At 36.8% G+C, this 72,089-nt stretch overlaps 1 protein-coding gene across 1 annotated transcript; it reads right to left on the bottom strand.

Moving 5' to 3' along the window:
* Positions 1-15,449: 15,449 nt before the first annotated feature.
* On the bottom strand, positions 15,450-70,633 carry LOC131152876 (chaperone protein dnaJ 15). The gene is made up of 12 exons (XM_058104810.1): positions 70,345-70,633; positions 69,864-70,121; positions 65,616-65,739; positions 60,672-60,754; positions 60,482-60,593; positions 60,298-60,402; positions 60,149-60,199; positions 17,835-17,924; positions 17,633-17,741; positions 17,370-17,518; positions 17,228-17,281; positions 15,450-16,059 (listed from the first exon to the last, which is right to left on the bottom strand). Exons 2-12 carry the CDS (start codon positions 69,986-69,988, stop codon positions 15,820-15,822), a joined length of 1,242 nt encoding a protein of 413 aa, XP_057960793.1. The 5' UTR covers positions 69,989-70,121; positions 70,345-70,633; the 3' UTR covers positions 15,450-15,819.
* Between the last annotated feature and the right edge of the window lie 1,456 nt (positions 70,634-72,089).

Here is a 72,089-nt window from a genome sequence, read left to right as displayed (position 1 = left end):
TCGAAGGCATCCATTCGTGCCATCATCCCCAGCTCAAGCCTGTCGAGGGGCTCCAATATAGGATCAACTAAATGTGACTATCGAGCATCCATATGAACATTAGGGAAGTGTGGTTCCCCGGCCACTGCTTCCTCCTCCATGGCTTCCTCTACTTCGTCTACCAGCCCACCTACCTGCTAATCAAGTTTCCTCCATATTAACGCTTGATCATCCCAAACAAAGTGCATATGGTGAAGGGAGGCCTCAATATATATATGTCGTCCTGAGTAGGTGCTATACCATGAATCCCAGCTCCTATAATGTCGAAGTGAGAAAAGAATTTGGTAAGCATATGAGCGAATGGAAGACACCCTTTTCGGTGTTTCAAATTCTCTTCCATGTGTTGGACGATAACTGTGGGTAGATAAATCCTACATCCATGCCATAAATAGAACATGGCAAATATGTCTCCAAGTGTCACTGTATCTCATCCGCCTTGTCTCGACAAGATATTATAGGTGATTATGTGGTGCATGACTCTAAATTCAATAGACTGGTCTTTGTATTTTAGTTTGGCAAGTTTGGGATATTGGGGTTCCCCGTTACCAATTTAAGTACCTTATGTGAGTCAAACCAATCATAATCAGTAGGCCACATGACCTTAGGAAGGATCTAAATAGGGTATTGCTAACAAGATAACACTTCAGAAAAAGTTTTATCAGTTAACAAAATTGTTTTGCCTCTAACAGTGGAATATGCTCTGTATCCAGGTGATGACGGCACAAAGTTGGCATAAAACTCCCTAACTAAATCAATATAAATGGGTCCATTCAATGTCAACAGAGTTTCCCAACCAACGGCTTTTATTTTGTCTAAAAAAAATTGGAAAATTTATCTTCAAGGAATTTTACACGAATGGTCTTACCAAAAACGATGCTTCTCTTGGATATATCATCATTGTAGTGAAGCTGAGCTTTTGGTGAGATGAACCGCGCCCTTCCGTTAGCTGAGGCTTTCCGGATTTGTTCGGAAGGAGGGTTACGTGAAGACCCTTCTGGAATTTTGGAATGCTGAGTTGAAGCTCCAACCTTTCTATTTGACCTAGAAGCCATTGAGGTCATTTAGGACTTATGAAATGATGGAATGGGGAGATTTAAGCTCAGAAAAAATGAGAAGGGGGAAAATTGTAAGAGGGCTAGGGTTTAGGGCTCGAAAAAATCAGTTCTGGTGCGATGGTTTTTGAAGTAGCATGATAGGACTTGCTGACGAGTGCATCACATTCGTCAATGAATGGCCCTCGCTTGTTGACGACTACCTCTCGTTTGTCGACAAGTGTAGCAGAACTGCTATAGTGAAATTTCAATTTAAAAACCAAAAAGACAATGGATGATTGGGGTGTTTTTAGCATAAATCCTTGGGAGTACACATACCCAAATCATGTCTAATCTTGCAGAATCTCTCTTCATTTAGGGGTTTTGTCAATATATCTACTAATTGATTTTCAGTATTAACATATACTAATTCAATATCCCCTTTTTGCATGTGATCTCAAATAAAATGGTGTCGAATTTCTATATGTTTGGTGTTAGAGTGTAGGCATGGGTTTTTTAGGATACTGATGGTGTTGGTGTTGTCACAATGGATTGGGGTACCCTTTACTAAAATCTTAAAGTCCTCTAGTAGTTGTTTCATATACAAAGCTTGAGCACAACAACTGTCGGAGGCAATGTATTCAGCTTCGGTGGTCGAGAGGGCAAGTGAGGTTTGTTTCTTACAAAACCATAAAACAAGTGAGCATCGTAGAAAGTGACATTTACCACTTGTGCTTTTCCTATTGGTTTTGCATCCCTCATAGTCAGCATCTTAATAGTAGGTAAGGTCAAATGAGCATTCATAGGGTAGAAGAGCCCTAAGTCATGTGTTCCTGCTAGATACTTAAAAATCTTCTTTACGATATTAAGGTGAGATTCCTTGGGGCATGATTGGAACCTAACACATAAGCATACGCAGAACATAATGTCCGACCTACTAGAGGTCGAGTAAAGTAGACTACCAATCATTCCTCTATACAGTTTCTGGTCAACCTCTTCGCCATCTTTATCACTATCAAACTTGGTTGTCATGCTCATAGGAATTGATTTCGTTTTTCCCATTTCTAGACCAAACTTTTTGAGCATGTCTTTTATGTACTTAGCTTGATTAATAAATATTCCATTTTTCATCTATTTTATTTGCAAGTCAAGGAAGAATGTCAATTCTCCCACCATACTCATTTCAAAGGTCTCTTGCATAGATCAAGCAAGCTCTTTACACTTGGTTTCATTAGAGGCACCAAAAATGATATCGTCTACATAGATTTGCACAATAAGCATATCATTTCCTTTATGTTTCAAGAACAAAGTAGTATCAAATTGTCCTCTTGTGAACCTTGTTGGCTTAACATGACTTTCGAATCTTGTTTCGATGATAACAAATAAAGGTTAATTTAACAAGTTATTGTTTAAGTGATGATATTTCAGGAAACCTTGTTCAAAAGGATCAAAGAAATGAAAGTTCAAGATCACAAGTACCATAAAGTATACTCCATCAACAAAGTGATCAAAAGAAAGCTCAAAAGGACCAAGACGTTCAAAACATGTGGAAGCTTAAAGATGACTCAAAGCAAAGAAATACATGAAGACTTCAAGCTTATGGAGTTTTTAAGTCTTTAGGAAGTCTTATGTAAGTACTTCATTATAAATACCATTTTGAAATGCTTTGAAGCTCATTAAGGATTAATATGGACTTAGAGACCTTATTTTGAAAATCTCGTAAAATGCTTTTTAAAAGTGAAAAAGCAAGATGGCTAAGAGTTTTGAAACTAACCTAAAAAAGCAATATTTACAACTGTTCGGGCGGCTGAGCTTCAAACCTCAGGCAACTAAAGATTTTTCTGAACAGATTTTGAACAGGTAGTGAAGGTCCAGGCGATTGACCCCTAAAACCTCATGTGCCTGACCCTGCCGACAGTTTGGTCTTCACCAAACCAAATTTCCTTTTTTTTCCTTATTTTTCTTATTATTTAAATTTCTCGGGTCTCTACAATTATTATAATTATAATTAACATTATTGCTATCATTATATCTATTATTATTTTTTAAAAATCTTCGTTGCATTTGGAAAATTGCATCCAAAAACATGAAAAACACTTTAAAAAAGCATTTCTTGGAAATCTATATTTTTAAGAGTATTTTCAAGTCATTTCCGAAAATGATTTTTTGAAAATACTTGACCAAACAAGACTTTTGCCCATTCTTTGTGTCTCATATTCCAGATACAAAAGATATATGTCCAAAAAAAAAAAAAAACTTAGGAAGCTATGTCTTTTGAGCTTTTTTTAAGCATTTGGGAACACAAATTACAAGACATGATTTGAATGTGTAAATTTGAAAGAAAGCAAATATAATTTTATATTATGTTTTTATCCAAATCCATACAATTTTATATCAAAAGTTTGAATTTCATGCTCTCAAACATAAGGCAAATTTCCACTGAATGCAGTGAGCCTTGTCCATATCAATTCTCAAATTGATCTATTTTCACCAAACATATTGTTGCAACGTCCCAAAAAAGGATCCAGAATGACGAGGAATAATAATATTCAAAGTTGGATGGGAGTCTCCACTAACCTGTTATTTATCCAGGTATGGTTAGTTCACCTAATTACTACTTGTTGATCGGTCTCTAGATTAATCCTAGGTCAATGAACTAGTAGTCTTAATCAGCATTTACCAGAGTTGGGATCAAAAGTTTAGTTATGCGAGGGAAAAGTACTAGCACCCCCTACACACTCGTTCTACGAGCAGTGTCTAATTAATCATGAATTATCTCTAAATTGAATCTAATGGTCTGTAATTAACTCCTAAAAAATAAATAAATAAAATTTAAAAGAAAAATGAAAATCATAGTGCGATTTAGGAAAGTCCAAAAAGACCTCTAAATGAGGGGATATTTTCAGATAAACCCCCTCATAACTAATATAGGTTAGGTCTAAAATACATCTTTACCCTTTGTTAAATCATTGGGACACAAAAAAATAGAATATATACAAATAATTATAAAAAAGTCATCAAATTTGAGCAAAAAAAGTCTTTAAATATTCCCAGCAAAATTTTATACAATTTTTCTAAAAAATTTCCAACATTTTTCCAAAACTTTCTAGGATTTTTAAAGACTTTTCTCTATTTTTTAGTATTTTCATTTTTCCTTTTTTTTTTAATTTGAGTCCATCCCTCAAACAATTTTTATTTATTTTTTTATAATTTTCATAATATTTTTACTAAAATTTTACTTTTTTCCAATTTTTAAAAATTAAAAATCAAATAAAATTTAAAAAATAAAATAAACAAAATTGGTGGTTGTAAAATTAGACAAGTTCAACCGGGTTGAACCTGGTTCGGCTAAGTGGGCCACGTGTTAGCCCACAGTGAAGGCACATGGCTCTTTTTTTTTTTCTTTTTTTCTTCTTGAATTTACTGTAGTAAGGTGACGTCAGCACAACATCACTTGCAATGTGGCAACCTCTTTATTTTCCCTTTTTTTAAAAATTTTCTACCACATGGTAGTTTTTGAACAACTCTGAATGTGTGGCACGGATTGCAAACGTGCCAGCAATATGGCTGTTCAGAGAAAAAATATTTTGGACGGCCATGATTGCGTCACATCACCTTCTAAATGCGCAGTGCTGGTTGTGTCGCGCGTCACCGTACGGACTATGACACGTGCCCCACTCATTCATATATAAAAACATTTTTTCCTCTTCCTCTCCTCTTTTTCCTTCTCTTTCTCTTCTTTTTCTTCTTCTCGCACTAATTCTTCTCTTTCCCTGATCTCTCTTGTTTTCTTCTCCCCCTTTCTCTTTCGTTTTTTTTTTTTTCAATTTCAGTCTTCTCTTTCAAATTCCTCACTTTCTATCTTTCTCTTTTCTTTTTTCTTTCCTCTTTCTTTCTTCCTTCTCTTTTCTCTTTTCTTTCTTCTTCTCTTTCTCTTCTTCTTCCTCTCTTGCAGATCTCTCTTTTTGTTTCTCTCTCTATTTTGCTTCATTCTAACTATTTTTGTTTTTGCATATATGAATCAAGGAAGGGAGACATGAGCAAAGGAACTTTGAATTCCTCATTTCCTAATCCAAAATTGGACTGGCCACCTCTGAAGATAAGTTTCCCTTTTCTTGTATTTATTTCATTTCATTTTTTTTGTTTGTTTGAATTTTCTAGAGAAAGTTTCCCTAAATTTTCTTACGAGACAAACAAATCTAAACCAATATGGTCTAGATTAACTTAATTGAAAACTTGGGCTTGAATTATTCACTAGGCTGAGCCTAATTTAATTTGGGGAAATTGGGCTTAAGTTAATTGGGCTTGAGTTTTGTTTTATCAATAAATTTGGGCCTAACTGTCTTGGCCCAGTTGAGCTTTGGGATATTGGATTGAATCATTTTGGGCCCAGTTGGGTTCTAGGCTAAAAGCAGGGTCAATGGTCAATGGACCCAGGCCCAAACTGGAACTAGGTCATGGGCCCTCAAGCTTAAGGTGTATGGATTTGGGCTTTTGGGTTTTCGAATCAAGGATGAATCAGATCTGGGTCCACAGATTGAACTCGGGTCAACGAGTTGGGTCCAAATCAATGGATCTAAATCAAAACCTTGAATTTACATTCAGACCATATGATTTTTAAAATTTTTACAATTTAAAGAAGTATTAAACCAAATTTGAAAACCAAAAAACCAACCTTAGACCTTAAAACTCCTTTTGACTTCAATCTTGATACCAACCTTCAATTCCTCTCTGATTCTAGTCCTCTACAATCTTCAAACCTCAAACATTAACTCTTGAACTTCAACCTCCTCTATTTGAACTCAGAAAAATTTTCCTCCAATTCTCAAGCTCTATTGCTGACTCTCGATTACAGTCTCTCAATTGATCCACACTCTCCGATATTCACTCACAATTGCATGTATGCTTTTCTGTCTCTATCCTTCGCACCTTCAAGAGTCTCTATTTATAGGTTTTGAGAACCAATCAACTTAATACTGATGAGTCGATTTATCAATCAGTATTTAACTCAATTTTTCCACATTTCTCACATGATTAATTTTTCTTTTACAGGTTTGAATTTGGAGCTTGAGATGCTAGCCCGCTTCATTTATTTTCTTTTTCTTTTTTTATTTTTTATTTCAATATAAAAAAAATTTCCTTGAATTTCAATTTTTTCCTTGTATTTTTTTCATTTTATAGAATAAAAAATTTGTAATAATTTTTTAATATTAGCCCTGGACAAAATGGGGTATGCACAACTGCCCCTCTTTATAGGTTTGTTACTTAGGATGACCAGAAGGCTTGTTTCTGGACTTCCTAAAGTAACAAATCTATAAAGACAAAATAGACGAATTTTGAGTTAGGCCTTATATAATAAAATCGTAACAAAAGAAAAATGTATGGATTTACCAAGATATATGAAATCCAGTTTATTGAAAGATTACTACCATGGGCTTGGAAACTATGCCATATACCACGAAGGTAGATTACAAATTTAAAGAATGATTGCTCAGATTTGGGAACTAATGTCACACGCCTCTGAAACAATCAAAACAACTTGGATGCAACTATTTGGATTTGGACCTCATATCACATGCCTCCGAAATAGCCAAAATATCTTGGATATGACTACTCAGATTTGGAACTATTGCCACATGCCTCTAAAAGAACCAAAATAACTTGGGATGCAACTACTCGCATTTGGGAACTAATGTCACATGCCTCCGAGATAGTCAAAACAACTTGAATGTGACTATTCGAATTTGGGAACTATTGTCACATGCCTCCAAAATAGCCAAAATAACTTGGATGCGACTACTTGGATTTGGGAACTAATGTCACATGCCTTCGAGATAGTCAAAATAACTTGAATACAACTATTCAGATTTGGAAACTAATGTCACATGCCTCTAAGATAGTTAGAACAACTTGAATGTGACTACTCGAATTAACAAATTAGTCAAAATAACTTGAATGCAACTATTAGAATTAACAAGATAGTCAGAACAACTTGAATGCAACTACTTAAATTAACAAGATAGTCAGAATAATTTGAATGTGACTACTCAAATTAACGAGATAGTCAAAACAACTTGAATGCGACTACTCAATTAATGAGATCGTCAGAACAACTTGAATGCGACTACTAGTATAGTTAGAATAACTTGAATGCAACTACTCGAATTCATGGCATAGTCAAAACAACTTAGAAATTACTACTTAGAATTAGGTACTAATGCTCTATCTGAAGTAGAAAGAACAACTTGAAAGTGACTACTTGAATTTGGGAACTAATGCCCCATCCAAAGTAGACAAAATAATTTGGAAGGAACTACCTGGATTTGGGATGCCCTATACCCTAAGTAGAATACAAACCATTCCAATTTATGAAAGACAATGAATTAAATTGGTGAGAATTAGAACGAACATTATTTACAAAATTCATGCAAGAAAACTTGTATGATATGAACATGATGATGCGTGATATAAGGACATATCCTAACTCTATTCATGTGACGACAACACTTTACAGAATGCATGTGGATTACTTCCTATCACTATTGATGTTATGCATGAAATGAATGAAAATGCGCAATCTTTTTCAGGAATGCTTGTCAACCAACGCCTATCCAACTGACTAAGTTATGCAACAAGTCTTTGTTATATCTCAACTCTGCTCATCATTTTTTCAAATTCCAATCTAGTGTGAATGCCCCTAGATTATTTCCCAAAACTTGGCATATCGTCTTCCCCTGTCTACTTGTGACCCATTTATTTCAAGCATATTGAGTTAAATAATGCTTCACTAGATTTTCTTGACAATTTCAAGGATTGTATTCTTAATGTTTAAATCATTTTGAAATTAAATGAATAAATATGCAATTGGATAACACAATATCATTAAGGATGCAAATGAAATTATCAAACCTATCTATTTACCTATTTCCATGCTTGCTTAACAGAAAGTGGCTTTACCAATACTTGAATGCCGTACAACTTTGGTATCAACTTAGAGAATCAAGTCAATGAGCAAATACCTCTGATTTTTCTTCTTCTTCTTTTTTTACCCCTGACTAACTTTTTACAGCAACAAGCATAACCTATCTACTGCACCCACTTCTGTATTATTCCATTGTAAATTTGAAACTAACCTCCAAAAGTACCATATTGATTTATGTTATGTAGCTCATTTCAATCGTTTCATCCTGAATTGTAATAAGTGTCTTATCGGGTATTTTGATTAGTATTCCAATATCAAGGTGAACTTTAAGATACAGGACGAAACGTACGTTAAGGATACGGGTTTCCAAAAGAGCAGGGAAACGAAGGCTAAAAAACCCTCCTCGAAATAACATTTATGCCCCTAGTGGTGGAAAAAGTTAACCGAACTTGTTCTTTGAACAAACTACCTATGTACCTCTTTAGGATCAGATCATAACATAGTTCAAACTCTAATCATTCTAACAACCCATTTGAGGTACTAGCACATACCAATCACATCAGGACTTTCATTCTAAACCATAATGTAGGCTGAGGGTATAGGCTAAAAAAGAAAAAGATTTAATAAGACCCAAAGTCATCAATTTATTAAGGTAACATTTTTCAAGGATCAACTATGAAATATGCCCCTCATCATTTTTTCCTTTTGTTTGGATGTATTTCCCTTCTTTTACTATATCTTTTGTTTTTCCTTTTGTGAAAGGATCTTGGTTCTCCTTTTTATTTGGGATTTTCTTGGGACTTTATATTAATTCTCCTGAAATTACCTCAGTATAGGGAGTGACCTTTGACGGTGTATTCAAGAAAAAGATTTTTTTTTCAGGCTCAATGGGGCTAGTAAAGGATTTTTTCCCCCCCCCCCCCCTTTTGGGTAGCATAAAGATGGGCTATCATCCTTTTGGCAATAACCATTACCTCAAATCAATTGTCAAACACTAGGGGACCCAAACCCAGGTTAAATTTTTGGTAAATTGACTTCAAGAAAAAGTTGGTTAAAATTCATGCTCAAATGGGTTATCAAGTAGTAAGTCAAAGCATTGTTTGGTTCTTTTGGGAATACTGGCCAGCCAAAGATAGTCACTCGTCATTTGATCAAAACACAATCATTGAACCAATAAAAAACTTACCACAATTAGGAATAGACAAAAAACTTTACTTATTGATTTCATCAAAAAGGCACACATGTTACCAAGCGAAATATAATAGAGTGTGATAAGCCATCTCCATCTACCTCCCCTGATTAAACCCCTCATAATTTTGAAATCCATTTCCAGCAAGAGCCCTTATGGATTGTCAAAATATTCCTCTGGGCTAGTTCATCCTTTTAAGACTATTGAGGAAGCACTATTAAAGTAGGGTTCCTACTATGCACCAGTCTTGAGGTTTTTTTCATTTTCTCATTTTTCCTTTCTTCTCCTCCCCCCCCCCCCCCCAAACAAAAAATGAATGGATTCTCAAAATCAACTATCTGCTTCAAGTCTTTTGTACTAGCAAAATCATTCCCTATATCCCTGCATGAAACACAAGAAAAACCTGACAAAATTTGGCGAATGGTGAAAGTCAAAGGAGTATGAGATGAGATGAGACTCAAATGCACTTTATTTCATTAAAATTCAAAATAATATAAACAAAAAGAATTTATGGGACGTTGTCCTTTTATTGACAAGAATGAAGGATTTTGCTGATTCCATTGCTACTGTCATATGTGATTTATCTAATCCATCTTTTCACCCTCATTTTGGTATCATGTTGTTCCACTGCCCAAAGTTAACAACCAGTCAATCTTCTAACCCAGCATATGCATCTTTCCTTCATATCCTTGTTGTTTTCCCTTCACTACTACTCCCCATGGTTAGGTAAAGGATTACCATGTAAATTGGTTTTCTCATCAAAAGATAACCACCCTACATTCCTTAAAGCTTGGACCTTGTACTTAAAGGGCCACTACTTTTTAATTGAGTGGCCTATTACCCCAGCATGATACTCACATTGAGCATTTGGTTCATACCCTTTGGGTTAGGGGTTTTACTAACACTCCTAGTATTAGGGTAATCAATTGTCTCTTCATCAACTGCGGGAACAATTCTGCATAGGTCATTGAGATAGATTGAATTTCTATTCTTTTTGTCTCCCTTGGAAGTCTTCCTTTTGAAACATGAACATTCTGCTACCATTGGGCAGTACGTTCTCTATAAGGGTAATCTTGTATTGTTTATATCTTCCCATCTTTCTTTTTAGCCCCTTACTTAGAGTTGTTCATCCTTCCTATATTAAATGCACCTTCGATTCTCTCCTCTAGTTACCAAACTTGCAAAATTTTTAGGAGTGCTTCCAATGAGATGACCAAAATATGGGTCTTTGAGAGTATTTAGAAACAATGATATTGCCTCCATATTCTCAACTAGAGGATGCACCTGTTTCGTTGCTTCTCTCCATCAATAGGCATACCCTTTGAATGTCTCACTCGACATTTTCTCCATATTCTGTAGGGTTAACATGTTCAGAGCCATTTCAATCACATGTATGTATTGTGCTATGAAAGCATGAGCTAGATCCTTCCAAGTACGAATCTTTGTTATGTTCAGTTGAATATACCATCTCATAGCTGCCCCAATCAAAAGTGTCTTGAAAGAAATGAATGAGTAGCTTATCATTATCATAATGCGCAGCCATTTTTTGACAATACATCCTCAAATGAGTTAATGGACACTTTGCCCCGTTATATTTCTCGAAATCTGGGACTTTCAATTTTAGGGGTAGAACTACATTAAGTACCAAACGTAGGTCAAATGCATCTACTGAACTAAACGTGTTTGTTCCCTCAATAGCTCACAAGCGTTCCTCTAGTACCTCATATTTACGATTAACCTCCGAGCTAAGGGTTATTTCTCTGATTGTCCCCTTTTCTTCAAAATCAAGAATTATAATTGGCGATATTTGTGCTTTCCCCATTAATGGGAACACTGAAACTAGTGTCGTAAGAATGGATCAATGTGTGCTTGGACCTCGACCCGTTGTTGCACTCATCGGATGTCCACCGATAGGTGCGAATCCTAGCGAAAAAAAAAGTGATCTTCGTTAACCACAGGCTCAGAAGTTTGCATAGTTTTCCCCTTGTTTATGGTGGTCAGCATCTCCATTAGCTTATTCATTTGCTCTTTAATTTCCTAAACATCCTGACTTACTTCCTCATGGCTTTGCTCCAAACCCATCATGCGGCTTTCTAACTGCTCGCCCATCATTTTCGCTTTCTGTCTAGTGTTGTAAGAATGCAGAGAGATTGTCTTGTTCTACTTAATGTTGGAAGCTTGAATTTTAGTTCTACCACCCTGACACACTTTGTAGGCAACTGGAATATGAGCAAGGACCCATTGGCTATGGTTGTGCATGCATGATTATGCATGAAATCCTTGAATCCAATGCAACCTAAAACGACCACTTTGCCAAAATTCTTAAAAAAACCTCATCACCTAATGAAAATTCCCAAATCAACCCAACTCTTGATATACAATCCTCTTAGTTTAAAAATTGAATTGTCCTCCTCGACTTATTGACACCTTTCTTTCCTCTACTGGCTCCTAAGAATTGTCCTATCGGCTAAGCATTCAGCTCTTGATAGATCTTTCCTTAGTTAAGAATTCCTTCATGTAGCCCTACCTTTCCTTATAGTCATACTGTTTCTTTGAACCTCCATTTCTGTTGAGGCAAGACCTGACAACTAAAAGTCCCATCTGAGGAGTGGGAATTACCTGAGGGCACAATGGTTGGAAATTTGGGATGATTAATTTACTTAATGCACCAACTTGATCATATTGCCCCTCAGTTCCTTCCTCAATCACTTCAATTCTTTCAATTCAACTGCTTTTCTCATGACTCTGTTGGACTCCAAAATACTGCTAAACCTTTATTTCTTCTTCATTGTATACCACTAGTAAGTTGCCCATGGGTGATTTGGGGCTTTTTATAATTTTTACTAAGTAGTGTGTATGTTTAAAATGGATGCAAAATATGGGAAACCATACCAAGGAATTCAAATAGACACAAAAAAAATACTAGACTAAGTCAAAGGAAAAAGGATGAAGCTATTGTCCCAACCCTAAATGGATTTATCACTTACAAGTTTTCTTTGAGGCCCTATCCTAAGGGAGGAAGCTAGAGTCAGATATGTGTGGTTTAAGTTCTATCCATTATCAACAATAGGTTCCTAGAATGTCCCCTATCCTTACCCAATGAGTTTGGACAAAGTACAAACTAAGCGAAATGGTTCGCGCGCCCCTAAAGACCCTATTTAATAGGAGTTAACGGTACTACACCCCTATCTATTCCTAAAGGGTAAAGCCCAGGTAGGAGGCTCATGAAAACGTGTGTGCTCATATAAATTTTTAAAGTCTATCTCACAATCCCAACATATCATCAGACCCTGCACATGCGTATCCATTCCTTCACACCTTGCATATAAGAGTTATATATACAGGTAAAATATTTACAAATACACATCAATTATCCATATTCACAAGTAAAAGTTCATGGAGTAATCAAAAAAATCGTTAAATTCATATTTCGGATAATTCATAATTAATTAATGGCTTGACTCTCTAAGTCCCCAGCTGAATCGCCAAGTTGTCGCAACATCCCAAAGAAGGGTTCAGAAGGCGAGTAATAATAATATTAAAAATTAGATGGAGTTGCCACTAACCTATTATTTATCTAGGTGTGGATAGTTCACCTAATTACTTCTTATTAATTGATCTTTAGACTAAACCTACTCCGAGGAATCAGTAGTCCTAACCTGCATATATCAGAGTTGGGATCAAGAGTTCAATTATGCAAGGGAAGGTACTAGCACCCCCTACACACCCACTGTACGAATAGTACCTAATTAATCATAAATTATCCTTAAACTGAATCTAATTGTCTTTAATTAACTCTTAAATAAATAAATAAATAAATAAAAATTTAAAAGAAAAATAAAAATCACTGTACAATTTATGAATATCTAATAAGACCTCCAAATGAAGGAATCTTGTCAGATAAACCCCCCTCGAAACTAATATAGGTTTGGTCTAAAATACATATTTACCCTTTGTTAAATTATTGGAATGCACACACACAAAAAAATAGAACATATACAAATAATTATCAAAAATCATCAAATTTGAGCAAAATAGAGTCTTTAAAATATTCCCAAAAAATTTTTATATAATTTTTCTAAAAATTTTCCAACATTTTTCCAAAACTTTACCTTTCTTCATTTTTTGGTATTTTTACTTTTCCATTTTTTAGAATTTGAGTCAAAATACCTCAAACATTTTTTATTTATTTTTTCTGATTTTTAAAATATTTTTCGTGTTTTTTTCTTGATTTTTTATTATTTTTCTCAATTTTCAAAAATTAAAAATCAATAATAATAAAAATAAAAATAAAATAAATAAAGTCGGTGGTTCAAAAATTGGACTGTTCAACCCAATTAGGCTAAGTGGGCCACATGTTAGCCCACAATGGAGGCAAGTGACTCTTTTTCTTTTTCCCCTTTTTTTAAAAAAAAAATTTACTGTATCAGGGTGACATCACCCATCACATGGTAACTTTTTTATTTTCCCTTTTTTTTTAAATTTTCTGCAGTAGGGTTACATCACGCCGTGTGGCAGCTTTTGAATGGTTCTAAATGTGTTGTACGGATTGCTGACGTTGCAGCGATCTAATCGTCTAGAGAAAACACATTTCGGAATGCTAGGATTGCGCCACGTCACCTTCCGAAGGCATAGTCCTAGTTATGCCACGTGTCACCATACAGGCGGTGATACGTGTCCTACTCATTCATATATAAAAACTTTTTTTCCTCTCTTCCATTTCATTTCTCTCTCCTCTTTCTCCTTCTCTTTCTCTTCTCTTTCTTCTTCTCGCATTGATTCTTCTCTCTCTAATCTCTCTTATTTTCTTCTCCCTGTTTATCTCTTTTTTCGTTTCAATTTCACTCTTCTCTTTCAGATTCCTCGCTCTCTATCTTTCTATATTCTTTTTTCTTTTCTCTCTCTTTTTTTCCTTCCTTTTTCTCTTTTCTTTCTTTGTCTCTTTCTCTTCTTCTTCCTCTTTTGCATATCTCTCTTTATGTTTCCCTCTCTATTTTGCTTCATTCCAACTCTTTTTCCTTTTGCAGATATGAATCAAGGAAGGGCAGACATGAGCAAAGGAACTTCAAATTCCTCATTTCCTAATCCAAAATTGGACCGAACACCTTTGAAGATAAGTTTTCCTTTTTTCTTGTTTTATTTCTTTTCATTCTTTTGTTTGTTTGAATTATCTGGAGAAAGTTTCCCCAAATTTTCTTATGAGACAAACAAATCTAAACCAATATGGGCTAGATTGATTTAATTGAAAACTTAGGCTTCAATTATTTATTAGGTCAAACGTAACTTAATTTGGGGGAATTGGGCTTGAGTTTTGTTTTATTAGTGAACTTGGGCCTAACTGTCCTAGCCTGGTTGGGCCCTGGGATATTGGATTGAACTATCTTGGGCTCAATTGGGTTTTGGGTTGGAAGCAAGATGAATGGTCAATGGACCCAAGCCCAAATTGGACTTGGGTCTTGGGTCCTCGGGCTTAGGGTGTATGGATTTGGGCTTTTTGGTTTTCGTATCGGATCCGAATCCACAAATTGAACTCAAATCAACAAGTTGGATCCAAATTAATGGATCTGGATCAAAACCTTGAATTTATATTTGGACCATAGGATTTTTAAAATTTGTGCAATTTAAAGCAGAATTAAACAAGATTTGAAAACCAAAAAGCAAACATTAGATCTTCGAACTCCTTCCATCTTCAAGCTTGATACCAACATTCGATTCCTCTCTGATTCCAACCCTTTGCAATCTTCAAACCTCAAACATTAACTCTTGAACTTCAACCTCCCCTTTTTGAACTCGAATAAAATTTCCCCCAATTCTCAAGCTCTATTGCTCACTCTCCTGCTCACTCTCCTTTATAGTCTCTCAATCAATCCACTCTGATTTTCAGTCATAATTGTCTCTATGTTCTTCCATCTCCGTCCTTCTCACGCTCAGTAGTCCCTATTTATAGAATTTGAAAACCAACCAACTTAAAACTTATTAGTCAATCAATACCTATTATCAATCAATATTTAACTCATTTTTCTTACATTTCTCACATGTTTAATTTTTCTTTTGCTGATTTGAATTTGGAGCTTATGATGTTGGCCCACTTCATTTAATTTTTTTTACTTTTCTTTTTTTAGTTTTATTTCAATGTATAAATTTATTTCCCTATATTTTAATTTTTTTTTCCCTGTATTTTTTCATTTTATGAAATAAAATTTGAATATTTTTTTCATATTAGCCCCAAACAAAATGGGGTGTCCACACATGAATAGAGCTCTCACACTGAACAAATAAAAATCTCATCTATACAATGAACCCAAATGAATGAATCCATTATTATTGTTATACATAAAAATCTATATGGGCGTAACTCACTACGTAAAGTCGGAGATTAAGGATACAACAAAGTTGGATGAAAATATGAAAATCAGATATAATTACACGTACCTTCAAATTTTGCAGTGTCGTGCAGAACTGAACTGTAAACATGCGATAAAGAACAACCTTGGGGAAAGCCAGAAGAAAAAATATCAATCGAACTAGGATTACAAGGCAAGCCTCGGCAGGCAGCAGCATGCTGGTGGCGCAAGCACTTTAATGCAAAGAAGGAAATCCAAACCTCTGAAGCAGTACAAGTTGATCTAGACAACCATTCAGCCAAGCTTTTTATCCGATCCTTTTAGGTTGAGGTTGAACCATTTCTTCTTGGTTGATTTATCCTTTCCATCTGAAATCCCATCCTCTCCCGGGCTCTCAGCCTTTAGATCCTCACTAGGAACTCTGCTACTACTTCCATTGCTTATATTACTGCTGCTCCCGCAAATACTACTGGGTGTTTTGGCTACGGTAAATGAAGAGTGGATACTATCCCGCTGTTTGAGCAACTCATCTACCTGCATAACACAAGAATGATGCAGTGAGATAAATAACAATAAAAATAATAAAATAGCGAAGTTCACTACTGCTCACCACAGTTTACCATAAACACAAGCATGCATGCTAGCGCACGCACACACTCTACAACCATCAATTAAGACCAGTGAAATGCAGATGAAAATTTTGCAAATTATATTGTGTAGCAAAGGATTTATTAATTTTTATGGGAAACCACATCCATGGAAGCTCAAATTAGTGCATACTGTCGACAGATGTCTACAGTAGCATTCTCAGCATTATGCAAGCACTCGTCTGGAGAAGAAATAAGCACATGTGGCGGTGATGATGGGATGGGAAAGGGCTTCGGGCTTCTAATGAAAACCAACACAACTGTTGCAATTTGTAAACTAGTTTGGGAGTTGTTTGGTATTTCATAACAGTATAATAGAGAAACAAGTGAAAAACCAATTCATATAATTCCTGTTGCAACTCATAGCACTATAACACAATATAAGCCTGTGTTGCAGTTTTCTGTTTTTCTAACCAAAACCGAAAAACCAAGATTTATGGTTTTCGACAACATATTGCCAAAGTACTTTAATATCTTTTATTCATTTTTTGGATAAAATCATTCTATACACAATTTTTGACAAAAATTAAAAATAAAATGCCCATGAGAATTTAAAATATAATCAAAATAAAAATATCATAAATTTTTTTAGAATTTAAAAAATAATAATAAGCCATTCAAATGTACTTTCTTACCATTTTTCTAATTGTAACATACAACAGGATTGCTCTTGGATTAAAAATGAGTTTCTAAATAGAATAATTAAGTAAAATAACTATATTTTAGTTCTATCGATATTAATAAATCTTCTAATTTGTGTTATTTTTCATTTTCATTAATATAACCATAATTTTTAATTGTTATTTGATACAAAGGGGAAAAATGAACAGGCTTTTAATTTTTTTAGTTTTAGAAATATTAACCAAATGGACTGCTAATTTTGGTTTTTTTTTTCCTGCATTTTAGCATTCATTTCTGTTTTCGCTTCCATAATTTTTTTCCAGCAATAACAGACGGCCCCTAACTTTCCCATAATTGAGCTGGCCAGAAACAGGCTATGGTATGCATGAAAATTCAGTACAAGAATTATGAGGGCAACAAGCAATACAACATACAGACTGCTTTTCCTGGCTGTATCTGTTGGTCACTTCTTGAAAGCGTGTCAATGCCTGCACAATATGAGGAGAAATTTAGGATCATATAGAATATGAGTCTGACAATGGCAAAAAATAAATAAATAAAAAGCAAGAACTATACTTTTCTGTACTCTGTCTCAAACTGGCGTAGTTCAGTTCTTTTCCCCAAAATCTGGGCCTCAATGTCCTTAAGCTTCTGTGTCGTATCCTCATAGGACTTTGCACAAACGGCCTCAATTGTATAGGATGCAGTCTTGAAGAAATTATCTCCTGAGCAAATCAGTGGAGGCTCATTCATCAGTTGAAACAGATTATGAGACCAATTTCTATTAAAATTTTAACCCAAGAAATTGAAAAGGTGAAGAGGCAATAAACAGTTCAGACCATATACAGCAAATATGTGAGTGCCAGATTTTAGTTCTGAAACCTCACAAGGTTGAAGACCTTCCAATCTCTTAAAAAACGCAGCTTCAGGGTCCTTCGCCATTGCTAACTGAATAACCACCAAAATTTTAATTACTTGATTTAGCCATGATATGAGAAAAAAAATTTACAAAAAAACTGCAAAGAAATTATTTCAACATACTGCATTAACAGTTGAATCCATTCTGTAAACTTGAAAATGTAAGAAATACATCCCTGCAGACGTCACCTTACCCGTCTTCTCACTATCTTCCTGTACAGACAGAAATATATGTGCTAAGTTCGTGTTCATTGGTCAATCACAACAACAGAAGCATAACAGATGAAAGAACAGAGCTAGAAAGATTAATGTTAGAAAAATCAAACCAAAGGGGAAGGTTAACGTTTGAAAACCCACCCAACTGGCCCAAAAAATCAGTTTCGTAGTCTGGTTAGTCAAAAATTTTTAACTTCCCGAAACATTACCAAATAAAATGAACAGGGAAAATAATAGCATCAAAAATCTTCGAATTTGAATGGAAAGACTTGGGTAGCATTAGTCAAGAAATTTAACCAAATCAACTCAAAGGCTAAACGCAGTTCCCTATCATAGGAAGAAGCAGATCCAAAGGAACTGTCACTTTTTTATAGTCAAGGAAAACTGTGTATCTAGAATATCCAGTATATTACCATGTTAACAGCACAAGAAATACATTGTTATCAAAATGCTGCATGATGAACATCCAACACAAATCAATTTCAATTCAACTCTCCCCAAAACTAGTAGACAGGGACCTAAAGGCTGATAGTACTAGGGCAATAGCAAAACTAATTTTAGAACCCCAAATAAACTAAAACACTATTATTTTACAAAATAAAAATAACTTAAAATCTAAAATACATTATCCTAATTAAAATTCTTGCATAAAAGAAAACGAAAATACAATAAAAGAGACTGTAAAATAAACCACTGGAGAAGCACCTGACAAATGCACCCAGAGTTGTGAATTCTTTATTTGTGATTGTGACTCCAACTTGGGTGGTTCTTCGATATGAATAGCAGCTTCCACAACTACTTCCACTTCCTAGACTACATCCACCTTTGTATGAAGGCCTCTTTCAATCTTAGAATTCAAATCAGAACTAGTGATGGGTATGAGTGTAAAAACATGGACCGACTTTGATCATCCTAACATCAAATTTTCCAGCTTAGCTATTGAAAGGCAAGTTAATTCTCTGATGTTTCATTCTTGTCACCACTTTATCTCCTTGAGACGGCTGGATATGGAGCTAAATTATTTGGTTAAGCATTCGGGCCAAAAGGGAAGGGAAATGGAATGTGTGGACTGGGATTAATACCGGGGTGGAATTAATTGAGCATATAGCACGTTAGAATCAGTTGAGCTTGGGTTATGAAACATAACCTGAGCAATTTCATGGTTTAGGTTGAAAGAATTTGGCCAAGGGAACGGGCAAGGAGCAGAGTTCAGTCCATATGGAAAAGGCTAAGGGTATGAAAATGGTTAGGTTATCAGTTGCAAGTCATCGGCTATCTCCCAACTTTCAAACCTAGAAATCATAAGGAAAACACGAGGAGGAAGAAGAGTGGGGTTGGGGTTGATCCGGTTAAGGCTTCGATTGCAACTTATGGATTCAAGACAGCACTGCCAAAGATGGAGGGCGATGATATGGTTCTGCTCTTTGTGTGGTTGCTGTATCTACTCTCAAGGCTTCATCTAGGCTTGGGGAACACAACTTATGTTGGTCTCCACAATAGGATTTAGGCAAAGCAGCAACTACTGCTGACAATGACGTCTGGTTTGGAGACTAACATTGGCAACAAGTATCTATAAATGCCTGACTTCTTTTCTGCAATTGGTGGCTGTGAAGAGCTCAGTTGGCTATTGATCTGGCTGCAGCTAGAGTTTCAAATGGGATATGAAGTTCGACGGTTTGAGACAGTAAAATGTGGTTTTACGATGCTTGATTCAGATTCTGACTAGGCAGAAAGTGAGGACGTAAACTAGGGATTGGGCCAAAATTGTCCAAGACTTTATTAAAGCTATGGATGCATGCAAGTGTGGACAGCGAGTCTGTGAGGCAACATGACTAGTTTCAAAAGTTGATGCAAAGGCCAATGGCTCACAGCTGGTGATAGCGTGGTGGTGCGGCAGCGACAGTGATTGCAGAGGCGTAAGGTGATTTAGGTTGAAATTGATAACTTCACAAGTTTAACTCACAGACAACTGCCAAACGCTGACAGCTGTGGCTATTTAAGTTGAAATCAGGAACCATTTCAAAACACACCAAAAGCCACATAGGATCAGAATTTTCACTAGCACCACCTTCATGCAAGAGCCATGTCTGGCACAAATCAATTTTGATTCAAAGTAGGGGAATTTTGTAGACTATAATGATAGGAGAACAGATAAAATAATTTGAGAATCCTAAATAAACTAAAATATTACTCCCACAAATAAAAATTTCCTAAAATCTAAAAGATATGATCACACTGAAAATACCTTATATTTATAAAAACCAAAAATATAATAAAAGTTACAATGAACTAATTCTGCTTGCTTGCATACTGCATCACAGTCACTTTAATTCCATACATATATTTGGGGGATACCAGTCTCTAGGAAAAAAGGTCTGGAGTGCAAATGTCCTAGTGAGCTCAGCCCAAACCCTCTCATAAGTTCAATGGTTTTTACCAAGCATAAAAATTATACAGGCAAACATATATATGCAATATTTATCAAGTAAATAAAATAACATAAACTATAAAGGCTGGCATTGGCACCCCACTATGAATGCTCCGTTGCAACTTGGGTATGCTCAAGTTGAGCAAAAGAGCCTCTCTGCAAGCAGAACAACAACCCTAGAAACCATATTGGCAGGAGCCCTCTCCAATGGGCTTCCCTTTTCATAACCACCAAATCCAACCCAGCTAAGGGGGTGTTTGACAAAATTAAGCATTAATTACTGAATGCTGAATCAAACTCTGAATTTGTGAACCAGATTCATAGCTTGACTGAAACCACTCAACACTGAATAATTTAATCTGTTTGTTATTGATCTATTAAAACATCTGAATACTTGTGTTATGACCATTTAACCCTTTTAACATTATGAATTGATATTTATTTGCACGTAAACAAAAAGAATGCATCTTACAAATTGAAACGAAAAAGAGGTGAAAAATATCTAAACATTGTTCAGAATTATAGGCTGCCGGAAGAATTTCTCCAATTGTTTTTATAGTTATATTTAAAAATAAATAAATAAATAAATAAAAACATAAAGAGCTTTAACTGATGCTCCAATTGCCTCATAGAGAAGCACTGTAGCTGATTGTGGAAAACTTCAGGAACAATTAAAAATTTTGAAGGAAGCCAGGCCCATCGGAGACTTGAGAGTGAAAGCCCCACAAGGATAATAAAATTTGAAAAAAAAAAAATGAAACCCAATAACAGACGAGATTCTGGAACAAACACCACTTGAATTGTTGAAATTTTGTGAGAAAGACAGATCCAATGCATTCAGAACAGAAGCCGCACATGAACAATCTTTTAAAAAACATAAATTCCCTTGAAGAGAAGATTAGGTTCAAGAACAATCAAAAACTTTACAAATTCTGCAATCAAAGGCCACACTCCACCCACAAATCAAACTCCCTTTGCACTACAGGTAAAAAAAAAAATTGTTGATTGAAGCCTCTAATTGCAGATCTGTCCGATTGTCCATGACACCATGATCTCCTTCCAATCGCCGACAGTACCCCACAATGTGGGTCCCAAACATAACCTGGAGATGCATTCGGAGAGAGGTGGGAGAAGGAGAAAGGAGCATAGAGAGATGATGAGAGAAGAACGAGGGTGTTGTGGTCACAAGCATCAACTCTCCCTCGGGATAGTATCCAGCAACGAATTTGTTGCTGACCGAAGCCCCCTTCAAAGGAAATTCGGAGATACAATCAAACAAAAATGGTCTCTTATTTTGGGAGTCATTAAGTGAACAGGCTCTGTTTAGAGCCCATTAACTGCAAAAAAACACGCCCTAAGCCTAGTGCCAACAACTTGGGTCTACATAAATCCTCTTCACTCATTATATCCTATCAAGGGCTGTATACTCACTCTGTTACACTATTGATATTGTTGATTGCATATTTCTGTAAGAATACAAATAAAATTAAAATGTTGGTAAAAAAGAAAACCATTACTGGAATAATTAAAATTAAACTTTTAAGAGCCATTATAATCTTGAAAATACAGTACTGGAATTAAAATTCCATTTATACAATAAATTTGCAGAAGCAGGCAATCCTCAAAGCTCTAGCATAAGAAACAACATCATGCCCTAGCATATAAGATTCATAAAGAATCGGGGCAGCTCATACACAAATAACTTTCATGAATACATTGTTAGATCACATGACAAAAGTTTGGTTGGTCACCCTATAAATATTAAAACAGCAAATAATGGTTCCATACCAAAACCAAAACTCGTTACAACATAATAATATTCTACATATTTCAATCTAAGATTTTTTGCATGTATAATTATTTTCCTATATTGATAGATTGATCATTTCCTTCTCTGTTTTGTTCAATGCCAAATAAGTGGTTTAGATTTTGCTTGCTACTCAGGGTGTAGAGTTATCGCCACACAAGGAATTTTTTAAGCCACATCATGCTGTGTGTGGAACGTAACAAGATTATCCTTAACTACATGTGCATGCAATAATGCAGCAACCATATTTTTAAAGCAAAAAGCATAAGGCTAGATTTTTTAGCCCTGAGAAAGGACATACACTTCAAGGCATTGGGAAACATGGCTTTACAGATTCAATTTTTTACAATTGAAAAAATTTAAAATATGTATAAATATTAAGTAATGGTGGAAAAACTACCATTACTGAAGAACAGTTTTGAGTAAGATATGGTTTCAGATTTTGGTGCAGTTACACTTTAGAATCAACTATAATGACATTCTACTTAACAAATAAAATTGTCAGCCATTATTGTCTATTCGCATGTAAAATTGTGGGGGAAAAGGAGTGCCATTTATGCTTTTGATTCTTTCATTAAGCATAACCAAGGGCTGCACTTTGAGTAACAAGGAACTCCATAACAACAGCACACAAAAAATATGAGGAAATTCGAAAGAAAAGGAGTTTCAATTACGATAGCCAAGAGAGAGAGAGGAATCCAAGTATCAGTACTAGCAAGGAAAAACCATGGCTAAAAACTAAGATTAGAAAAAGAAAAAAAAAATGCAAATTTTCAATAAAAAAAATTGCTATAACACCATAGACAAACATAATGAATGTGGATGTAGTGAAATGGAAGGAAAGAAGAAGAGGAATACTATATAAAGAACAATAGTTCTTAAAATAATAGTTTAGCTGGGTTTCATTCGTATTGATTAAAAGCAATCCATGAAATTTTTTCCCTGATCTTTCCTGGGTTGTTTTTCTTAAAGCTCTGTTCTTGAAGTTGATGTATTGAATCAAAATTGAAGTCAGTAATTGGGAGGAAAAGAAAAGGTCAGTTGTTCTTTGCCGTTCTGGATCAGCAAATCTTAGGGGCATAGATGCAATTTTTCATCTTAACAGGGCAGAGTTGTAATTTTTTAAATTTATTTTCGTGGGTTAATTGTAGGGTAATTTTTAGCAGTTCTTTATTGAGTCTGAATGTCCAATAATTACATGGTTGGAAGTCAAGTTATGGATTGGTTTAAGAATTTCCTTGTTTCCCAAACAAATTGATTTTTGAGACTGAATAAAAATTTTCCAGCATACTTTTTTCTCTTGGCCATTTGAATTTCACGGTTATTGTCAGTTGATTACTCACAAAACCTAGGTAGATTCCCTAGGTTCTATCTTCCTCCTATCCTTCTTTGCTTCTTTCGGGTACTGTTCAAGCACACTGTTGACTGTTCACAGAACCTGAACTTCTTTCCCTACACTATACAACCCTACTCGCTGTCCTTCAACCCAATAAAAGCCGTAAAACCTTGAAACATTTTCCCATCTTCGCCATCACAAAACCCTAATCTTGTTAATGCCAGATGATTATTAAAACCCTAGTCTGCTAGCTGCCAGAATTTCCAGCTACCTTTTCCATCCATTCTAGCCCTTCCTGTGATGAAAGCCCAATTAAATATTTAAATCCATCCCTACTTGGCTTCTTAACCCTAGTCCTACTTTCTACCAAAATTACGGGCCCTAAAATCCCTTATTTCCCAAACCCAAGCACTCATAAGCCAAGTATCTTTGCCCTAATCTGTCTTGCTGAACCTAAACTTCTTTCCCTGCACTTTTCAACCCTGATCACTACTTCATTCTTCTAACCCAATAAAAGCTTTAAAATCCTTTTTAGATAATAAAATGTGTTAAAAAATAAGAGAACACAACCAAGGAGAGAACAAGAAATCGCCAACCAAAATGGAAAGGAAAAAAAAAAAACTAATATAAGAGAGAAAAAAATAGCAAAAACAAAATAAGAAAAACCCCTCTTTCAGATCCCTAAATTTCTAAAAGTACAGTTCTCATAAATGCTTAAAAGGCAGCACAACCAGCCCTCCCTCATTGATTCACGAAGAGATGAGCTCCTTATCAAGTACATAAATAGGTTGAATTCAATAGAGGAACAGTTTCAGTTGTTGAGGGTGCAAATTAATAATAGAATCCTGAAAAATATAATTGCTAAATTGGATTTGAATCGTGGATCAAAAATTCAAAATCTTAATCTCGTAAATCAAGAATCAATAACAGAATAAAAGGACAAGTTTCAGTACATATTCTAAAGTGTGTCGCATGAAATATGCAAATAACTAAAACCAAATAAAATACACATAAAATTTGTTGCAGAACAGTAGTAAGGATTTATCGCAAGAGAGAAATGGGGAGAGATATAGGGAAAAGACAAGGGAGGGGAAGAAGGGAAAAGGAAGGAGAAGGAGAAGGAGAAGGAGAAGGAGAAGGAGAAGAGTGAGAGAAGGAAATACAAGGAAACCTGCATTTAATTTCTCTTCAAATACACAAACTATCTTTACATGATGTCCACACAAATATCTAGGAAAGATTAAAATACAAGTTACAAATAAAAACCTAAAACACACATATATCACAAAAAAACTCCATATACACAAAAGCCTACACAAGTTAAAATAAACACACATAGTAACAATTAACTAACTATCTCTTGATAAAATTATTTTAAAAACCTCCAACAAGTCTACCTATGATCCAGCTTCTGATTCTACATAAAATCTTCCTCAGTTGGGGAAAAAAAATCAGCCTCAAATTTTCAAATGTCAGAGAATCAAAAACAAGAAGCAATAAACTTAACTCTTTGAAAGTTGGTGTCAAGTGACGCAAGAAACATTGCTCCTATGGTAGCACCAAAGAAAGAGAAGAACTTAACAGAAAATCAGCATCAATTAACATGTCGGGAATAACAATCTCAACAATAAGAATATTCTAAAACCTCACATGTCTTGGAGCACATGCATGCCCTTGCTCGTACTATCTTCAAGCTAGAAAACTTTGGCATGACTAAGATTGCCATATTTGTTCTCTCTCTTAGTTGGTACAACAAGATTCAAAAGAATCTTCTTACCAAGGAGAAGATGGCCGATATTCATAGGTATGATATCACACTAAACATTGTCAAAACAATCACCCATTTGGATAGGAACCAAACACCTTTCACTAACACGTAGTGTTATCAACCCAACACATCTTATAAGGCTGTGGGCGGGGTTCAAGGTGAAGCTGCAAACAGGCAACAACTTTCTAGAAACCATATATTCAGCGCATCTTCATCAATGATGATTTTGTAAAATTTTCTCCACAATTGAGAAAGCATGAAATGGCTTGATATTATGCCCAAAGTATGACAAAAGGCATCCCATTTTCCCATAATTTGTCAACATACTGCTAGCTTTTTTGAAAAAAAAAAAAGAAATCTAGACTGAGTAAAATATGGTGGAATGGACCAATTTTGTGTACAGGTTGACTTAGAATACATATATGTTAAAGACAAAAATGGGGGGAAGGGGGGGACCTTTTTTTTGGGTACAATAATAACAAGGCAAGGGAAATAGAAATTAGAACCAGCTGGTGGCGATCAAAGTCAGTCTGAAATTTAATTCAGATTAATGAAATGGCAATTTTTCTTATGTGGCTGAGGATGTGACTTGAGAGTGGCAGTTGATGTGCCATGATAATGGAATTATAAGCTGGGTTTAACTGGCTTGTATTCTTATGGTTAAGAAGTATACAACAGGGGCTCATTTACTTTTAGTAAAGACAATGGGGTGGGCTTTTTTTAATATAATGGGACTTGCAAATAACGAAGTGGGCCTGTGTAGTTTGAAGGAAGGGAGGGCCCAGATAAGATGGCTAGATCAAGTGGATTTTATGGGAAACAAATGGAGAGGTAGGGGAGGGGATCAAAAGGCTTGGTTCATAATTTTACCTGCACCAGCCAGCGCATGAGGCGCATGCAGCTTTCCCCAGCAACAACCTCCAAGAATATGGCAGACTGGAAGAAGGGGAATTCAACGGTGCTGGTGATGTACCCTAAAAACTCGGGGCAGGATGAGCAACTAAGAGGAGCAGTGGCTAGAGGGATTTCAGGCGGCACGTGAGGAATCACCGCTCATTGGACAGCAACAAAGTTTTGGGGAAGAGCCTCTCAGCTAGGGGCCCAGGCGGCCATACAAAAGGAGAGGGGGCCAGGTGGTGGATCTTAATGGCGGTGGAGATATTGCAATATTCGTTGGGGATTGTGATGTTTGTTGATCAGGGACTTCTCAAATTCAAATTCACAAACTATCTTTACATATTCTCCACCACAATAACCCCTAAAAGATACATATATTACATACAAATCTCAAATACACATAAGCCTGCTACAAACTAAAACTACTAGTTAAGTAAACACATTTGGGTTTAGGACCGAACAATCTTTTGATCAATTCTCTTCAATCAGCCTTCCAAAAGGATCTACCCATGGTCCAGCTTCTTGTTCTACATCAAAATAAAACACATTGATGAAAATTGAATGATCATATGCCTTAATGTACAAACATAGACATATATGAGAAGTGCAGTTTCATCTCACTTCTGAAATTTGTAAAAATGTTAAAATGTCTACATATTTGAACACTTTTAGCTTTAAAATGAACTATCCTTGAGGGTAATCAAACAAATGGCGACTTTGTGGGATTAGCAACCTCTTTAGAATAAGTTTAAAAACTAAAACTTTTAAAACAATTCAAAAGAGAGATAAAAGTATAAGATTTAAAGGTTTTTCCCTAAAAAAAAAAAAGCTTTTTTAGATTTTTAAATTGTTGAGTTTGATTAGAAACTAATTGAATCAGTTGGATTTGGGTTGGACATGAATGTTTACTGGATCATGAATCATAAGATTCAGATAGTGAACTAATATTCAAATCGAGAATCATAAGATTCAAACCAAGAGTGTAAGATTTATAGTCAATTTTTTCTTATTTTGATTCACCTACAAGATTTGATCAATAGGCTAGTGCATTAAATCTAATTGTACGATTCAAAATTGAGAATCATAATACTTTGACAACCATGCTAAAAATCAACAAGATAATCAGGAAAACAATAGTGGAAACCAAAACGAGTAACAATAGTGGCATTGACCGCAGCGCCATTTACAAGACTACATTTAAGTAATGATTTTCTATCCCACGATCAGATGACTTTTTTGACATGCTTAGTGGCTCCACCATCTTTTCAAAGATAGAACTGATCCAATATCAACAAATCGGAAACAGATTCGGTGATGAATGGAAAACAGCATTCAAAATAAAAGACGGTCTTTATGAGCGGATGCTACAGAGGCAGATCTGGAAAAGAATAAGGCTATACTTAAGCAGCCTATAACCACTGCTAGTGTTAAAGCTTCCATGGCGTAGCTCCATTCTGCAAGTGTTCCATTCACAATTTTGGCTCTGCTATGGCCCCTGTTGCTGACTGATGAAAAGTCACATTTTTTCTTGATAGAAAAATAAACATATTAAAAGAAAGAAAAACAAAAACCAAAAAAAAAATTACAAAAGTTATTAAATAAAAAACAGAAAAAAAAAATCAAGAAAATCTGTTCTAGCCCCTTTCCATCATGATTCATAATTTATTGAACACTTCAAGAATATCAAACATGCGTTGCCTATTTTTCGCTTACTCTTACCACAATCCAACCTAAATATTTGTACTCCAGGGTCAGATAAACACAAGCCCATCTGACCAAGCATTTGTTGAGCTTCAATGCCCTTTCTATTAATTGCCTTTATATGAGAGATAGGGGTGACCAACATACCATCCCTTAAAGTTACCAATCCTGCTGCTCTGTGCCCCTTGCCATAACCCTCAAAAATAGGGACACTATCTAAAATTTCTAACAGTCGTTGGTGTCACAAACCTAATATTTCACACCTTTGTGAAAGGACCATGTAGCGCTAACTAAAGCACTCTTGTTTAACTAGCCAACCTAGCATTTACCACAATTCACCAACAAAACACTTTCATTTTCATTCAAGCAAATATATGCAGAAGCAAAAGCAACTTACGAAAACAATGGCATGCAAGCAGTAAACATTGAAGCAACGTAATTCATTATCAACACCTCCATTAACAATGTGTGTCTAGCGAGGGAAACAAGTAGGCTAAACACGTTTACAATAGCTAGTGAGTTTTACAAGCTGATGAACACTCACCCTCCCTTAAAGAGGTTTCTATGCTATTCTCACTCTGTCACTAGAAACCATCAATATGACCAAGGATTCATACTCCCCTTTTTAGCCTAGGGAAAACCTATCTCCGAAAAATAATTTTACACTAGTATTTACATGATGTAAACCCATCCCAAATGCACAAGACAAGTGGCCATAGGCAAGTATAATACCTTGAACAAGCTCGGCTCGTGACGCTCCCCCACTTAATCGTCGACGTCCTCATAGACTTTGATGCTAGGTACACTTCAACTTTGTCCACAAACAGTTGCATATCTTCCGCAGAAACCCAGCTGATTTCTTCGTCTCCAAGGCCTTTCCACTTCACTAAGAACTCCAGCCACTTCTTCCATGAGGATGTGAACTCTCTATCTACAAGGATGTCTTTAACTTCTCATCCGTCGGGTTGCAGTGTCTTCAATTTTGCTCGAGTTGACTGACTTCTACTTGGATCTTCGGTGTCGGCATTGAACGGCTTGAGGTAGCTGACGAGAAACACAGGATGCACTTTCATCCAAGCCAAAGGTTCAATTCTGTAAGAGGCCTTCTCGACTTTGGCCAAGATGGGGACTGGTCCTTCATATTTACAATGTAGTCTCCTATCTCGTCCTTATAGTGACCTAATATGTTCAGGATTGAGCTTAACAAGCACCGAGTCACCTACGTTGAAGTGTTGCAGTCTTCTCCCATGATCTCGCCACTTCTTCATCCCCTTAGAAGCTTTCTCCAGGTAGGGTTGGGCAATCTCTGCATTTTATCTACATTCTTTGGTGAAGATGTACACTCTGGGATTTTTTCCTCTGTACAGCTCGTCCAGTGTGTGAGGTAACATTGGTTGTTGGCCTGTCACATGCTTAAAAGGACTCTTGTTGGTTGTTAAGCTCTTTTGGGCACTGAAACAAAACGGAGCCACATCAAGTAAATGCACCCAATTCTTCTAGTTGGCATTGACAAAATGGCGCAAGCACTCTTCTAGTAGCCCATTGAATCTCTTCGTCTGTCCGCCCATCTATGGATGATAGCTCGAAAAGAAGTCAAGCTATGAACTGAGGATTCTAAAAAGTTCCATGCACAAGTTGCCGATGAACCAATCTCGGTCATTGACAATATCTTGGGGAGCACCCCAATACTTCATAATATTCTTAAAGAATAGATGTCGTCTCCTCTACTGAATAGTACTTCAGTGCGGGTATAAATGTACCATACTTCAAAAACCTGTCGATAACCACAAGTATAAACCCTGCATCTCCCACTCTGGCCAAGTTGGTGATGAAGTCCAATGAGACACTTTCCCATGGTCTGGATGGTACTGGTAGGGGGCTCCAATAGCCTTGCAATCTTCTTCCGCTCCACCTTATCTTGTTGGCAAGTGAGACAAGTCCAAGTCTAATTAACCATATCATCACACATGTGCGGCCAACAGTGCCTCTACTTCAGCAATGGCAAAGTGTGCTACCATCCTGGATGTCTAGCCCACATGGTATCATGACACTCTCTCAGCAGTGTCTTCCTCAAATCTCCAGCTCGTGGCTCAAATGTTCGGCTACCATGGGTCGTCAACAATCCATCTTCCATCCACAACTGACATGTTTTCCCCTCTTCTGTCATTTTCATAAGGCTCTACGCATTTGGATCTTCGGCTAAATTTTCCTTGATGCGCTCCTACATTGTCGTGGTAACGATACTCAGTGTTATGTGTGTTAGCATCTATAAGGCTGCCAACTCGGCCTCCCTGCTCAATGCATCAGCAACTTGGTTCATCTACCTAACCTTGTGCTCAAATGAGAAATCAAACTACCAAGAATTCCTGACATCAACCCTATTTGGGTGACAACTTCGGTTGTGTGAAGAATTGGCTAACACCCAAGTTATCCATTTTCACTATGAACCTTGACTTCAGTAGATAATGCTCCACACATGGAAACAACAGATCACCGCTAGCATCTCCTTCTCCTGAGCTATGTACTTCCATTATGCTTCACTAATCTTATGGCTCTCGTACGCAACAAGATGTCCCTCCCGTAACAAAACTCCTCCAAGGGCGTAGTCCAATGCATTTATGTGTACCTCGAAGGGTTTCATGAGGTCCAAAAGAGGAAGTGCCAAATCTTTTATCGTAGCATCCTTTAAGTCCTCAAAGGCTCCCTGGCACTTCTCTATCCAATTCCACCCCTAACCTTTCTTCAGTGGTTCTATCAAAGGTGCAGTTCTCCTTGAGTACCCCTGTACGAACTTCTTGTAGTAGTTGGAAAAACCAAGAAAGGAACGCAGCTCCTTCACTGACGTTGGGATCTTCTATTCTTGAAAAGCTCTCACCTTCTCCATATCCATCCTGGTATGACCTTGCTAAATCACATGACCAAGGAATTTGATGCTTCGCCGAGCGAAAGAGCATTTCTCTTTCTTCACATATAGAGTATTCTCCTTCAGCCTATCGAACACCTTCATTAGATGCTCTTTATGTACCTCTAGAGTGGAACTATAGACAGCAATACCATCTAGGTACACCACGACAAGCTTGTTGAGGTACTACCGAAATACCTAGTTCATGAAGGTGCAAAATGTCACAAGCACATTCGTCAACCCGAATGGCATCACCAAGAACTCATACGCCCCATATTGTGTCACACGAGTTGTCTTCGGCTCATCCCCATCAGCAATTCTCACTTGATAGTAGCCCAACCTCAAGTCGAGTTTAGTGAAGTACTAGGCATGACTCGGCTAATCAACAAAATAGGATACTTGTTGAGCCCGCAAAAGTCCACACACATCCGCATGCTCCCATCATGTTTCCTCTGAAACAATACTGGTGCTCCAAACGGTGATTTGGAAGGATGAATATATTCCGCTTCCAACAAATAATCAAGTTGTTTTCTCAACTCTGCTAGCTCTGGATGCACTATCCAATATAGCCCCTTAGCAGGTGGCTTCACTCTTGGCAACAACTCGATCTCATGCTCCACACCCCATCGTGAAGAAAAGTTGTGGGGTAGCTTATCTGGCATCACCTCCTTGTACTCATCCAACAGAGGTTGGATGGTCATAGGCACCAGCTCTTGGCTTATTTCTTCCTCAACCACCACACTAGCAAGATACGTCTATTCACCATTTCTCAATCCCTTCTTGAATTGCATGGCTGAAAGGAACTTCTCATCATCTCCTTTCATTGCAACGACTTGCACCATGCAAGGGCGATCTCCCATCAGACACAAGGAATCAGCAAAAGGCATCAACATTACCTTAGTCTCCCTCAAGAATTTCATTCCCAAAATGACTTGGAAGTCATCCAATGGCACCACTGTGAAATTTGCATGACTTACCCAATGCCGAAGCTTCATAGTGACTTGCTTGGCTACCCTCACAGTAGGTTGGGCTATAGAATTCACCGCTTTCGTGCATCCTAAATCATTCTCCAAGGATAAGTTAAGTCTCCCTGCTTTTTCCTGTGGAAAAAATATTAAGAGTAGCCTCGGTATCTACCATAGCACGGGTACTCTTCCCATTAATCCTCAAGTCCACAAACATCAATCCTTTCACTTGTGTAAGTTTCGGTTCTTCTACCTACTTCTCCAATGCATTCACTAGCCGCATTGCACCAATCCTCGAGGCCTCCTCTTCCTCATCATTCTCCAATGCCCTCTCCGCAATGGAAGCTTATAAGGCATTAAGTGATGACTTGTGAGGGCATTCAGCAACTCTGTGAGGACCTCGACATAAGTCTCATGAAATTTTACCCTTTCCATTGTGTTGAACCCTCAAGACAATGAAGCTTTTTTGAAGTTGACGCCTAGATGTCGGCTCCCCCACTCTTGGATTTGCCCTTCTTGAAAAACTTTCAGCTATTTCCACCTACGCCATTCTCTTTGGACAAATAAGTACTATCACTAGCATAGTCAATCAAGCGTTCCGCAGCAGCTTGTGCGGTAGGCAAGTCTTGAACTCTTTGCCCATGAAGTTCTATCCTTACCCACAATTTCAACCCCTCAAGAAAATAGAACAGCTTTTTCGACATGTCCCTGATATCAAACATCAAAACAGAAAATCATTTCATGTATTCCCTAATTGACCTAGTATGCTTGAGGTCTCTCAGCTTTCTTCTAGCATTATACTCAACATTCTCAGGAAAGAATTGGTCATTGAGCTCTCTCTTCAAGTCTGCCCAACAATCAAGCACACAGCATTCATTCTCAATTTCATTGCACTTGGTACACCACCACAATTTAACATCACCAACCAAGTACATAGTCGTAGTATTCACTTTCACTTGTTGTGAGTTCATTCTCAAAGCGCGAAAGTACTGCTTCATATCAAACAAGAAGTTCTCCAACTCCTTGGCATCACGGACACCCCCATATGTCTTGGGTTTCAGTACCTTGGTCTTGCTAAACCTTGGAGTGTTAGAGTTTCCCATAGCAAGAACCATCACATTCATCTTTGCAGCCAAATCAACCATCTGAGCTTGCAAAGTCTCTACAATGTGGTGAAAGCCCTTCAACATTTCCATCATCGAACTTTGTTGATGCCTTTATGATCCCTCCAATTCATCAAAATGTTCCGTTAGTCAAGCTATCCCTACGACCACATTGTTGGTTGCCATCAACCTGTGCTTAGAACACATCAATTCTCTGGGTATTGGTCGGCATTGTCATTTACCAAAGCTTTACCAATCCCACAACGAAGGCAACTAAATTCACGTAACAAATAAGTGAGCTCTGATAACAAGTGTCATAAGCCAAATATTTCACACTTTTTTAAAGGGACCGTGCAACACTAGCTAAAGCACTCTTGTTTAACTATCTAGCCTAGAATTTACCACAATTCACCAACAGAACACTTTCATTGTCATTCAAGAAAATATAAGCGGAAGCAATAAGCAACTTATGAAAGCAATGGCACGGGAGCAATAAACATTGAAGCAACGTAATTCATTATCAACACCTCCGTTAAAAACATGTCTAGCGAGGGAGGCAAGTAAGCTGAACACATTTACAATAGCTAGTGAGTTTTACAAATTGATGAAGACACACCCTCCCCTAATCTATGTTATTCTCATTTTGGCACTACGAAGCATCAATATGATAGAGGAGTCATACTCCCTTTTTTAGCCTAAGAAAAAATTATCTCTAAAAAATAACCTTACACTAGTATTTACATTATGGAAACTCATTCCAAAAACACGAGACAAGCAGTCACGAGCAAGTATAATGCCCTTAACAAGCTCGGCTCGTGATGCTCCCCTACTTATGCGATCGACGTCTTCATAGACTTTAATGCTATTTCCACCTACATCCACTCTCTTTGGACAACGCGATATTTATCACCAACGTAATCAATCAAGCATTCTGTGGAAGCTTGTGCGGTAGACAAGTCTTGAACTCTTTGCCTATGAAGTCCTATCCTTGCCCATGGTTTCAACCCCTCAAGAAAATAGAACAGCATGTCATTTTCAGGCATGTCACTGATATCCAACATCAAAGCAGAAATGTGTTTCACTTTTTCCCTGATTGACATAGTACACTTGAGGTCTCTCAGCTTTCTTCTAGCATTATACTCAACATTCTAAGCAAAGAATTGGGTCTTGAGCTCTCTCCAAGTTTGCCCAACAATCAACTACACAACATCCATTCTCAATTTCATTGTACTTAGTACGCCACCACAATTTGGCGTCACCAACCAAGTACATAATCGCAGTATCCACTTTCACTTGTTCTAAGTCTATCCTCAAAGCGTAAAAGTATTGCTCCATATCAAACAAGAAGTTTTCCAACTCCTTGTCATCATGCGCACCCCTATACCTCCTAGGTTTTGGTACGTTGGTCTTGCTAACCCTATAGTGTTAAGAGTTTCCTATAGCAAGAACCATCATATTCATCTTTGTAGTCAAATTAGCTATCTTAGCTTGCAAGGTCTCTACAGTGCAGTGAAAGGCCTCTGACATTTCCACCATCAAACTTTGTTGATGCCTTTGTGATCCCTCCAATTCATCAACACATTCCGTTAGTCGAGCCATCTCTAAGGCCACATTGTTGGTTGTTGTCTTAGCCTATGCTTCCAGCACATCATTTCTCTGGGTATTGATCGGCATTGTCATTTACCAAAGCTTTACCAATCCCACAATGAAGACAACTGAATTCACGTAACAAATAAGCGAGTTTTGATACCAAGTGTCACGGCCTGAATATTTCACACCTTTGTGAAAGGACCGTGCAGCACTAGCTAAAACACTCATGTTTAACTACCTAGCCTAGCATTTACCACAATTCACCAACAGAACACTTTCATTGTCATTCAAGCAAATATAAGCGGAAGCAATAAGCAACTTATGAAAGCAATGGCACGCAAGTAGTAAACATTAAAGCAACATAATTCATTATCAGCACCTCCGTTAACAACGTGTGAGTAGCAAAGGAGGCAAGTAGGCTAAACATGTTTACAATAGCTAGTAAGTTTTACAAGTTGATGAACACTCACCCTCCCCTAAAGAGGTTTCTATGCTATTCTCACTCTGACACTAGAAAACATCAATATGATCAAGGGGTCATACTCCACTTTCTAGTCTAGGGAAAAACTCTCTGAAAAATAACCTTACACTAGTATTTACATAATGGAAACCTATCCCAAATAACATAAGACGTGTGGTCACAGGCAAGTATAATGCCTTAAACAAGCTCAACCCGTGACGTCATTGGCAATGTGAAATATCACTGACTAAATAAGTAGTTTCCAACACATATCCACTATCCTCAAAAATAATCCAATAATAATCCACCAACAAACACAAGTTCATATTAGTATCACTCTTCATCACACTTGTCACCCCATTTCTTTTTTTCTTTTTTCTTCTTTTGCCATTAATTGACCTCCCCCACAAACCTTACCATTTGATCCCATCCTTAAATCAATCAAGGTCTCCACAATAAAAGAAAACCTACCATCATTACCTCACATTAAAATTTTGATCAAATACAAATCAAAATTAAGTTGTCTCCCACCAAGGACTTTTCAAAATCAATACCCACCTGCACTGCCACTCAAAGATTACAAACTTTAGTAGATCCACAAGCAAAATGTTGTCCATCAACGAGAGGCTTATTTCATACACCATCCCCACCTCGGGGTGAGAACGAAAAAAGCACCTGAACTCATTCCCTAGAACATTCTTGTCACTGGCCATATCAAACCCTTGATACTAACTCCCTTTAGCTCCTAAACTAACCTTACCGAAACATGATAAGAAGATGACTCAGCAGCGGAAGTTACACAACCTCCAATTGCACCATGAATAGCAAAAGTTTAATCTGCCTTTAACCCAAAATCTGTCCTTGTTTTTAAACCATCCATCCATATCTAACCCCAGGGATTGATGGATTCCAACCCACTAAAACCGTCCCTTGGAACTGTGACTGATCTTACTTTGAGACGTTGCCTTTCACCTAGGGGTGCAGGAATTTAATTGGACAATGGCTGCTAGTAAAGCTTTTAAATAATTGAAGCAAGATATGAAGCAAGCACCAATCCTACAACTACCAATCATCAACCAAGTGCTTGAAGTTGCTAACGATGCTTCACACACCAGAATTGGTTGTCTTAAACCAAGGGAAGTTCATTGCCTGCTACAATGAAAATCTTAATGAAGCTAAGTAAAGCTACACAACCTATGAGTTAGAATCTCATGTTGTTTTCAATTCATTAAGCATTGGAGGAAATACTCATATGGCAGGGCATATGTCCTATGTTCTGATCATGATGCAATATAGTATCTCCCTTCACAAAACAAACTAAATCCCCGACATGCTAAGTAGAGTGCTTTTTTGGGAGAGCTATTTTTTGTTTTAGAGCACAAATCAAGTGTTGAAAACATGGTGACGGGTGCTTTTAGTCAAAGAGCTCATTTGCAAGCGACACTTTCGGTTAAAGCTACTCTTCGCTGTCAACTCGAAGCCTTCCTTATTACCTATCTTGGCCTCCCTTCAGGAGAAATGTTTAAGGATAACGGTATTTGGGATCCCATTGTTGACAGGTTTGAAAAGAAACTCGCTGGTTGGAAAAGGAACTTTGTCAAAAGGTGGCACACTCACTCTCATTAGAAGTACTCTATCCAATCTGCCAATTACTTCATGTCTTTTTACCCTTTCCTTAGTGCAATTGACAAGAGATTGGAGGGTATCCAAAGAAGATTCCTTTGGGGGGACACTGGTGAGGTTTTTAAATATCATCTTGTTAAATAGGGAATGGTTAAACAACCTTTACAAAAGGGCGTCCTTGGCCTCAGATCCCTTATTATCCTTAAAAAGGCCCTTTTGGGGAAATGGCTTTGGAGATTCATGACAAAGAAAAATCACCTCGGGAGGGATGTCATTGCTGCCAAGTGCCAAGTCCAACATAATGGTTGGACCTCAAAGGCTTCAAAGGAAGCTCACGGTTCAGGTGTCTATAAATATAGCAAAAGGGGGTTGGAGAATTTATTCCCTCTCATCTACTTCCATGTGGGGAACATAGATGATGTGTTCTCTGGCATGATATTTGTCGCAGTAATTCCCAACTCAGCTCCTTTTTCCCCTCCATCTTCAAATTTGCAAGGCAACTTGTCACTCTGGTGACCCCAAGGTCACAGGTTTGATTGCCCCTTGAAGCATTACGCCAGTGAATTACTAGAGGTGCATCAATGGGCGGGCGGCTTTCACCCCCTCCCCCGAGGGTTTGGTGCCCCACCATAGTGTTCAAACTCCAAAGTGGCGCGATGATGACTGGAATCCCCGGGTTATCGAAAACAAAGATGCTTTTACTAGCCAGTACATGAGTCTAGCAATCAAGTGATTGTTTGGGATCTTCCTTTGAATAGAAATGCTTTTGATTGGGAACTTGATACTCTTACAAATTTTTCCAGCACTCTCTATAAGTCTCATTGTCAAGCCAATCCCGATGAACCCAAATGGGTTTTGGGGAAAGATGAGAATTTCACTGTCAAATCTTTCTACAAATATCTTAGTTCCCTGGCTGGGAGCAACACTAACTTCCCTTCGAAGATTATTTGGAAAACAACAGCCACTTCAAAGGTTGCCTTTTTCACATGGAAAGCTACCCTCGGAAAAATCCTTACCATAGACAATTTTTATTATTAAAAGAAAAAATGCTTCCCTCTTGTCAACAGATACTTTTTTATGTCTGGAGCAGGAGGAATTGATTGATCATGTCCTTCTACATTGCTCTTGGACCAAGAAATTGTGGAACTTAGCCATCTCCATTGTAAATCAAAGGTGGGTCACTGCGGCTACAATGGGAGGTAAACTGTGGGCTTGTAAAGGGATCAAATTTGATAAGGAAGGAGGATCTCTATCCCTCATTCCCCTTTCTATTTTCTGGGAAGTGTGGAGAGAAAGGAACAAAATAGCCTTTAAAGGAATTCTCTCTCCTATTCAAGCTGCCATGGACCATTGAATTGCTATAATCTCTAGCTAGCATTCTGGGCTGGTTAAAAGGGACCCCTTTGTAATCTTTGATTTTCTTGATACTTTACAGTAAGGTATGTTTCTCTCTCGTTTCTTTTGTACTTGCACGGCATCCCCTTGATGCCTCTTTTAATACAGTTTCTCTTTGCAGATCATAAAATGAAGCTGCTGATTTGGACAGATTAACAGAAGCAGACCTTGATTTCTCAGCTATTTATGCCAATGTGCTTGTTCGACAATGATTACGCGTCAAAGTTGCATAATTGAGTATTTAAATGCATTAATTAAGTGTTACCATTTTAATTAAATACTTAATTATGTCCAATTTTTTAATTATCGAGCTCATTTGATAGCATTTCATTATCCTATTTTTGCTACAAATTTACGAACATTCGTGTTCTATTATTGTAGGTAATTTTTCAGGAATTAAAATGAAATCAAAATGCAATTAAGATAAGTCGTGTGTTAGGGAGTGACAATGTAATGGGGGAAAGGGAGTGAGAGATACTGCTATAATTGTATTCTCCAAGGATTTAGAATGAATATATGATTATTTGTGTTAACATTTATATGGTTATTCTCTTGGATTTGAATAATACAAGTAGTCCTTTTCATTATGGTATTTTGTTGCCTTGGATTATGATATACCTGATTGTTGTAGTCTTATTCCGTGTATGTGAATATATTGCTTGTCGCGACATCCCGGGAGCGCGTGAGAAGAGCCTATAAATAGGCTCCCCAAAACCCTAGCTACCCATAAATAATAAATATAATAATAAATAAGTAATAATAATGAGTAAAATAATAATGATAATAACAAAATAGTAATAATACTAATAATAATAATAATAAAGATAAAAATACTAATAATAGTAATAAATAAATAATATTAATGATAAAAATAATAAATAATAATAATAATACTAATGAAAATTAATAATAATAATAATAATAATAATAATAAATAAAATAATAATAATAATAAGACTAATGAAAATTAATAAGAATAAATAAAAATACTAATAATAGTAAATTAATAATAATAATAATGATAATAAAATAATAAGAATAATAATAATAACAAAAACAAATAATAATAATAATAATAGAAATAAATAATAATAATAATAATAGTAATAATAAAGATAAAAATACTAATAATAATAAAAGTTAAAAATAATATTAATAATAATGAAAATAATAAATAATAATAATAAATAATATAAATAGAAGTAAAAATAAAGATAAAAGTAATAATAATAATACTAATAATAATAATAATAAGAGTAAATAAAATAATAAAAATACTAATAAAATAATAATAATAATGATAATAAATATATTGAGTCTGGGTAAAAATGGGGTGTCTACAGCTGCCCCTCTTTGTAGGCTTCGTCGCTTCAAAGTAAAAGTAGGAACTCTCCTACGTTATTTGTAGCAACAAGTCTGCAAAGATAAAAGACGCTGATTTTGGACCAGGCCAATGTATCAAAAGAGATCAAAGTGTGACTTCCCAAAAATGACCAGCGAAGGATCAACATGAGTGAGACCGCAAAAGGGTTAATAGGAGTGGATCGCAAAGGGTCAATAAGAGACTACCGCAAAGGGTCAATAAAAGTGGACCGCGATGGGTCAATAAAAGTGGGACCGCGAATGGTCAATAAGAGTGAGACCGCAAAGGGTCAATAAGGTGGGACCGCGATATGTCAATAAGAATGGGACCGTGATAGGTCAATAAGGTAGGACCGCAAAGGGTCAATAAGAGAGGACCGCGATGGGTCAATAAAAGTGGGACCGTGAAGGGTCAATAAGGTGGAACAGCGAATGGTCAATAAGAGTGGACCGCGATGGGTCAATAAGAATGGGCCGCAAAGGGTCAATAAAAGTGGACCGTGATGGGTCAATAAAAGTGGACCGCGATGGGTCAATAAGAATGGGACCGCGATGGGTCAATAAGGTGGGACCGCGAATGGTCAATAAGAGTGAGACCGTGAAGGGTCAATAAGATGAGATCGCGATGAGTCCATAAGGTGGGACCGCAATGGGTCAAGTGCACACTAAAGTCCACAAGCCCGTATTGAACAAATCCAATGGGTTGACTAACCTGGGTCAACTCCAACCTCAGATCATAATTTGACCCTTCATAGAATCTGAGGTACATGGACCGTCATCAAGGAAAAGAATGATTGAGGGAAGAATTGAATTGAAATTGTGGCCCATCAATGATTGTCTTAATCTTGAAATCTCTCATTAGTGGGACTTTTCCTAGAATGCTGACAAAGTAGTTAGTTAGGTTACATTACATTCATGCATAATTTCACACATAATCATGCACGATAGGTCACATGCATGGTCATATCTCTATCTGTATGTGTAATTGCACTAGTTACATCAATGCACAAACATTCATTGCATCCATGCATTCATGCATAATTTCACACATAATCATGCACGATAGGTCACATGCATGGTCATATCTCTATTTGTATGTGTAATTGCACTAGTTACATCCATGCACAAACATTCATTACACCCATGCATTCATGCATAATTTCACACATAATCATGCACGATAGGTCACATGCATGTTCATGTCTCTATTAGTATGAGTAATTGCACTAGTTACATCCATGCACAAACATTTATTACATCCCATGGTCATGCATTAAATACTCACACATTCATACCTTACATAATCATGCATTCAGTTCTAAAAAGGAAGTTTTGGTCCACAACTCTCTCAAGGAAAGAAGTCGTTTGAGTAGCAAAAAGCAATAATTGAGACCACTACACATCAGTACAATACCCGAAGAAAGGCAAGAGAAATGAGCGAACAGTTAGAAAATAGGGTCCTGGGCATAGAACAAGGACAAGAAGAATTGATTGAAAAAATGAGTAAAATTATGGAATTGTTGATGAACAAAGGAAAAGCGGTACAGAATGATCCTGAGACAGATACGGACCCTATTCACCCTCCAGGGTTCACCCTAAATCATGGACAAACATCAGCTCCATCACCGGGCGTCATGGGGGATCCAATGCCAAATATACCTCCGTTCATCCCAACTGTGCCAGCACAGGGGTTTCCAGTGGCAGAGACTTCCCCCTTAGCAACTCCTGATATGGGGATAAATAGATTTGAGTCTGAGCGTCGTTGTGACGTATTGGAGGAGCGTTTGAAAGCAATTGAAGGGTATAATACATTTGACTCCGTTGATCCTAATGACCTTTGCCTGGTGCCAAAGGCCACTCTGCCGCCAAAATTCAAGATGCCGGATTTTGAAAAATTTGATGGAACCCACTGTCCTCGAACCCATTTTCGCCTTTATTGCCAGAAAATGGCTGCACACACCGATGATGAGAGGTTGATGATGCATTGCTTTCAAGATAGTTTGACTGGAGCAGCTATCAGATGGTACATTCAGCAGGATCGAGCTCGAATCCGTACTTGGAAAGATCTGGCAAATTCCTTCATAGCTCAGTACCGCCACATGATAGAAATGGCACCTGATCGCATGACCCTACAAAGCATGCAAATGAAACCTAACGAAACATTCAGAGAATATGCATATAGATGGAGGGACATGTCCATCCAAGTGAGCCCTTCGGTGGAAGATAGGGAGGCTATCTCCCTATTCGTGAATACATTGAAAGATCCCTACTTCGGACATCTCCTAGGGGCAACCCCACATGACTTTATGGATATTGTTTCTACTGGAGAGAGAATTGAAACGGCCATCAAAGTCGGAAGAACCAAAAGTGGTGATGCAGAAACTGACCCGAGTAAGAGGAAGAAAGATGAGGAAGCACAGATGATTCAGGGGCATCATTACCAAGAGGGTAAAACCCGGTGGACAAATAAAAATTTTGCTTACAAGCCCACAGTCCATCAGATAGTGCATTCAGGTGCGCAACCCCAAGTAGTTTCCTTCGGACCTAAGCCTATTTCAAGGCAGCTGAATGTTCAGGACACGGGAGGAAGCCCCCTAATGGAAAGAAAGAGAAAAGAAGTTCAACCTATTCCGATGACTTATGCAGAATTGTTCCCGCAATTGGTGGAAATCCAAATGGTTGCACCAATACCAGGATTATTGCTACAATCCCCTTTCCCAAGGTGGTACGACCCAAATGCTCGATGCGAGTATCATTCTGGGGCAATAGGTCATTCAATCGAGAAATGTTGGCATTTCAAGCATAAAGTACAAACCTTAAGAGATTTGGGTCTATTGGCAATTGATGTGGAGGAGCCTGTTGTGCAACATTAAAAGAATATTTTGAAGTTCAGATCAGTCAGAGAAGTACAACAAGTTTTGAACCAGAGATATTCCGCATATAGTCTGAATAAATGGGTTTACTTTTTGACCATGGAAACAGAGAAATACAAGTGGCAAGCTTTTGATTGTTCGCCCCCTTCAGGGATGCTTTTATTTTCTTTTGTTTTCTTCTTTCTTTTGTTGCAATTTATTAAAGGTTTTGTCTCCGAAATTTCCTTTTCTATCAAAGAAATGAAATTATGCATTTTCGTATATCACTTGCATCGAGAGTTCAATGTCCAAAATTTTGTTTACTCGTGTTTCTTGCTAAGATAAGGAAAATAAAATACCAGTATTCATGAACCAAAAGCAGGTGTTAGTTATGAAAAATTCAAGCTACAAGACAAAAATAAAGGAAGATGAAACAATGTTCGTCACTCGATGAGTTCAACTACTGCGAAGAAGTTCGAAAGCCTCAGTAAAATATATGTTGGTTCCATGAATCTCATGTCAGTCCGCTAATCAAGTTTTGATCGAATGATAGATGGCTATCTTTGGCCGACCAGTTATCCCTAAAAAGAATCAAATATTGATTTACCAATTGTTAACCAAGTTGAGCCTGAATGTTAAACTAGTCTTTTCTTAAAAGCCAGTTCACCAAAAAGTTAACCTGGGTTGGGTCTCCTAGCGTTTGACAAGTCATATGAGACAACAATGGGCTATCGAAATGATGGCAGGCCCTTTTTCTACTACCCAAAAGAAATTCAAAGAAGAAATCTCTTGCAAGCCCTTTTGAGCCTGAAAAATTCATTTATTGATTAACCCGTCAAAGGATCACACCCCACACTGGGGCAGTTTAAAAAAAAAAATCAATCCCAAATGGAATTCAAATGAAAATGAAGTTAAGATTCCTTCAAGGAAAAGCAAAAGTTGCGATAAAAGAGAAGGAAGAAGAAAGAAAAATAAGGGACATACTACACATGTGATCTTTGACCAAATTACCCTTGATAAACTCGACGATTTTGAGCCTTATTTAACTCTTTTCTTCTTTAACCCAAACCCTAACCTGCATTACAGTCCAAATGAAAGTCTTGACCAGATTGGTATACATTGTTGTATCAAATGATTTGTCAGACGCAATATTGTGTCTGAACTACGTAATGACCTGATCCTGAAAGGGTACGTAGGCAACTTGTCCAAATAACAAGTTCGGTCAATATCTTGCAAGTGCCTCAATTCAAACTTGGAGCATAAAACATCATTATGGGATGGGATTTTTGAGCCTTAGTTTCCCTTTTATTCTGAAAACCTGTATCCCTCAGCCTACGTTTCGTCCCGAGTCTTAAAGACCATCTTGAGATCAAAACATTGGTCGGACTTGGCTGAACTAGGGGCAACCATTAAACAAGAGGTTCTCAATGGTTTCATGACAGAACAAGGTAGAAGAATAGTCCCCAAATGAAACTGGGGCAATTGGTGAAAGAAGAAAATCAGTTATTCAATTCGAAAAGTTAGCACCATCATCATTAGGGCTCTCGAATACTGGTATGAATTTTTTCCATTGAAATAGCAGGTGAATTCAGTAAAACATCTATTTTGTGCATATGACCTTTTGATTTAGCAAGTTGATGTCCTAAATGCATGATCATTCATCATTCATTCCTCCATCCAAAAAAAAAAAAAAGAAGAAAAAAAAAATTTTATTCTTCAAAAGCTCCAAAAGGAGGACGGATGGTCAAAAGGGCTTAATTACTAACACATTCGCCAAAAGAGGATCCTTGTGAAAGACAGGTAAAATGGTCAAGAATAGTTACAGATGCACTTAATTTGATGCAAACTCCGTATTGAGTTCTAGTGACGCTGATTTGGGGTGCCTTCGTGTCAAAGTCAAGTTTGAAGCCAATATCAGTAACAAACGATGGTAATTGGGGCAGATTTTGAGTTGTGTTTTGTTTGGACTAATTTTGATGCCGTCATATCAGAGTGCATGATGAAAACATAGCCAAGATCAGTGGATGAGGATCGAAACTAGGCAAATTTTGAGTTCATTGGAGCAAATTCAAGAGCTTTCAAGACAGAATCAAAGTCAAAAGCAGGGTCATGACCAGTGGCATGTAAACACTGAGGCAGATTTTGAGCGCGTTTTGGAATTTGAAACATGGCCAGAATCAACGGCAACTTGGAATTTGAAGGCACACTCGAGATCAGAGATTCGGTTGTTGATTACAAGCACGTTGGAAGGAGAAAAGATTCATGTATTACCATACATCCCATGCATTGCATAATAAAGGAAATACGAAGGGCATCTCATGCAACATGCATACATCTTTGCATTCATGCATCATTATGTACACATTAACATATCACTGCATTTTTGCATCTTAGGTAGCAACATGCATACATATAGCAATAGAGTACCATTCATTCATACTTGCCTGGTTGAATAAAATTCTGAATAATTCTTTTGCATCATTGACTGAGCCATTCTTATCTAGACATATTTTGAAACTAGGGCAGCTGGCCCCCATGCACAGATTGACATACTTTGAAACTGTGGCAGTTGACCCTAGGAAGCAATTGATGCATTGATTGTTGAGTCTCAAAGAGGGTGATCTATGGACAGCCAAAGAAACTCGGGTTTTTGTTCCCGATCGATAATCCCCGGTAGAATAATTCTGAACCCTACACTTGAGGACATTTTCCAGAAGAATCTTGTGGTCTCGCACCCGATTGATCACCCTCACTAGGGTAACCATTTTCCAAAATACTAACCTTCCAAAAGATCTCAGGACCTGGCACCTGATTGATCATCCCTAGTGAAGCAATTTTTCAGGACTTAAAACCCATATGAGCTTATTCTTCAAAGAGTCTCGAGATTTTACACTCGATTGATAATCCCCAGCGGAGTCGCCAAGCTGTCGCGACGTCCCGGGAGCGTGTGAGAAGAGCCTATAAATAGGCTCCCCAAAACCCTAGCTACCCATAAATAATAAATATAATAATAAATAAGCAATAATAATAAGGAGTAAAATAATAATGATAATAACAAAATAGTAATAACACTAATAATAATAATAATAAAGATAAAAATACTAATAATAGTAATAAATAAATAATATTAATGATAAAAATAATAAATAATAATAATAATACTAATGAAAATTAATAATAATAATAATAATAATAAATAAAATAATAATAATAATAATAATAATAAGACTAATGAAAATTAATAAGAATAAATAAAAATACTAATAATAGTAAAATAATAATAATAATAATAATGATAATAAAATAATAAGAATAATAATAATAACAAAAACAAATAATAATAATAATAATAATAACAGAAATAAATAATAATAATAATAATAATAGTAATAATAAAGATAAAAATACTAATAATAATAAAAGTTAAAAATAATATTAATAATAATGAAAATAATAAATAATAATAATAATAAATAATATAAATAGAAGTAAAAATAAAGATAAAAGTAATAATAATAATAATACTAATAATAATAATAATAAGAGTAAATAAAATAATAAAAATACTAATAAAATAATAATAATAATGATAATAAATATATTGAGCCTGGGTAAAAATGGGGTGTCTACATTGCTCATGTGATATCATATTGTTCCTTGTTTCTCTTGAGTATTGAGACTCACCTAGTGCTCGTGCTTGCAGGCTTGAACGAATGAGATTTGGCTTAGTCGTCCGGGGAGAGCTCTCAACGAGTGCCGCACAACCGTTACTTGAGTCCCATTTTGGGGGTCCGTGACAGTTGGTATCAGAGCACAGTGTGTGCAAGCACCATGAGTGGTAACATGAGAAAGAAGTCTAGAAAAGTAGAGCACATTGAAGCGCTTGAGACAAAACTTGTAACCTTGGAGACAATGTGTTGTGAACTCAAAGGGTTGATGGCAACATTGATAAAGGAGAAAGGCGTGCCAACAGAGCTTGAGGCTGCTGAAGACAACCCTAGAGGAAATCTCTATGGGGTATCAAAATTTGAGGAGAGACTTGGGGAACTTGAAAAATTCATTCCACGTGTAAAATCCCTAGAGAAAAGACCAATAGAGCTTGAGGCCTTTTAGAGGAGTATCGAGCAGTTGGAAGCCTTTGAGAGTAAGCTAGAACATATTGAGGGCATATTACCATCTCTTTCATCCCAACGGGGAGAGCCAATAGAGCTTGAGGCCTCCTTGCGAAAGCTAACGGATAATTTTGATTTCCTTGCAGAAGATGTTAAGGAGTCCATCACTGCTTTGAAGGAAAATTTGAAGAAGATGGACAATGTCCAGAGTGCTGTGTACTAGGTTCAGAGGGATTTACAAAAGATGACGGTGAAAGTGAATGCAGTGGCACAGATAACTCGAAGGCCGATTGTGGAACCAAGTGAGGGTTTTCAATTAAAGGTACAGGAACCTAAAAGTTTTGGAGGTATGCGAGATGCAAAAGAACTGGATAATTTCTTCTTTGATATGGAGCACTACTTCATATGCTCACGAGTTGATCTAGAAGCGAACCGGGTAAATATGGCAATCGTATACCTTGTTGGGGATGCTAAATTGTGGTGGAGAACTAAATGGAATGATATTCAGCAAATAAGTGTGTCATTAACACTTAGGAGGGGTTAAAACAGGCATTGAAGACCCAATTCTACCCAGAAAATGTAGAGTACATAGCACGGTGCAAAGTAATGGAATTGCAACAGACTGGCTCGATAAGGAGTTATGTACGAGAATATCAAGCCTTGATGTTGGACATCATAGACATGACCAAATCAGATAGGCTATTTCATTTTCTCTACTGATTGAAGACATGGTCGAAGAATGAACTGCGCCAACAAGGTGCTAGTGATCTCTCTTCCACCCTTGCCGCTGCTAAACGTTTGGATGATTTTTCAGACAGTTCTGGGAAGCAAAATTTCCCCATGTCCACCAATAATGATTCTAGGCCCAATAAAGTGTATAAGCCCACGAATGGGGGAAGGGACAAGGAGATAAACAGTTCTTGGAAAGATAAAAGAGAGCCAATGACTAGGGGGTGGAGGGGCGAACAAACAGGTGATGGGGAGCGTCGGTTGCTGGTCTCATGTTTCTTTCGCATGGGACCGCATCGAGTGGCGGAGTGTCCTGAACGAAAGGCTTTGAATGCTCTAAAGGCCCTTCAAGGGGAAACCAAAACCTCGATAACAACCCCACAAGAAAAACAGAATATGGTGGGAACATTGAGATTTTTGGGGGCATTAAAGCGTCAAGTAGTTACCAACAAGTCTTAGGAGAAGGGCTTAATATACGTTGATCTATTTTTGAATGAAAAGAAAACCAAGGTCATAATTGATACAGGGGCCCCCCATAATTTCATTGCCAATTCAGAAGCCCAACGGTTAGAATTACAAGCAGACAAGGATGTGGAGAAGTTGAAAGCAGTGAATTCTCGAGCGTTAACCACGGTGGGAGTGGGGTCATGGTCCGGAACAAATGACTTCACCGTGGCACCCCTCGATGACTTTGATGTGGTATTGGGGATGGGTTTTCTTAAAGTGACACACTCAATGCCGATCCCAACTGCGGATTGTCTTGTGATAATGGGAGATACACCTTGTGCGGTTCCCGCAGCCTACAACACTTTCGATGAGAGGAAGTTGCTTTCAGCCCTCCAATTCAAGAAGGGAGTAAAAAGGGGAGAACCTTCTTTCGTGGTTCTACCGGTAGTTTCATAAAATGAAGAAATAGGCGAATATCCAGTTGAAATTAAGGAAGTTTTAGAAGAGTTCAAGGAGGTAATCCCAGAACAGCTACCCAGGGTTTTACCAACTTAACGACAGATTGACCACGAAACTAAGCTTTTGTCGGGGGTAAAACCGCCAACACGTGCCCCTTATCGAATGGTGCTGCCTGAGTTAGCTGAACTTAGAAGGCAACTAAATGATCTAATTACAGCAGGATTCATCCGCCCATCAAAAGCAGATTTTGGGGCCCCAGTGTTATTCTAGAAGAAACAAGATGGAAGTTTGTGTTTGTGTGTAGATTATCGAGCTCTTAATAAGGTGACGGTTCGCAACAAGTACCCCATTCCGTTGATTGCCGATATTTTTGACCAGTTAAGTACAGCAAAATATTTCACTAAACTGAACTTGAGATCGAGATATCATCAAGTGCGCATTGTAGAGGGAGATGAACCTAAGACCACTTGTGTCACCCGGTATGGAGCATTTGAATTCCTTGTCATGTCTTTTGGGTTAACAAATGCACCTGCTACCTTTTGTTCTTTAATGAATCAGGTTTTTCGAGACTACCTTCATCAATTTGTAATCGTTTACCTTGATGACATAATGGTTTTCAGCGCATCATTAGCAGAACTTAAAGATCACCTTCAGCAGGTTTTTCAAAAACTCCAAGAAAATTAGTTATATATAAAAGGGGAGAAGTGTGCTTTCACTCAAAAGCGTATTAAATTCTTGGGCCATATCATTGAAGAGAGCCAGATACGGATGGATTCAGCAAAAGTACAAACCATCAATGAATGGCGAGCACCTACATCCGTTAGAGAACTGCGATCCTTCTTGGGGAGATCCTTTAATTCAATCAGCATTTATTGAATTAAAGGAAAAAATTGTAGGAGATCATATGCTAATCCTTCCTGATGTGACAAAGCCATTTGAAGTACAAGCAGAAGCCTCAAACTTTGTATTAGGGAGAGTTCTTTTGCAAGAAGGCCATCCAGTTGCTTTTGAAAGTAGAAAATTAACGGGTGCTGAACGGAACTATATAGCGCAGGAAAAGGAGCTTCTCGCTGTGGTAACTGTCTCCGGGTGTGGAGATACTATCTCTTGGGGTCGAAATTTGTGGTAAAAACGGATAATGTGGCAGTTACTCACTTCTTGTCACAACCAGGACTAACTTCAAAACAAGCCCATTGGCAAGAGAAGTTAGCTGAATTTAATTTTGACTTTGAATACAATGCAGGGAAGACGAATGAAGTGGCTGATGCTTTTAACAAGAAAAACCGAATTGGCGGCATTAAAACTCATAAATCATTTATCAACTAGTAGGGTGGCATTACCTTTGAAAGATCTTATCAAGGAACATTTAAGTATAGACCAGCAGGCGCAAACATTGAGTAAACTGATAGAAGAAGGGAAGATACGACAATTTTGGGTAGAAGATGGGTTGATAATGACTAAAGGCAGGAGAGTCTACATGCCCAAAGCGGGAAACTAGAGGAAAACCTTACTAAAAGAGTGTCATAATATTGTGGACTGGTCATCCCGGATGGCGAAGAACTCATGCATTGATTACACAGGGGTACTATTGGCCGAATATGCAAGACGATGTGATGAGTTATACCAAAACTTGCTTGATCTGTCAACAAGGTAGAAAGAAAGAAGACCTCAGGTTTGTTGGAGCCATTGCTAGTTCCTGCAAGGCCATGGGAGAGTGTCTCTTTGGACTTCATTTCCTCATTGCCAAAAGTAGAGGAGTATGATACGATTCTGGTGGTGATTGATTGGTTTTCAAAGTATGCAACTTTTGTACCAGTCTCGAAGCCATGTTCAGCAAAGAAGACAGCTCAGCTATTCTTCAAGCATGTGGTGAAATATTGAGGCGTTCCAGAAAGCCTAATCGGTGACCATGATGTCAGATTCACTGGGGGATTTTGGGGTGAACTCTTTCGCTTGATAGGTTTAAACCTTAATCTGTCCACCAGCTACCACCCGCAGACAGATGGTCAAACCGAACGTTTTAATGGGATGTTGGAAGAATACTTGCGACATTGTGTTAACTCAAATCAAAAGAATTGGGTTCCTTTACTTGGGACAGCACAATTCTGTTTTAACTCTATGAAATCTTCTGCAACTAATAAAAGCCCTTTTGAGATTGTGACAGGGCAACAACCGACTCTCTCGCACACTCTGGATGGTCCATACAAGGGAAATTGCCCAAAAGCATACCAATTCACAAAGAATTGGTTGCAAAACATCAAAGTCACTCGAGCTCAGCTAGGAAAAGCATCGAAACGCATGAAGAAATGGGCTAACAAAAGGAGACAACCACAAAAATTTGAAACTGGAGATCTGGTTCTAGTAAAAGTGCCGCCAGAGACATTTCGATTTCTTCGCGGCAAGGCTTTTACGCCGTTACGAAGGTCCAATCAAAGTGATCGAGAAGGTGGGGTATGCATCTTATCGGCTTGAACAACCAGAGTGGATAAAGAGCCACAGACGACCAGTCCATCCCGTGTTTCATGTAAGCAACCTAAAGCCATTCCACACAGATAAAGCAAATCCGCACCGACAAAAGATAAGGAGATCAACAATTTCCAGAAGGCAGCCTGTAAACAAAGATGTTCAGGAGATCATTGCAAACAAAGTCGTCAATGCAGAAGGTCGTCAACAACAACAATATCTGGTTCACTGGATTGGGCTAGGAGAAGAAGAGAACAGTTGGGAAAAGGCAGAAAACCTTCAGCATGCCATACAAAAGATTGAAGATTTCAAAAATTTGAAGACAACGACATCAGCTTCAACATCAGCAGAATGAGGAGGCCTTCTACAACACATCGACGAGGACGTCGATAAAATGAGTGGGGGAGGATGTTAGGGAGAAACAATGTAATGGAGAAAAAGGGGAGAGAGATACTACTATAATTGTATTCTCCAAGGGTTTAGAATGAATATATGATTATTTGTGTTAACATTTGTATGGTTATTCTCTTGGATTTGAATAATACAAGTAGTCCTTTTCATTATGGTGTTTTGTTGCCTTGGATTATGATATACCTGATTGTTGTAGCCTTATTCCGTGTATGTGAATATATTGCTCGTGTGATATCATATTGTTCCTTGTTTCTCTTGAGTATTGAGACTCACCTGGTGCTCATGCTTGCAGGCTTGAACGTGTGAGATTTGGCTAACTCGTCAAGGGAGAGCTCTCAACGAGTGCCGCACGACCCTTACTTGAGTCCCATTTTGGGGGACCGTGACATCGTGCTTAGCTGTGGGTTTAAAACATTTAAGCTCATTTTAATGTGGATTTAAATCATTTAGTATTTGGTTGAGTTTAAGACTTTGTTTAAGTTTATTTTTATTTAAAATTTTATTTAAGTGTAGCTTATTTTTGTCTAGGCCCTTGTTTAAGTGTAGTTTATTTTTGTTTAAGACTTTATTTACGTTGAGTTTTTGTGTTTAAGACTTTGTTTAGGTGTAGTCTATTTTTGTTTAGGTCCTTGTTTAAGTTTACCTAATTATTGAATGTTTATGAGATTAATGAAGTCTTCTGTCTTAGTTCGTTATTTGAATATTTAAAGAGTTGGTTAATTTGCTCTTTTAATCTCGTACTGTTTATTTGAATGATTGAATGGATTGTACTGGGTTGGCATAGTTGGTTGCTCTGTTTAATTTCATAGTATTTATTTTATTGTTTATGCATGTTATGTTCTTATTTTAGGTTTTACTTTGTTTTAATTTCGCCACAAACTTTCAAAAACCCCAAGAAATCGAATCTGAACTACGTTCAATAAACTGTTTTCTTATTTTCTTCTTTTTGTTTTATGCTAGTTTGAAATTATTCTGCATTCCCTGAGGAGACGATCTGGCCTTTTGGGCTAATTATTTCACGACAAAACTCCTATACTTGAGATAGCCTTTGCGCTGCTCATTTCTGAGTGAGTCAGACAGAATAGATTATCTTCTAGTTTATATCCTCCCTAATGGCTACTTATTTTGGGGAACTCATCTATGCATTCCAAAAACATCCCTCGGGCAACTTATAATTGAGAGCTATGTAGAGGAGGCATTCTTGGCCATTTAGGTCTGATGTGACAAAAAACATTTACATGAGGAAGGATCGTTTTTACTAGTTTGGTCTTTGAAGGGATGTTGCAAAGGTGATTTAACAGTGCCATGTTTGTTAACTAGCTAAAAGTGTTAGAAAAATTCTATTTGCATGCTCTACTCTCAGTTCCCCATATGTCAGTATGGATTTTGTCTTGTGTTCGCATAGGACATGCAAAGGCCATGATTCTCCACATTCTCGAAGATGATGTCTTGTCTTAATCCATGCAATAGAACATTTGACGCCCATCGAATTGCAAAAATTTTCTATCATGAGGATGAGGTTTTTTGATTAGATGGTGTAACCCCCTTGCATTGTTTATGGTCAAGATAATAAGTTTATGGGCTACTTCAGGAAGAGCTTATGATTATCAAACTGAAATTTTCAGCTGCAATCCTAATCACTACTCCATTCCTAAACCCAATAAAAGCTAGAAAAGCTCTATAACATCTTCCTGCCCTTACCATCATAAAACACTACTCTCCTAACTGCCAGAATTTTCTGAAAACCATAAGTCTTCTTATTGGCAAAAATTTCAGCTACTTGTTCCATCCATTCCAGCCCCTTTTTTGTTTCAATAAAAAAAATCCATTAACTAAACAAAAGCACAGGAAATGGAGAATAAAACATACTTCCTGAATCAGCTAATTTACAAGTTTACAATAAGACAGCCTTCCAATCCCTTTGAAGATCAGACAGCTATGTCCCCAGAAAATTCGAAATAAATGTGGCCAAAATGAAAGCAAAAAAGTCGGCTCTATTCCACAGTAGAGAAGGAGAAGTTGACTGAGCTTTTAATATCATCATGTTCCTCTCAACCCACAGCATCTGAAAGATTGCATACACTACACACAAATCAATAAAGCCCTCCTTCTACTCTTTCCAAAACCTTGATATCTATTAAGCACTTTTAGTGATACCCACACGAAGAAAGAAACCACCTTGAGGAGAATCCAGGATCTTGATGCTATTGAACATTCTCTAGGCCTTGATGAGGAAAGGGAAAAAAGGGGGAGGACTCTATCAATGAAAATATTGCCCAAGATTACTTGGAGACAACAGTATTCAGCCTTGAGGCTTGAGGAAGGAGATCACAGCACCAAATTCTTCCATTACACAGCCAATCTCCATAGGAGATGCAACACCTTAAGCAGTACCATCATCGATGGTGAGACCTTTGATGTAGGGAACATCACAGAAGGCATTTGCAATTTCTATGAAACCCTTCCTCTGAGCCTTCTACATGGAGACCTCAGGTTGAGGGGTTAAGCTACAGCTTAGTGGCCAGAAAACCGTTTTAGCAAAAAAGAAAATCTTTATGCTCTTAAAAATTGTAATGGTGATGAAGCTCCAAGACCTGACAGCTTCACCATGGCCTAATTTTAAGCAATCGAGATGTCCTCAAAGCTGGTATTATCAAGGTTATGAGTTCCATTCTACAAGCAAATTTGAAAGCAGCATGAGTTCCCCTCTTTTGTGTTGATCCCTAAGAAGACAGGGCATTTAACATCAAAGATTTCAACTGGTTAGCTTGTTGGGCAGTGTTTACAAGCTTTTATCCAAGGTTCTCGCCAATAGATTGAAAAAGAAATCCTAGAAGTCATAGGGCAGCACCAACATGGTTTCATTGAATTTATCCAAGGTTCTCACCAATAGACTGAAAAAGCAATCCTGGAAGTCAGAGAGCAGCACCAACATGCTTTTGTTGAAGGGAGAAAAGTCATGGATGCTGCCCTCATTGCGTCAGAAATTGTGGATAGTCAATCTAGAGCTGGAAAGGTTGAAATTTCCTGCAAATCATGGATGCTGCCTTCATCCTTCAAAAATTGGGTTTCAAGAGCTTATGGTACAAATGGAATGAGCACGCACTATCCTTCTCAATTCTCATCAATGGCTGTCCTTCAAGATTCGTTCACACTTCCAGGGGATTACAACAAGGAGATTCCCTTTCTCCTTTGCTTTTCATCATCCTAATGGTTCTCAGCCTTGTGTTGCAAAATGCCCTAAGAATAAGACTCCTAAAAGAGCTGACAGTGGAGAGAAATGGTAGGGAGCAGTACATTTCCCACCTCCTCTTTGCAGACGGTACCATGATCTTCTATAAGGTGGAAGCTCATCAAATTCTTAATCTCAGATGCTTACTTCTTTGCTTCGGATCAATTTCTGGTTTGAAAGTCAATTTGGGATAGAGTGAGCTCTGCCTGAGTCTCCCACTTGGTGTAAAAAAAAAAAAAAGGTTGTATCGAAAGATCTGAAAAAAAAATTAAAAATTAAAAAAATTTAAAAATAAAAAAGGCTCGGAAGCACAACTACCTCTCTAAGGTGGTAGATTCACTCTCATCAAAAGCATGCTCTCCAACCTGCCAATTTACTTCAGGCCTCTTCCCTCTTCCTAGTTGTATGGCCAAAAGACTGATTCAAAAAAGATGTCTTTGGGGAAAACACAAGGGAGGTTTTCAAGTTCTTTTTAGTTAGATAGGATGTTGTCTAGCAACCAATCCCAAGAGGCGCCTGGGTCTCAAATCTCTCTCTCTCTCTCTCTTCAACAAGGCCCTCCTGGGCAAGTGGATGAAGAGATTCATGAACAAGGAGGAGTTACTTCAAAGAAAGATCACTGCTTTAAAGTACAACCTTGATCAAAATGGGACTATCTCCAGTGACCCAGTTAGTCCTATTGGGTCAGTGTTATGGAGGAGTTACTTCAAAGAAAGATCACTGCTTTAAAGTACAACCTTGATCAAAATGGGACTATCTCCAGTGACCCCGTTAGTCCTATTGGGTCAGTGTTATGGAATCTATTAGGAAAGCGTGGGAGGATTTCTTCACTCTCATCCACTTTCATGTTGGGAATAGGAAACAAGACCTTTTGGCATGAGAGCTGGTGCAGCTCATCTCCTCTGATCTCTCGATGTCCTACAATCTTCAACCTCGCCACTGAAAAAAGATGCTTTGATGAGTATGTATGTGGACCATTTTGTCATCAGGGCAGCCTGGAACATCCCTTTTGTTCGAATTGCTCATAAATGGGGGCTTGATTTTTTTCTGATTTTTATGGATGCCTTTATAAAAATGTCCCCAATAAGATGAATCTGGATGTGCCCTTATGGAAGCTCAATAAAAATGATTACTTTGCAGACAGCTCCTACAAGCAGCTGGACAGACATTCTGAAGCCAGACCTGTTTACCTGGGAAAGTCATTTGGAAATCTATTGCGCCAACCAAAATTGCCTTTTTTTTTCTTAGGAGGCAACTTTGGGGACGATTCTTGTTCCCAATAATCTTCAGAGCAGAGGTTTCACTCAACAGATGCTTTTTTGCAAAGTTGATGCTGAAACTGCTGACCACCTTCCGTTACACTGCCCCTGGACCAGAATTTTGTGGAATCTGGCCACTGCTCTTTCGGAACAGCATTGGGTTACTGCTGGATCTAGGGAATGGAAATTTGGGATTGGAAGGATATTTTTTGCAAATAGAGAAAGTAAAAAATCCATACCCTTGATGCCTTTCACCATCTTTTGGATTACGTGATGTACTGTTGCACAGTTGATTGTTCTCTTTCGCTTTTTTTCTGTTCTCTTGACTGTAAATGGGTGGCACCCCCTCAGTGATCATTTAATGACTTCTCTTTTTCGCCAATAAAATAAAAAAAATGATATCTCACCAGTAAGAACTAAGAACTCACAAACATTTTGTGGAGCCACCAACACTTCACAAAAAAGGGAGAAAAGAGCATTCAAAGCTGTCTTGGCACCCAACAACGAAGAAAAAATTGAGCATTAGTCTCATTGGACTCGAAGCATAACATAAATATATACGGGCTGAGAGCCTTATAAGGTCTCCTTACCTATAACAAGTCATTCATATTAATCCTGTTAAGAGTTAGGGTCCAAATGAAAAACCTTGGAACTTAGAGGAACCTTTTTAGCCTTCCAAATAACATGATACAAAGGAAAGGACTAGAAGTTGAGGTTTCAAAAGATGAGATAAAGATTTAGAGGAAAAATGGATCCTGGAGAATCGCCTAACCAGACCCAAGCATCTACTCTGGTTTGGGGAACAAAAGAATCAAAAGCACAGAAAAAAAAAAGAAAGTAAACTCATCAACGTCTCTTTCATCAACACTCCTAATGAAGACAAGGTCCCAAAAAAGAGAAACCCCTGCTGAAATGAAAAAATTGTAATAGATGCATTAAGAACAATGGATAATTTAAAAAGACAAGGGGCTAACAGCTCAAACGAAGTCTCTCCCACCCAAAAATGTCTTCCTAAAATCAAATTATATCCATTACCCACTTTGAGACGAATAAAAGGAAAGAACAAACATGCACCCTGGAAACAAACTTGCAGGAATGGAATGAGAAACATTGTAACTTCCTCTACTATTCCACCCATTTCAATGGATTCCATACTTTGAATAACCTGATGCCATAAGGTTAAACTCTAGGGGGAACCTCCATAACCATTTTCCTATTAAAGAGATGTTTTTAGATACCACATTTCCAAGCCCAAAACCCCCTCAGACTGAGGTCTCATCCCAACTAACAAGATGATCCTTTTGTTCTCACCACAGACAGAAAATAAGAGATCTCTCATCACATTTTCCAGAATCCTCACCACACTCATGGGGACTCTAAAAAGGCATAGAAAATAAATGGAAATATTAGAAAAGAAAGTGCTAATGAGAGTAATATGAGCCCCTAGTGATAAACAAGCCTGCTTCCAAGCTTCCAGCCTCTTTCTCACTCTCTCAATCACAGGATCCCAAAAGGCAGCAGACACAGAGTTGTGCCATTCCAGTCCCTCTTGTGATAAAACCCCGATTACATCAATCCTGAGAAGATCTATAAACCCTTCTAATTTCTACAAAAATTATAAACCCTAAAATCCTTATTTTCACTAATCCAAAAAGCCCTAAGCCACAGAGACCTTTCCCTAATGTGTCCAGTAGCATGAATATTTATTCCAAAGCTTGGGCAAACAATATCATGTCCCTCCAATTAAATTCAGGGAAAAAAAAAAATTCTTTCCCAATAGAGACACACAATTTTTTTGGAGAAAAGTTCCATGACCCTTTCTTTGGGAGCATGAATGGATTTCGGGGCTTGGATTTGGATAAAACGTAGTGCAAAGTTGTATTGACTTTTTTTTCCAAATCCACAAAAATTCCACACTCCCAAACACTATAGTGTTTTCAGTCATTCCAAAGAGAACAAGAGAGGAAATTCTGTGATACCCTAATTTCAGAGAGAGAATTTTTTCAAGAGAGACAATTTTGTTGGAGAAAAGTATCCTAAGTGTTTTGATTCATTCCAAAGAGAACATAGAGGAAAATCTGTGATACCTTAACTTCGGTAAAAATATCTTCATTTTATTATATAATAATTTTAAAAAAGTGGGCATCCTTCATTTTATTTGAAGAAAAAAGAACCAACAATCTAAGCAACCAATAGGATCAAAAAGGAGAGACCTTTATGTTTACCAATGAGATTAAGATATAAAGCTGTCAAAATTTTCATTCAAATGACATGTTCGAGTACAGTGTGTAGACATTTAGCATGTCACAAGCCCTTGACCCATAGGAGTAAGCACTTTCCTGTTCCAACCTCATTATATTCCTATTTTGTGCTATTTTGTGCTCCTAGGCAAAAATAATCTTGACGCTGTACAGAGGAACAAAATGAGATGCATCTGTCGCTGGAAGATTAAAATAGGATTGGCACAAATCCAAGGCAAGAATAACAAGACTAGATCTCAAAAGGGATTGCACCAAAGCATGATGCAGCTGTAACAGGTTGGTTCATATTATGTCAAGTGAACCACCAGGCTTCAAATGATTGATCAGGAAAATATTGACTTAAATAAGGATTCAATAAACATAATGTCGTTAGGTTTTCGTTTCATATATATATAGAAAAAGAAATTCATTAATACATGGTACAGAGAATAAAGAATTACATAGAAAGATATCCTCCTAATACAGAAGCAAGCAGAGAAACAAATAAACAGTTACACAAAGCCCCTTTCCAATCCCCCTAAAGATCCTCGAAAGAAACCCAAAAAATGAGCCCCAAAGGAAGCTCTGAAAGCAACTCTATCCCAAAGGAATTCACAGAATTTGTTTTGCCATTGAAGATCCTTGCATTCCTTTCGATCCACAGTCCAAAAACTGCACATTTTCATAAATGTTCTCCCCTCTTAGTCCTCTCAAAACCTTTTCACCATACCATTGGAAAGACATCAAAGCAACAGAGCCTCCTCAAGAAATTAAGAGAAAAGCCCAAAGCTGACTAACCACCCTATAATGAATAAACAAATGATCGCTGGTCTTGCTCGCTTCCAAACACGTGACACAAACATTCAAACTTATGGCCTTGTAAGTCCTCATTTGCAGCATATCATTCATATGAAGCCTGTTAAGAGTCAAAGACCACATAAAAGCCTTGACCATACAAAGAACCTTCACCTTCCAAATAAAATGATTCATGGGAAAATAAGAAAGATTCTGTATTTCTAACAACTGGGCAAGGAAAGATTTTGTGCAAAACAAACAAGCAGAATCCCCAATCCAAATCCTTGAATCAGCACCTGTTCAAGGAACAAAAGATTCCAGTATTTGCAACAACATGATCCTATCCTAAACCTCTCTCTCATTAAGATTTCTAAAGAAATGAAAATCTCAAGAAAGAGATCCATCTCACGCACAAGAGAGACAGTCCAAAAAGAGAAGGGAACAAAGATTCTAAAGAAACCTCACCAACCCAGACATCTTCCCAAAACCAAATATGATTTTTATTCACTACCCATAGTATACCACCCATTCCTACACAGTCCATACTTGGTGTTAATAACCATGTGCCATGAAGTGTCAACCTCCAAGGGTAAGAAATTTAGACACCAAGTTACAAGGCCCAAGCCCCCCCAGACCAAGGCCTTTTAACCTTCTCCCAACTAACTAGATAGTCTCTCTTCTCTTCCCCAACACCTAACCACAAAAATCTCTCATAATTCTCTCCAAAGCTAGAGACACCCATGCCAGATCTCTAAAAGGGGGGAAAAATAAATGGGAATGTTGGAGAGAACAGCACTGAGAATAATACAGCCCCCTAAAGATAAATAACTCCTCTTCCAAGTTTCTAATATGCTACCCTTCCACCACCAGTTCACAAAAAGAAGAGAGTTAAGAATTTCCACCAACAGGGAGACCCAAGTAAGTTAGAGGCCATTCTAACATATTACAATGAGATAAAGTAGTAAAAGTCGCTAAATCAACCTCAAATTAGTACCTGCAACCCCACTCTTGAACATGTTGACCTTTAATCCCAAAATTTTCTAAACAAAATTTTAGCAAAGTTTAAAACCTTTCTGAATTTCACAGCATTGTCCTCAAGAAACAAAATTTTCAGTCACTGGGTTTTCCTTGTCCACATTCTTGATTCAAAGAAAAAGGATATTGATAAAAAAATTGCCTTCACAAGCAAGGAAGTTAAACTTCATTACAAATAAACTAAACCTTGGACAACTTAAAGCAGTAACATAAAAATCAATAGCAGTCACATTTCCAATACTTAAATGATGGTATATACAGGGATAAAGATATTTTAATGGAAATCTCTAACACAAAATGTCCCAAGAATTGATTTCAGATGCAGCCCAACACAAAACGAGAGAGAGAGAGAGAGAGAGAGAGAGAGAGAGAGAGAGAGAGCCTGACCCTAAGTCACTAAAGATCTCTTTTTATTTTGTTCTCTCTCATATCGATGAACATAATATTTACCCAAAATCATAGCATTCCAAAGATCATAATCAGTTTCTTAGAAAATTTCAACCACCATTTTCTCATCATAGCTATTTTTTAAAAACCACTTGAAAAATAGCCAGTCTCCTAGAAATTGCAGCACATGGCACAACTTCCCATGCAATATCCAGTGACTGTTAAAATTAATGGTATAATTAATCAAAGAAGAAAACTATATTTTCTGTTTATACTCTCATCAGCAGTGCAAATAGAAAAAGTTAAGGCAAACGATTACATCAACAAAAGAAAATTTGTTTTAATCAAAAATTTGCTTTTATCTCTTTTTCCCAAAAAAATTAAAAAAATAGCAGGGATTTCAGGCACAGAAAGCATGCAAGAGAAAAGTAAAATGCACAAGGAACAGGCAAAAATGCAATACCTGTAGAGCCAAACCATAACCACCATTGGCATCTTGTTCAAAATAAAGTAGCTGGAAAATTTTAGGAAAAAAAAAAAATGTGAGATGGAGAGATTGATTTTCACATCGTAAAAGAATTTGTAAAAGATTCCTCAGTTTCAGCAATTTACTTTAAATTTGCTTTGAGCAGCTGAAGTAACTCTAACTACAATCCCGGCCTCGGCTTGTTGCTCATTAATTGTTACACCAAAAAAGTGGGCACATTGCTTCTCTACCTGCAGTGAAGTGTCAGTGAAGTAGCGGCTATACACCTGAACAAGTGTGACTCTACCCTGATATAAATTAAGCAAGCACCTTTCCGCTCACTGATGCCCCAACGCGAAGTGGTCTAACAGTGACAGTTCCATTCATAGCTTCTTCAAGAACATTAGCAGAAATTGTAGTCTTGATTGGGACGCCCAGCTTACTAAAAAACAAGAAAAAGTGAGGTTGCAGAAAGCTAAACATCAACAAAAAGCAAGTAATATTCCAATTAAACAATCACCTGAACAATGCTGCAAACATTGTATTAACCGTTCCAAGGTTCGACAAGTCAATTTCCATATCCATGCCATCAGCTTCAAGGGCCTGATTAATATTTCATTATCAAATACCAAATCAACTTAATGGGGAGGGGGGGGAAATGTCAAGACAGAATTAAGCAGAGAAAAAATAGCAGAAAAAATAAGGATGCAAAAAAAGACAAAAAATTGGAACAAAGAATTACATGTTCATCTCAAGCATGTGCACATGTGTACTGATATCCACGTAGTGAACCATGATTTAGTTAAAATAATGTAGATTTTGTCAATTCTAAAGTAAGTGTTTATTAGATCAATGAGAGCTGTTACTTTTCTTGGCAAAGAAGATGACCTAAGACTGTGTGGCAGAAAGCTCTCCTTCAAATGATAGACAAAGGACATATGAAGTATAACTATATAAGGTCAGAACCAACCATGACATCATACAATCCAAGAATAATTATATTTGAAATTGTTTCAGAGCATCCAATAAAGTTCATGGGACATGTAAGTCATATCCTTCCCAGATTTACCATGATGTGCCTCCATTCATATGGTTAAAAAAAGCACTGCAGATAGCACCTCACATATTCTATTTTATGCCACAGAGAAATTTAATGAGGTTAAGCAATGTCCTTTTTTATAAAGAAAGTGTTTTATTAAGAGAGAGAAGAATACAAGAATTGGAGCACAAGGCATCCTCCTACATTAAGTATAACAAAAGAAAGAGACAACTTGATTTTTTAAGCAAAGAACTCACTCACGTTGGACATTTTGAGAGAGAGAGAGAGAGAGAGAGGTAGATTAAAGCAATAAGAGCTGCAGGCTACATTTAATGCCTCCAAGCACAACCAAACCAATCATGTAAAACAATATTACTAAAGCTATGTTTGGATGAATGAAAAATACTTTTCATCAGAAAATAAGATATTTTTTAAGAAAAAATTAATTTAATAATTTTTTTATTTGTTATATTTTCCTATTTGTTTTATGATAACTACCTTTTTTGTGTTGGCTCAAATTTATAAATGTGATTAATTGGCTTAAGTGCTCATGGAAGCAGGGGTTCAACCCCTCTACATGTCTATTTAAATGTATTGCTTTTCTATTTTCTAAATTACAAGGACGAAGTATAGAAATTTTACTCTTTTTTTTGGGTGGAGTAATTTGGATACTGTGATACATATATGATCCGTTTTTTTAGATCTTAATGGAATTTGATAGTTAATTGTTTTATACAAGATCATGTGGAGGTGTTTTAGTTGATTTTTGAGATCACAACAAATACATTTTGTTATCATTTATGATATCATTTTAATTGATGTTCTCAATATCGAGTTTTTGATGAGTTGGGTAATGTTCAAGAATTTTATTTATCGGTTGATTTTTCATGTGAACAATATAATGAACAAGCATTTGTCTTTTGACTCTTTTATGAAGTGTCACTTCTCCAAAATAAGAATATTTCGGGAATAAATAGTTATCTAGGAATAAACCAAACAGGGGAATATCAAAGTCCTATGAATCCATCAATAATATTCTTTCAAACCAAACAGAGAATCCTATATTCCCTGGAATCCATACTACACTAGGCAGGGGAATCTTGATGTTGGGTCTAAATATACATCTGACTAAATTCCACTAGCCTTGTTTAAAACCAAATTCGACTAAAAAAGCACAAACTAAACACATAAGCCTCAACCAAAAAGGCGCCTTTTGCCCAAATGAGTAATCCTTATTGTATTATGCCTTTGCATTTGACACTTTGGACTATGCCCTGAGGCATTTTAGGCACACCTCATCTTGCCAATCATGCATTTTAGAACACTATACTATATCAAAAGTATCACATCACCAAAAAACCTGCCCTTCCTCCCCACCTCCAAAGCCCTTAAAACTTCTAAAGAAAAGAACTTCTCAAAGAAGGGTAAACCAAATGCTCCCCAAAAGCACCAAAATGCCTAAGGCCAGCTCCAAATGTACTAAGAGAAAGAAGAACGCAACAAAACAAATGTGCAGTTGACTCGCCGCTTTGCAAACAAAGCACATGCACACCAAGACACAAATTACAGGGTTTTTTATGGAGCAAACCATAACTATTTATCCTCTTAAAGAACAAAAAACGAAGTAAAGGCCCTGATTTCAAGATCCTTACATTTAAAAGAAGATGGAAATAAATCCTATTCTAACAGGATGATCAAAGAAAGAAATAAAAGAAAATCCCCAAAGCCTCCAAAGCCTAGACCCTCCTATCTTGTCTCGGATATATGTAAAAAGAATTAAGCATCCCTAACAATGGAATTCGATGAGTTGTTTCTCACATATTCAAACTCCCGAAATAAAAGTTCCATGAGATAATTTTTTTCAGATAACTAAACAAAACCACTTAAATTTAAATAATTACAACAAAAAGAGGGTAAGGCATCGTCAGCAAAGGCCAAACAAAACTACAATAGTGCTGCCTCCCAATCCCCTTGAAGATCAGACAGCAACAACCCCCAAAAATCCCAAAGGAATGTGCCTAAAAGAAGCAAAAAAGTAACTTTCTCCTCAAGCAAATCCAGACAAGTCTTCTGATCTTTGAAATTTCTTGTGTTCCTTTCAAGCCAAAGAATCAACAAAATAGCATACACTGCACTCCAAAAGGTCCTCCCTTTTCTCCTCTTCCCAGAGCCTCAAGAGCTCACCAACAAAAAACCATACACATTCTGCAGGGCCACCCAATACTCGCTTAACAAGAAAACAGTGTACCAAAGATGCCTCTCTACCTGGCAATGAAGACTGACAGGATAAAAGTTCCACAAGATCATATGCCCCTCAACAAACAATAATCCAGGAATGGAAGCATTATGACCAGAGAAGGGTAAGCAAAACAAAATAGAGCATGACAAATCACCTCCTCCTAGAGACGCACTCTCTCTCCATTACTAAAACAAAACCTCAACCAAGAAATAAAAAGACAAAACATAAGAAATATATTTCAGAGAACTCGCATGAGTGACATTAACACCTGCCTTAGCATCCCAACCATTTTGTTGACACCCATACTTAATCTAAAATGCAAATCAATGTACGCCAAAGGGAATCAGGCTCTTAAAAAAAGCACCATAACCATTTATCCAATAAGCCAAAGTCCTTAGACTTAAGAGGTCTTTTGACATGACTATCAAAAATTATGAAAAGGAAAATGGAAAAGAAAACAAAAACTCAAAACTCAAAAAACTAACAGCCAGTTTTGTTAATATTCCAATACTAAAATAAATTAAAAACCTAATTCAAAGCATGTTCAATTTTATCCTTCAATCAAATAACAATTTAAAAATATGATTATAATAATGAAAATGCAAAAGATTACAAATTAGAAAATTTTATAATAAAAATAAAACTAATTACTATCATTTTATTTAATTACTATATTAGTGAATTCACTTTTTAATGCTACAAGATCAATCCTATTATTTATGAAAGTTAAAAAATGATAAATTCTGCACACAATTTTTTCAATGAAAAACTTTTTTTAAAAATTTCATGTAATTTTAAATGAAATTAAATAGAAATATTGGTAAAAATTTCTAAAATTCGCAAACTCATTTTAAATTTCTCCAAAAACAATTTTATTTTTATGAAGATAGGAAAAATGGTGAAAATATTTTTTTTTTTTGATAAATTTTATATTTTTTCCAAAATTTTAGAAATATTATGCATATTTTTATTTTCTTTCATTTTTAAATTTACCATGGCAATTTTATTTTACATTTTCATTAAAAAAATCGTGTTCAAAATGATTTAATCACAAAAATGAATTATGGTATTGTCACAAAAAGTTGCCACAACACGTAAAAATCAAGAATGGAAACTGAAAACTAACAAGAAGACAAATACAATGTTGCTTGCCACTATAACTCTACTGCAAAACAAAAACGATACCAAATAGCACCTCCGTTTTCCAAGCCCCAGTATCATCCAAATAGCCAAATGATAACTCTTGCTCTCAACCACCATCAAGACAATTTCTCATCAACTCCTGCTCTCACCCACCCCCTAGACAATAAAATCCTCTCATCAACTCCTACAACCATTGATCAATAAATAGAGAAAGAAAATAAAGAGACAGAGGATAACAAAGCCTAAATCAAGGTACCGCTCCCCCAAGTGTAGTAAAATTCCTCATTTCTACAGCCGTCTTTCAAAAACTAGATTCTTGGGGTTGTTTCCACAATGAACACCTAAATAAGAACTAATCTAACTATTGACAAAACACCCTCCTGTATATACAAAACTAAGTCACTTTTAAATTAGTACCAAGCAGCCCGGTCTTAAATAAGACATTGATGAGAACTATAACTAATTTTTGCATGGCCATAACTTAAGGATGACTCATAAGAGGGGGGAAAAAAAAGAAACACAATGTATATGCACACACACACACACTCATATACATATACAGCTTAACGGTTTAGTTCATGTCAACCAACAAACTTGCAGCTCCAACATAGTGATGAGTTTCAATCTCGACATATCAAGGTTTCTCATTTTGAGGGTTGAATCTTGGGCTCATAAATTGCAGTTATGGAAGGTTGAGTTTCTATACCATACACGAAAGATCCACCCACTGCCATAAATAAATTAAAAGAACACTGACATTCAGCTACATAAAAACAGAATCAAAAAAATAAAGAAAAACCCTCATATTTTCTAACAATTTCCAAAGTGCATAGACAGGACAGTAGGACACAGATTCTTGCAAATATTTTTTCATCATACAATCAAAATTCAAAAAGAAGGTTCATTAATACTTGCTACTGCATAAATATTTGCTTGAAGAAAGGGCAATGACAAACAGATTCTTGCCTCAAGTTTATGACACCCACACCAGACCCTTAACCACTTAATGTATGATATTATTAAAAAGACTTTAAGAAAATCACCTCAAATCCAGCACTGTCGTAGTGCCTTCTTTTCTCTGGGTCAGACAAGACGCTATAAGAATATGCAACCTCCTTGAAAAGTTCAGAAGCTTCAGGATTACTGGCATTCTTGTCAGGATGGTACCTGTCCATAAACTGGATTACTAATTTCCCTTGTACGCAAAATTCAACAATGTACCTTTACTTATCATGGTCATCAAAATCAAAAAAATGATTGAGCAATCAAATTTGAATGGACCAATAAAACTACATGAAACATGTGTATATTAATTTTTTGTTCATCAGTACAAGCACGAAACATCAGTGCTGTTGCATTCCAAAGAATGTAATGTCTAAATAATTGAGATGGTCAAAGGTAAAACAAATTCAAGCTCAATTTAGTATCATTTCTCCCAAAGAAATTGACACAACACCAATTAAGAGTCAACCGATCTTTCAAAAATCAATAATAAAGGTTATTTTCCCATCAAATAATCCAGATGGAATCTCTTTTGGTACACCTGACTAATATGGTCTAGACAAAGAGGACAGAGCCATCAGGACAACAGCTAAAAATGGCACATTTTCTGTTAAGTCATCCTATCAACTTATTTACAGAAGGGAGAAGGTACCCATAGTTATAATAATCAGTGGCAGTCCACTTAACTGTAACGATCTCAGTGTAGCAGTCATGGTCACTTTTAGATGTTACATAATGAGTAACAGATGTCACATCCATGAATTCGTTTATGAGATTAGCGAACTTGGTAAAACTTATAGGTGAGCATGTTTCAACTCCAAATCTTGCATACTAATGCCTTAGATAATTATTACCAAAAATTTAAATCAAGTAACACAAAGCATACACTAAACATGTTAAATGTTATATAGGTTATTTTGCCACTAAAGGGAGGAAATCCTTGTTACTCACCATTTTATTGATCTAAACCAAGAAACCATAAACAATGAAAAACAGTGGAACGTCTTTTTATATTCATATCTCATTGCATAATGACATAAACACATAATATGAAGCAAAGACAATAGACTATCGAGCTTGAAATTTAAGTTTTAAAATTTTTTTTTAGCAACTGAAGGATGTAGATATATGTTACAAATGTTATTCCTAACGAGAAAAGGACTTCTAAAATATGATTTTTGCTCTCCTAAAGTTACAAATGTAATTCCTAACGAGTGGATGAAATGACTTCTGAACTATGATTTTTGCTCTCCTACATAAGAGATAGATTGTTCATCTTAAATTAATTTGAATTAAGTTCTTAACTATTTGATAGTAAATATATTGAATACAGTTTATAATTCTGTTTCAAGTTTTACGAGCTTGAAATGTTTTTAAAAAGTGCAAAATTAGTGTAAAAATACGTTAGCACATTTTACAAGTAGTCCAAGGGAAGGTTAGCACAATTTACAAGTAGTCCAAAGGCATAACAACCTCTAGCAGACAATATGGCAAGTAACAGACCATAATGACTGTTATGAAACAGTAGCAGACCATATGGGATGATACAGATGTGAATCTAGACAGTTACAAAATATCATCCTATTACAGCATCTGAAGGCACCAATATTGTTCCGTAACACGGTAACAGCAGTTAAATAATGGAAAGACTTCGACCCTGCCTGATGCCATTGTTAGAGGTTAAAAAGGAATAGGAAGGGGAAGAGGAGGTGAGGGTCATGGTCTAAGGAGGTCTGTGTCTGATGATAATGGTACAGTACAGATATTAAGAGGGTGATGGTTATAAGCAGAACAATGGAGTAACAGAAGGTTATCAGCAGGAGTATAGAGTGGCAACTTGTTATCAGCGGAATCGTAAACGGAATGCTGCTGATGCAAATTGGCAGGTACATGGGTATGAACAAGAGCCTCATGAAAAGCTGAGGGCGCAGAAGGAGTGCTAGTGAGTATCAGGGGCTTGAGAATGAGAATCAGGGCCTCTTAGGCAACTATAATAATGTTGAAAACCCAGGGCAAGATGCTGCATAGGATGGTGGTTGGGAACAAGTGAATGAGGTATATGGAAGTGCGGGTCGTTCTATGGGAGGAGGTGAGAGGAGTTGGGAACTGGTGAAAGGCAATGTTTTAAATAGCGGTAGTGGGTAGCGTAAAGTAATGGTAATGGGTGTAGCAGAACATGGACATAGCAGATGTTACATAACAGGCAGCAGGTGTAACAGCCATGAATTTTTTTCAAGCACACCCAACCTTTATCTATATTGGTAAATTTGCATGTTTAAGCTCTAAAATCTTCTTAAAAAGATTTTTATTGTATTTTGGATCCTTTAATTCAACTTACAAACATTGTTTAGTTAGGGGAACAAATTTTACATTTGTTTTAAACCGGAATTGATAGAAAAATTGTATAAATACTTTTCACTTTTTCACTAAACATATGCTTGATAAATTAATTAATTAAACAAGTTATACTGTGTAACTGTAACCTACGCTTTAACACTATGATTAGTATGATATGTAACCATAAAATTAATCATTAAATAAATAATGCACTAACAAGTAACAACTTGAATTTGGTAAAAACTAAGAAAGAAAAGAAGCTTGTAGTTGAAAAATATAGAAAATAAAAATCAAATTATTATAAAAATAAATATTTTTAACAAAATAGGGTCCATATCAATTTATTAATTAATGTACCTTTTGGAATATTAAAAAAAAAAAGTTGTGCATCATTATTATCCTCATTATAATGGGAAGAAAAAGTGAAAAGAAAAAAAGAAAATATATATATATATATATTTTGTCATAACAGTCCTCTATCAGCTATGTAACTTCTATAGCGGTTGTTACATAACAGGCATTACGGGCATGATTTTTCTTCCAACCAATTTAGCGGGGTGTAACTATATCAAGGACCCCAAAAACATTTACGTAACAGTGTTATGTAATGGTCATGACCGCTATCTTAAACCATGGCGAAAGGGGAGGATATGGTGTATAAAGGGGCAGAGAAGGGCGCGCTCAATGGTGCGTGTGATGCAAGGAATTGTGGAAAGGGAGAAATGTTGAATGTTTCTAAAACAAAGGAAGAATGATGATATGGAGCATGAAGTCAACAGTGATACCTTTCCCCTGTAAAATGGTGTGACACTCTAAAGCTCTTGGGAAAGTAGTTTTTCTTCGTGTGATGCACCAATTAGAGGGGGTTCTCACAGAGTATAAGTAGGAATCATGATTTATGCATGTTATGGCTTATGTGAAAGGATAGTGCAAGCATTAAAGCATAAACCATATCTTTCTTCATTGCAAGGTGATGAAACAATTGCAAATGTTCTTTTGAAAGCTATTTGCTCAATAAAGGCATTCCTTTTCATCAAGGTTAGGATGCATAGAAGATGCATGATGAGGCTGGCTTGGATCAAAGCACCACTGAGCTTAATATTTGGTGCATTTGGAAGGAAAGAAACAAGAGTTCTTAAAGAAAAATATTCATTAGGAGACTTGAGAGTTTGTTAATATTTTTTTCCCTTTAGAGCTTTTAGTTGGAATTTGGCAGACACATGTAGCACCCTATTGGTTGGTTGATCAATTTGTGGGATTTTTTTCATCAATAGTCTCAGTTTCTCCTCTCCTTTGCATACTTCTTGTGCACTTTTGGCCACTTTGGAGGAACACTTTCATTACACTTTTTTTGATGACCCATAACTCCAACCTAGGCAAGACTTGGACCCATCCAAGCGGCACCAAGCCGCAAGATGAAAACATTGTCGTCTGCCCATTGATGCATTTCTGGTAATTCACTAAGCAAACCACAAGTGGATAATCGAGCTGGGACCTTGGGGTCACCAAAGCCCAATGGAAGACAGGGTAATTGATGACAAGTTGTTGATAGTAATATAATGAATTGTAAAACAATCATCAATGAAACTAAAGATAAAAAGATACTTTGAAGCATGTAATTTGAACATTGGAGATTCAGATGCTTAGAGGAATTAAACATAGGTTTATTAATGGAGATATCAAACGTCACCACCAGCTCTGGAAAGGACATGAAACAAAATATCAATTTTCTTTTATACTCTGCCCACCTCCCCCGTCCAGACGGCCCCTAGATATGCAAATGAGGTATGCTTTTCTATCAGCAACCAAACTGATCTACAATTCAGCTCAAAACTGTGTTAAGGAAACCCATATATTTCATACTTTCATATAACATATAGTGATGAAGTTCATGAGCAATACTAGCATATAAGAATTGCGATAAAATGGCTAAATTGATAAAATGAACTTACTTAAGAGCAAGCTTTCTATATGCAGTTTTAATCTCCTGATCAGATGAATCCCTCGACACGCTTAAAACCTCGTAAGGGTCGCGACGCAAGGCAGGGGCCGAAGGACCTTCCATCTTCGAGCCCATCTCTCCGTCTCTCTCTTCAATTCTTTCTCTCTAGAAAAATTTCCTCGGACGAATTGCTCCTTCACCGTTATCTCCTCTCAGCACCCTCCATGAAATCAAAGTGGCAATCCTTCAAACCTCTTTCCTCCAAAATCTATCATTCAAAAAATCCAAACCCATAAAAAAATGGAGCAAGGAGATCAAATTTTTTTCACGAAATTTTCCGAAACTCAAAAGCATTGGATCGCTCCTTTCTCGGGGAAATGGAAACAGTATTAGACCAATAAATAAGAACGAAAGTCAAAAGATCAACGAAAACCCGGATCCAATCCAACAAAATGAACGATAATGAAGAAAAGTAATGCTTGGAAATTTACAAAGCTGAAGGCGAGAATTCGGAGCAGCTGTTTGGAGGGAGAGAGAAGGTGACCTAAGAGGCTTTTCTCCCTCGCCCTTCCCCCTGCTTCCTGCTTCACCTCTTCCGTTGTGTATTGTAATTTCGGCTCGCAGAATAAAACTAAAAATTTAATTCTGTGGTCTGCACGTTATATAACCTGCCCCCGCGCTCTTCATTTTTTAACTTTTCTTTCGTAATCGATTATTTAGAAAAAACAATCAAACGAACAAAAAATAAAACAAAAAAGAAAGGAAAAGAAAAAAAAAAATAGAGAGAGTTGACTGGCAGGAAATGTTTTGTCCCTTTTCTTTTTCTTTTTTTTTTTTGGTTACATGGGGTGTCCCGAGATCATTGGGTGTCACCCCCCTCCATCAGACTAGTCTCACGTCTGCACGTTCGGTGCTCTCCACACGTGTAGGGGTAAATTGCGGATATGGACTCGAAATGGTAGGAACAAACCTCATTTCATCGTCAAGTGGCATATCAGTCATCCGTCCTTACCATCCGAGTATCTGCCCATTCTCCCTTTTTTTTCATTTTATTTTTGCTGATCATAGGCACGTAGTCACGAAGTTTGAAATATACGCAATAAAATTAGGTGAAGTTATGACTTATAAGTTTTTTCATAATTATGAATAATTATTGCAGTCATAAATAAGCTTTGTATTTATTAAATCATCCTTAACTAAATTTTAATTTTTGATAGAAATTTATAGTGATGTAATAGGTATGCACATTGAAAATTATATCCTCTAATTAATAGTATAGGCAAGGGCCACGTGTAATATGACCATTTCTATGCTCTCCGTAGTCATAAATAGTCTTAATATGCATAGTGAACGTATAAAAATTCAAAAGAATTGTGAGTGGTTAAATATTAGAGTAGTGGTACACTTATCATTCAAACATCAGACTTACTTGTTCGCTACTTTATATGATTATACAATAAATATAGTATAATATATACAAATCAGCAAGGAAAAAAAAAGTGTAACATTCAATAGGTAAGTGTAACATTTCTATAATTTGTAGTCGTGGTCAGTTATTATAGTCATGTAAAAAATATATTTATTAATTTACTCATTTAGTGAAATTTTTATTTTTTTCATAAATTTTATAAAAATAAAAGGCGTTTTTGAAACATAACGAATAAAAAATGAAAAATAAAGATTGACATGTTTTCTCTTAATGAATAGTATAGAACTGTTGTGCAAATTAACTTGCGGCAAAAACACTCAGATTGTGTAATGCAACAACTAACGATGAATAATATGAAAATGCAATCACACAACTAATAAGGAAAGCAAATAAACAATGATATAAGAATTAACATGATTCGACAATGTGCCTACATCCATAAGAGCAAGCAGCAGTTAAAATTTACTTTATGTCAAAACCAAGGTTACAACATTGTATTTACGCTGACCCTACACGTACAGAGGGGTTAGAAAGTTCCCTAAATACCCATCGAATCCTCAACCTATTGATATTCCTAATTCAAAATTCAAAAACAACGTCGAACAGAACCGTCAACGATTACTGAGACTGAAATCGTCAACAGTTTCAGACAAAACGTCAACAGTTTCTTCTTGAGCTTGAACTGTTGATTTAACCATCGATCAAACCATCCACTGTTTCTTCCTGTTGACCAACTTCCTTATTTTTGTTCAATATGCTTTCTCTGTATATGTGTTCCACTCAATATGAGCCACATATTACAACAAT

This window comes from Malania oleifera, chromosome 4 (genome assembly GCF_029873635.1).
Source record: "Malania oleifera isolate guangnan ecotype guangnan chromosome 4, ASM2987363v1, whole genome shotgun sequence".
Classification (NCBI taxonomy): domain Eukaryota; kingdom Viridiplantae; phylum Streptophyta; class Magnoliopsida; order Santalales; family Ximeniaceae; genus Malania; species Malania oleifera.
Note: the sequence above shows the minus strand (reverse complement) of the source record. Positions and strands in the feature narration are given on the sequence as shown.

What these genes read in the sequence shown, in the direction of transcription:
- LOC131152876 (XM_058104810.1), bottom strand. Translation starts at nt 69,988, where the DNA reads ATGGGCTCGAAGATGGAAGGTCCTTCGGCCCCTGCCTTGCGTCGCGAC. An exon ending in TATAGAAAGCTTGCTCTTAA is followed by an intron (nt 65,740 to 69,863) that starts GTAAGTTCATTT and finishes GTTTATGGACAG; the next exon opens with GTACCATCCTGACAAGAATG. An exon ending in TTGAGACAGAGTACAGAAAA is followed by an intron (nt 17,282 to 17,369) that starts GTATAGTTCTTG and finishes CATATTGTGCAG; the next exon opens with GCATTGACACGCTTTCAAGA.